This window comes from Sparus aurata, chromosome 9 (genome assembly GCF_900880675.1).
Source record: "Sparus aurata chromosome 9, fSpaAur1.1, whole genome shotgun sequence".
NCBI lineage: Eukaryota > Metazoa > Chordata > Actinopteri > Spariformes > Sparidae > Sparus > Sparus aurata.
Genome location: NC_044195.1, coordinates 33,255,846 through 33,327,934, shown reverse-complemented (window position 1 = coordinate 33,327,934; position 72,089 = coordinate 33,255,846). Strand labels below are relative to the sequence as shown.

General features: G+C 42.6%; 1 long non-coding RNA gene across 1 annotated transcript; it reads right to left on the bottom strand.

Moving 5' to 3' along the window:
* Positions 1–38,640: 38,640 nt before the first annotated feature.
* Positions 38,641–53,333, bottom strand: LOC115587691 (uncharacterized). The gene is made up of 3 exons (XR_003985132.1): positions 52,952–53,333; positions 38,905–39,059; positions 38,641–38,787 (listed from the first exon to the last, which is right to left on the bottom strand). It is a non-coding gene; the product is annotated as an uncharacterized LOC115587691 (long non-coding RNA).
* Between the last annotated feature and the right edge of the window lie 18,756 nt (positions 53,334–72,089).

The following is a 72,089-nucleotide window of genomic DNA, read 5'->3' as shown; positions in this document are numbered from 1 at the left end:
GGCCGCTGCTGTGATGCAAAATGTTGGGCTTTTTAAAATATTCGTCTACAAACCAATGAGGGACGTCTTCATGGGTTCACACTGGGTTGAGGTTAAGGAGTGCCATTTCTAAGGGTTTAGCGTTTGTGTATCGTTCTCTTTGTGAGAAGAAGTGCACTCCTCTTGTCAAACTATCCTGTCTCTCATTTGTTCAAGGCGCCATCCCAATACCTGTCAGTCATCTTGATGAGCTCTCTACCTTGACACCGTGTCTACACAGAGGCCGAGTTAACCGGAGTCTGTGAAGGATTTTAATGAGAAAAAGTTGCAAAGCGTGGCGTCGTCAGCTCATGTGAAGAGAAAACAAACTTCATTTTTATTTATTTATTTTTTTTACGATCGTTACGGAGAAGAAGGTGGACGACGCTGGCTGCGGCTCTGGACTCTCTCACCTGATGAACGCAGATGGATGCCGCTCTGCCGCCGTCGAGAGGCCGAGATTAAACAAGCCAGCAGACAGTCAGGCACAGACTGGTAGGCCCGGCAGAACCGCTCTGATCTTTTTACCCATCAGTTGTGGATATGAGCAGATGCAGCAGACACACATCTCTGTGTTTTAAAAAGCCTGGCTCGACATAACCGAACAACAGGAGACACACGCACAGCAAGCTCTGGGTGTCGTCCTTTACGGGACTATTCTCCTCCAGTGATTCGGATTAAAGGCTTTATTGGCGCTGCTCGTTGGAGGTTTCATTGTGATCGGAGTAACTGGCAGAAAGCGCGTCTCCTCTGGGATGCTTTATTATTTTAAACAGTGTAACGAGGTTTATGCAGCACCGAGGGACGAGAAGCCAAGACAGGTTTTTGCGTCTTGCATCAGTGCGACGGGTTCTGTGGAAAGTGATTAATGGAAGTGTTTGACATCAGCCGTGACACAGAGAAGAGAAAGTCAGGATTTAGATATTAATAACATGATGACTCAGTTTGTTTTGGACAGATTAGAAGATTCGTCGTTTCATGTTGATTCGTGCTTGTTAGCTTGAGTCTGAACATGTTTAGCCTAGCTTAGCACATGGAGACAAAGTGAGTCAGCTGATCGGAGTCTGTTCTGATTGAGCGTAGCGCTGCAGGGCCCGTGAACGCGGCGCCTTGTGTATTTTGCTCCAGCCTCCGTGACCGTGTCCACCTGCTGAAGCGTGACCAGCTTGCTGCAGTGAGCTGCACACTAATGTCCAGACACAGCGTGCATTTACTCTACGTGACGGACAAAGAGAAAAAAGCACACTGTCTCAAGATCACACACAGTTTGTTCGTCCTCCTCGTGGATCAGGGTTTCACTCGCTAAGGTGAACTACAGAGGAGGGTGAGACCAGGTGATCTGTCGACCGTCTGCGATAGTAAGTTAGAGGCTTCTTTAGCTCGGTCAGCTGTTTGTTTGCTTCCTGCTAATGAATGCCGTACCTGTCTCAGTCAGCAGAGCAGGTACTGACAGGAGTCCGGGGTGTATTATGACATGGACAGAGTCAAACTGTATCCCTGCTCGAACGAAGCCAGGCTGAGCACGTCCTGCTGGCTCCATGTCTGCACTTGAGGTCCAGACAAAACAGAGATTCGACCTCTATCCTGGAAAACTCATCACATTACCAGCAGCAGAAAAAACGGTTTGTTTTTAAAAGACGGAAGAAGAATGCTGTAGTTGTTCCAGAGGCTAAAGGCTGCAGCTACTGAACTACTCACTGGCAGAACAGACCGACAGTGTCACAGGCAGAATGTGAAACGCCACATAAAGTTAGACATCGACGCACAAGCGATATGAAGAATGCTGAGACAACACCCGGAATTTATCCTCCTCTATTTCCTTTGTTTGGACAGAGAAAATAGCACAACATCCTCTCCCACGTTACACATAACAGCGGTCTGCTTTAGTCAAACCTGTTGAGGAAGTGGAGAGGATTGGCTCAAGCCCGTCCTGCAGATGGGTAATGGTGGATCTAAAAACAAAGTGCCCCTGAGTCGCTAGCATGTGTCAGGCAGGGCAGTGGGTAAAATAAGAAAGGCGATTGGATTGTGTGGTGGCACAGCTTGTACCAATTTCCTGAGTTAATGGGAAATTTCTCCTTCCTGCCTCGTTGTGTTTTCCGGGGCCCTGGCAGACGCCGGCCGTCGTCGCGGACGACACAGGGATGGAGGTAAACAACAACCCCGGCCCGACATCGCACTGCTTCACCAGTGTCTCTAAATATCTCAGCAAGCGCGTTGTGTTTCAGGGGTGTGGCGTCGGCGGAGGACGGCGCAAATTTGGCGTGGACTCTTGTTGGAGGGCGACGAGGCCGGGGCCGCTGGCCGGGACAGTACGTTTTGTAAGTGTGACCGGACAAACATGGCTGTGGTCCTCCTCCTGAGGAAGAGCCAACACCGCCAGCCATCACCACATCCACTGCGATACCCAAAATCAACAGAGCATAGAGAAATAAACAGTGGCATGAGTTATGCTGCAGTCCCAGAGTGCTTTTTCAGACTTTCATCTGCTGTCTGCGTCTCTCTTTCTTTGGACATCTGCTGGGATGTCTCGCTCTTTCTCTCTGAGGAATGTTGTGATGCAGCATGTGCTGAAGCACAATGGCATGATCAAACAAACTCTATGCGGTTCTTAATGAATGCAGATAAAGCCACAGATGAGACAGATGGGGTTTGGCTATACAGTGCAGTAATGTCTCTCATGAACAGACTGATTATCCCGGTAATGATGTTTCATCACACATTTTTCTGTTGATAACCGACAAACAAAGCATTTCTGTCGGTATTCAACGGTTAGGAAACAAACTCCCCTTTTTATTTTTGCTCTTCGTGCAGGTTATATGTATCTTCTGCAGCTTCTCCTCTCCCACCGTCTCCCACTGTGACCTTTTAAGGTCTTTTTAAAGTGGAGGCAGGCGAAGACACGCCTGCAGCTCCATATTATCGGACGAGGCAGCTGACAAATGTGGCAGTGTTCACGCGTGAGCTTCTATTAATCTCCCAAACGATGCAGGACCTAATGGGAAGAGGACTTAAGAGAGGACACAGCCGCTTTCTGCTCTTCCTCCAGGACACGGGCAGAGAGTAATGTCCTATTGCAATCAGATTACTCCTTTCTCCCTCTGACTATTTCCTGACACCATCCACGACACTCCCCCTCCGATTTATTTCACTGGCCACTGTTAATTCCCACTTGTGGTTATCCATCTTTTTTTTTTTTTCCTCCCTTAGTTTAGCAGAATTTAATCTCTTCCATTTTTACAAATCATTTTTCTTTCCCTACTTAGATTACAGCGAGAAATTGTCCATGAAAGATTAGACGTATAGTAGTTCACGCACTGCATACCCATTGTATTACAAGGTCATCTAACACGGGTGGTCCGACACAATGTAATAAACCGCAAACTGCAGGAGAGAAAGTCTCGTATCTGAAGATAAAGTGCGATGACATGACTCGGGTGCATGCGTGTTGGTGAACAAATCACTGTGTTTACATCCTGTAGTGTTATGAAAGGTGGGAATGAGATCGGTTGTTAAGCTAGCAGTGTAATATTGGAGACACGGGCTGTTTGTCACATGGGTAAGGTAGTCATTTTATTGTGTGTATTTAAAGCTCCCAGTGTTTTTAACATTTCTGATTTTAGTTTGTAGTTTTAATTGTGTGTTTTTAGTGCATGTATCGTACACTGGGAGTGTGTAGTGCTTTTATTTTGAAAAAAAACCTTATCCTGGTTGTGGCACCCCTTGACACAATCACCACACCTGAGAGAGCGAGATGGGCCGTAGACACCGAAGGGCGTGAGAGAGGACAGCGGACGTAGAACACCGTGACGGCGGGCATTGTGACACCGAGGGCACCAGGACGCCAAGAGGTGTGCGCCGGGAACGTCGGGGATGGTGGACGCCGTGACACCGAGGGCACCAGAACTCCAGGAAAGCAGGCGCCTGGAACAGTGGGCACTGGGAACGTCGGGAACGGTGGGCACCATGACACCGAGTGCACCAGAACGCCAAGAGGCGGGCGCCGGGAACTGTAGGCGCCATGACACCGAGTGCACCAGAACGCCAAGAGGCGGGCGCCGGGAACTGTAGGCGCCATGACACCGAGTGCACCAGAACACCAGGAAGGTGGGTGTCTTGAACGGTGGGCGCCAGCCAGGAGACTACGGACCGAACAGAGGACGTGTTGGCGCTCCTTCCCGGCGACAGAGCTAACCCCGCCGGCGGGCTGTACGTGTGCTGCCGCCTTCCTCCCGCAGATAAAATTCTGAACTGTTTTGTTGGACTTTTATCGTCCCGTGGTTTCCTCATTTACCTTTTTAGCGCCCTTTTTTCTTTTGGACTTAGTGGTTTTAACCTGATTTTATTCTGTGATTAAGTATCAGTGTTTATCCTCCTCAAGCATTTGTCTCTTGGTTTTAGCAATTGCTCTTCCACCTGATTTTAAACTCCACAATCAGTTTTAACTAAACATCTTTTTAATCATTTAAACACATTACACTACACCATGACCTGCGTTACACGCTCTCACTCCCAACATGTCAAATATGCCCACTTGGTCAGTAACGCATCGTCTGAAACTAGGAGGCTGTAGATCGGGAGTAACCACTGCAGCAGACTTTTATAAAGGGCAAGAAAAGGTTCACGTCAGAGGTGGCCGGAGTGGTCAGGTGGGTCAAACAGAACTTTCACAGTTGTCAGTTGTGAACCTAAAAGTCTGGACTGACTGTTGATGATATTTTCCTAAACCCAACCAAACAAGGAAGGTAAAAAACATCCCTACTCCTATTGTGTGCAGATGAAGATCTAATTGAGCAGAGTTGCTTCACCTGTTTAGTCTTTTAACGTTGTGGCTGATCATGTTTATATTTGCAAAAAAAAAGACAAGCGGACGTAACAGAACCCTCATTTGGTTCCGTCTCGTGACTCGATTGCAGCAGCGTGCTGTGCAAGACCGATCTTAAATGTGCAATATTCATGTTTCCTCCTCTCGCCCTCTTTTTCCTACCGACTGTCATTTCTTCTTTTAGAGGAAATATTATTAGTTTGTCAGGCTGATGCAAATATAAGCAGGAAAAATGAATAAACTGAGATTCACCATAGCTGCTATAGTTTCCAGTGAAATAATCAAATGTCCCTGTCGCTCATAATGATTTCTGACCCTCAGTGCTCGGCCCGTGTTGCTACATCAGCTAGAGCTGAGGTGCCTGTGATCTCATCAGCCTGCAGAGAAAGAGGGAGGAAGCTCAACTGACACCTTGAGAATCGGGGAGAGAGAGAGGGAGGTTGGTGGTGATGGAGGAGCGAGACGCTGCCCATCCATATGGCTTACAGAGGGAAATGCAATAACGGTGCCTCAGCAATACAGACCAACCAAAAGCCTCCAAGTCAGCGACTCCTGATTCCCAGGTCTGATGAGGACTTCAATATCAGTTCACCGGGCTGCCTGCACCTGCACACCTCTCGCTGTCTCATTAAAGTCGAGCTGATGCAACCACACAGAAACAAAATCTTCCCATTCGATCGTCTCGGGGGGCCACAACAGGAAGCTTAAGACGAACAAATCTGCACTTGATTGATGCACCGTTCCAGAGCCATTCCGGGCACGTTGTGATCTTTTCTCGGTACATGAGTGTGACGCGCCAGAGTGCATTCCACTTTTGAAACTTTTGTTGCCGGAGTTTAACCTCACAGAGGCCAATTTTGGTAAATGTCAGGACAGACACACTGCAGCAGAGGGAGGATGGCTGAAGGGCTGAGGGAGCGCAGGGAGAATATGACTGTGACATTTGCTGACACGCTGCTACAGAGTGGAACCTCTGAAAAACCCACTGCGAGAAAGAATTTCGTAACCTCCCACCTCGCTCTCGATGTCCTGAAGGCCCGGTGATGTTGGAGAGATGAGAGCATGTCTCTTTAATTGAAAGGTTGAGTTAACTTTGACCTCCTGGCTCACAGCTCATGTTGCTTCTTCCCCGTGTACCTGTTTTCTTGTTTTTTTTTCCTTCCTGACCAAAATGTCAATCTAGTTGTTTTCATCGTGTTTGGACATGTTATTGAAAGTTTATATTTTCTTTTTTTTTTTTTTTTTTTTACAAACTTAAAGCCAAGGGCAACTCGGTCAACTTTCCTCGGCTTTAACGTGTCCCTGCGGTATTACTTTTGGTGCAGCGTTAGCAACATAGCTGCAGCCAGGGGAACCTCAATCTGACCTATAAAACCTGATGTCAGTGCCACGAAATGGCAGAGTGAAGTGTTTTTCAACCGTCTCAAGTCCCAGTGGTAATGAAAAACATGTATTCATGGGGGAGCGGACGGCGACACAACAGCTGCACTCCCCATCGACTGAATGTCGGTCCATTCACGCTTCTTTTACCTCAGTTTCTATGACCCGCTTCGACTTCTTTGCCTCCTCCGTCAACAACCTGATCCCCAGAATAAATGTTGGCAAAGTAAGATTCCTGCCAACAACAACAATGTTAAACTTGACATTTTCTTTTAGGTTACATTTTCAGTATTTATCTCGTGACAACACTGGTTAGGGTTAGGAAAAGATTACACGTCCCGCGGCCTCTGTAAACACATCCAGCGGTTACAAACTGTGGTCACGAGCCTGGCAGCCATCTCGTCTATAACTCCACTTCCATCCCTTCCAACTCCAGATATGAAGGTCGGGTCATAAACGTGTAATGTGAACGCGATATGACACATTCTGCAGAAACGGCAAATGGCACATCACATATGACGTGTACAAATCTGAACGTTATGTTCTGCAACAACTATGTTGGCTGCCATCAGCTGCAGCATCCACAGTTGTTCTGACGTTACCTGACGATGGCGACCGGGGAAATGTGGCCTCATCTTGTTTCAGTCGTGCAACAGCAGACGCGCTTCCTTTCTGCCATAGTCTGACCTTCATTCTTCAGGGACAAATCAGCCTCGGGGCAGAACGAATAGCATAAAGCAAGAATTATAGGGAACTAATCTGTACGCGTGTCTGTTTCTTTCTTCACCCATTACACGAAGCAAACAGTATTTACTTCTCTGTCTATTGGCAGTTTAAGGACATAAGTTCTAACACTGTTACAGATCAAACCAGTGGTTCAAGAACGTTTTGGCTTGTGAGCCGACAAAAGGAGGTGACGAGCATCGACTGTGCTGCAAATTAAAATAAATCCCGGTGATCTGATCCAGCAAAGATGAGTTTAAAGCACGCCGTTGCAAACTGCATGCTATCTTTTTTAAGTTTTGTTTCATCAGTGATGCTTTGATCTTAATAGTTTAGTTGCTGTGTGATTTTTATTGCCTCGAGCTATTTTTACCCTTTTTGATCGTTACCCGGCAAATATTACCACAAATATAACTTCATATCTCTGGAACTTTTTCAAGCTGAATACATTTTTTGATGGAGAGCATCAGTCCAGTCTCTAGTGCAGAATGACTTGCTGCTGTGGGTTTAGATGGAGGCAAATTAATAATCATTGATGACCGTGTTAAGCTAATTAAATGTGTTATTGACAGCCTGTTCATTCCATTTAAAAATATATTTCAGCTGGTTTTTGGGAGAAGTCTAGAAAACGGCGGCTCTCTCATCACAATGACTCCAAAATGAATCCAGTCATGCGTGAACATGAAATTGAACTGACTTGTGAAATAGAATAAGTCCAGCTTAAGTTCACCTGCGCGCTTTCTCTCTGCACCAAAAACTTCAAATGGACTTTGAATTCTTTCCGGACACTCGGGCCACCAGTGACCCATTTCACGGCCACCCTGGACGGTTACAGTACCGGCCACGCAATGCAGCGTGTAACCTGGTTTCTCTGTGACTGCTCCTCTATTACTCTGCCAGCTCTCTCCATTCGGCAGGTGTCAGCTGCCCTGTCCTCGCACGACACGGTGCTGTCTCCTAAAACTGCTCGCTACATGCTGAGACACTCATGCGGAAACACACGAGCGGATGTCATTGTGCTCCTGCAAGAGCTGGAAATCGAATCCTGTGTAATCAGATGTTTGGGTTTATTTTACTACTTGGTCATCACAGATTTTTGGCACAGAGGCAGCGATATCAGAACACTTCATTTCACTTGGAGAGGTTGTGAACAGTCCAGATGTTGTCCTGATTGTCTTGTTTATGAGGGCAGATAAACCGCACGGTCGTTCTTCCGGCGAGATTGATGCAGAAAGTTGCTCTCTGACAGGAGATGCGGGTTGTTGTTTTCTGGTCAAATTGCATTTGCCACAAAGATGTCATCAGCGTGAGATGAGGTACGGCGACCTCCGGGGATGATTAGAAAACATCATTACACCCCAGCTGTGGGACACTAACTATTTATGACTGCTGGTGATTCATTCCGTCAGCACGGTGCGTAACCTTTTCCTGTATTATTGTCTCTGTAGCCACAGAACAAGGTGTCATCCTCGTGGAAAAATCTGTTTTGCCGATTCGCCGTCCTCCGGTCCTCAACTTCAGCTTTGATCAGGCCGCCGGGCTGCTGATGGGAGCAAAGTGCCCCAACCGGAGCCTTCGCCCATCCAGACGCCGGAATATCTGTCAGACAGCGAAATGATTTGTTATGCAAACCATTATTCATATCTGACAACATGCGGAGCGGCTACTTCGGTATTAATGGCTCCTCACACTGGAAGACCCTTATTGATGTTGACAGCCACACCTTCTGAATAGCGCGCTCATCTCACCGGCCGGTGACGTGCCTAATCAGCAGGAGAGTGATGGGAATTTAATGTGTGTGTGTGTTTTTGTGCATGCTCACATGTGTGGAAAAGTTGATGTACTTTATTTCCACAGATTTTTTTTTTTGTTTACGCTGTAACTCCCGACCATATTCGTAGTTTAGCTTTCTGTCTGTCAATTTATAGAATTAATTCCGGCTGCTTCCGCTCACCTGAGAGCACAACATTGTTAATGTGAAGGTGGCAGCTTTTGTCAGGTTTAATTGTTTGGACTCGGCTCCGTGTCTGAGGTGATTTCTTTTGGTATACCTCTGAACGGAAGAAAATGAAGCGTGACATCCTCCTGCCTGAACATAGAACTAGGCTCACACGAACAGTACAGTAAGTTTTGTAGTCCACAAAACATCAGCGGAGCTTCACAGTGTTTCTTAAGTCTGTGCTGCTGCTGCTCACCTGCTCCAGTCCAAACTAGACCTTTGAGTGGCGCTGTCACAGTCTAACAACCAGGTGGATCCAAGTGGACTTTGAGTTAATTCATGTGAAGTTTGGGTAGAGTTGTCAAATGTAATCCCTCTCTGTCTGTTAAAAGCTGCTTGCAGACCTGGTTCCTCTGAATGGACCTGCTCACCTCACGCTCTCTATTGCTTTCAAAGAACTCTTATAACTTGCAGCATGCACCTGCAACCTTCTTGGAAAAAGAGCCGTGACATTTATTCTTCTTTACTTGTGTCTTATTTTCTGTTTCAAATATTACGTCTGCAGAAGTGAAGTGTAAAAATGGCTGATTTCTTCAGTGTGCGCCCAGAATACGCTAGGCGCACACTGAAGAAATACACTAGCTAGCGTTAGCAACGTCATTTAGAGCGACAAACTGACAACCAGTTGAGGGGGCAGACGATTCGAACAACAGCGGCGTTGATCCAGAACACCAAATGTGTACAAACACACAGCTTTAAATTAGTGCCGTCCAACATGCTCAGTTTCCTCCTGCTTGAGTAACATTTGCTGAAAAACTAGTGTGAAATCACTGAGCAATCTGTTTGTGAAGTAAACCACATATTAGTGAGATGTTAAAGACTTCTGGTCAGCACAGACCGCGCAGTGAAGTCCGACAGTACTGAGAGTCGGCCGGTTCTGGTCAGTTAATTGGATTCACTGACATAAAAAAGATGAACACGGAGTAACGTCAGCCTGGAAACAGCCCGTGACGATGGAGTTTGCATTTCTGGGTTGAATTTTGTTGCTTGTCTATTTTTCTGATTTCCTTCCTCCTGTAACTGATTACATCCAGCAGACATGATGTCATGTTGAAGGGTGGTGACAGTTCTCTCACAGCAAAAATTCCCCATAAGTGAACACACACACACACACACACACACACACACATTAGCGGTCCCTCACATGTCTGTGTGCACACATGTGTCGGTTCCAGTGGAGACGGACACATTGGGAACGTTTCCCCCCCGTTTGTGATTCCTTTGTCTTTACGGAACGCGTTAAACAGCGAGATATAAAGAGTCAGACTCGGGCCGGGGTTTGTTCATGGTGAAATCATGAGCTTAGCATGTTAGCTATGCAAACAAGACGTATTGTTTAACACAGCCCAGTGGCTGCGTTACTTTGTGATTTTAGTGTCTGAGCGGCGAGATACAGCCTCTCTGCCTTAATCTTTTTCCTCTCCCTCCAGGCGATCGTGCAGGGCAGGAACGAGAAAGAAAAATCATTCTTTCTTTTTTCTCTCTCTCGCTCTCTCGGCCCAACCAAGGTCAGTCAAAGCAGTCTGCAGAGCTTTAAACAAATTAATCCCTTACCTCTGGGGTTCGGGTACCATCTATCCAGGCTGTAATGTGATAAGGGGACAGGGTGGAGAACAGGGCCCCAGCAGGTGCTCAGCGTTGCTAACACACACTCATTTCATCACCTGACACTGTTCCTTTTTTCCCATTACACCCACACCTCGACAGCCTCCAAGGTGACTACGCTGCAGTTACAGGAAATGGGAAAATAGCTTATTCTTCCCCGGTTATCAGAGTCGCTCCAAAATAAGCAGATCTGCTGTAAATCCCTGCAGCTGATGTGCGCTAGCGCTGCATTAGGACTGATACACCTACGGCAGCCTCGATCTCCCTCAAGGCATGTGGATCTGAGCGGAAAGCGAAGCTGCGTCAGAGTGGAAATCCTTCACTTACATGCACACCCGGAGCAGCTGTGCTATTGTGGCGAGTATAGATTATGGCAGTTTCATATCTGAAGATGTAGGCATTAATGAGGCCGGATGGAGGTGGTTTTGTTATGTGCGGCTGGGTAATGTGGTGATTCTCAGCAGACAGTGATCTGGCTCTGCATTGTGACAGAGCGGGGGGAGAGAGGGAGAGAGAGAGAGGGGGAGAGGAAAATGAAAGCTCAGCAGTAGGAGGGAGTGAATAGGGTGATGTATGGCCGTCTCAATGCCCTTATGACATTTCCATCAACCTATAAAGACTTAATGGAGGATGCATTGTCACACATGAAATGGGAGGAGAGAGGAGAGGCAAAAAAAAAGAAAAGAAAAACGCCACTCGAAAATTGCAAGACGTCGGCTAAATGAAAGAAAAAGGAGGTCAGGGAGGGAAGGCGTTTAACAGGCGGCGGCGGCGGCGGCGTATTGTCAGGCGGAGTGGAATAGCATGTCATGTGTAAAAGCCAACTCTGAGAGGATGATATCACATCTCACCTCTGCTCGCCGCCCTCCCTTCCATATGTTATCCCACCATCTCGGAATTAACTGGCGCGTCTGTGCCGAGACAGATCGCCGTCCGCCGAGCGATGAACAAGTCTAGTGCATTTCACGCTTCCTGCCATCGCCGCTCATCAGCTGCAGGGAAAAAAACATCAAGCGGAGCGGGCTGCGAGGATGTCACCGAGCCACTGATGGATGGCGAGACAGCTTGAGGGAGCGTCACTCTTGCTCACTCATGTCTGCTGAGTCTGCCGCAATCCCTCAGAGGTTTATCATTTCACTGTTCTTTTCTTTTTTTTTTTGTTGAATGTTTTTTTTTTTGCAAAGATCTCCGTGCAGCATACGAGAGCGAGGGACTGAGCTCGGATTGACAATTCACGGATCGGGGGGGCTGAGAAATTTGTGTTGTTTTGCGTGTGAAAATGAAAGCGTGGCGAGATTTGCGAAATGAAATTCGCTTCTCCGCGCGGCAGATGGAACGATTCATCTTCCCGATGTTTGAAGTGACAAAATCGAACCTAATGAGGAAAAAGTAGATCTGCATGTACAAACTGACAAAAAATAAAACGTCACAGCTTTTCATTGTAATCTTACTTTCGCTCGCTCTGTTCCTTTGTCTGCTTCACATGTATGGATTTTAGGGGTTGTGCATCCTCGTCATGGAGGCTCGCGCTGATGCATCCGTGCACGCCGCACCGTCCTGGTCTCCGGGAGTGACAATGAGCGCGGTGAGACTCTGAGGAATGGAGATGTTGTCAGCGAGGAGTGACATATTGAACAGAGAGAGGTATGGGGATGTTCAGGGTCTCCGAGTCATAAAACAACACCGCGGAAGCCGTCGCAGTCCTCTCCACAGTCACCGCAGGCATAAATCTCTCGCCTCCGGGGTTTGGAAGAGATGTCACCTGGAAAAATGCAATGTCAAAACAATGTCATTTCAGCACTTCCTGCAAAACTTTCCATCTCCATCCACCGGGGAGCAGATGTAAAGGAGTAAACAATGCTGAATGACAAGCTGAACGCCAGGTTTTCTCTTTTGGTGTGCGGGGGTTAGGATTGGTTGTTGTTTGCACTTTTAGCCCCGGTAATTAATATTCTGCCAGGCAAACAGTTTCTGCTCTCGCTGAAATATTAAGTTTAAACCTAGTTGGGCAACTTCCTTGCCTCCTAAAACTTTGTACACTACTAATTAGCAAAAAACAAAAAGTGTTTTGAGAGAAAAACATCATTAGTTTAATTGTGTTATTGTAACCAGCATAAACGGGAGAAAAAAAAAGTTTTTAAGGGAAATATTAACCAAGTCAAAACAAAGTTCTACCCCTACAATAATTTCCATTTTTATGGTTATTCTAACAGTGAATCATCACACAGCCTCGTTGTTCTCCACAGTAATAAACAGTAATATTCAGCTTATTGTTTTAAGTTGTCAAGCTGTAATTTCACTGTCTGTTTTATGTCACAAGGCTTTTTTACAGATTTATTCATCTTAAAAGCTAATCAGGTGAACATAGTGCAGCATTTTGCCGCTAAAGAGCCAGTATGTTTTATTTAGAAGGCTGGTAGAGACCAAGACGGAGCTAAAACAAGAGAGAACTGGACTCATATTCATCAGGTGGACAGTGACAGGACTCCAAATGGCAACAGTTATATTACTCATTGTTAACTGGATGTTGGACAGACAGCTGTTTGCTAACACGTCAGGCAACAACTTGTATGTGCTTTAAAGCAAAACTCTCGCCAAAATGCAACCTAGGCCTTTTTTGTGAATGTATCCGAGTCAAACCTTCGTGTAAAAGCATAATTGCGACGAAAGAGGCAGTTTTAAGATTTGCCGTAAACTTAACCTCCATGTTAAAGGGATATTCCGGTGTAACTTTAATCCATGGTCTAACACACAGTGAAACTGTGTTAGACTCCCACTCGAGAGATAAAGTTTGCAGACTGCTAGCTTACGTAGTCTTATCATCCTCGGAAACGACCGCACAACAACAATACACTGCAGTAAATGGGCCCAAATATAAAACGCCACCAAAAAGCCACAAATAATGCTCAGAACAGCACCAAACTTCAGCAACAGTACAAATAAGGTCTCAGCACATTATTTCGAGGCATCACACATTTGATATCATTGCCGGATTTGTCGGAAAATATAAACAAATCTCACCACTCGAGAAGCCTTCCTAGTTGTGGGGAAGTTTCTGAGGATGCTAAAACTATGTTAGCTAGCGGTCTGCAAACTTAATCTCTCGAGAGGGAGTCTAACACAGTTTCACTGTGTGTTAGAACATGGATTAAATTTACACCAGAATATTCCTTTAAGTCACATTCGGAGATCGACACACACTAGTCGAACAAGCATCTGCTAATGTGAGTTGTTAAAAAAACGTTCGTGTAGAGACCCTGGTGATACTACGAGTAAAGTTTCATGTTGTGTCGAGCCTTTATTACTGTTTTGATGCCCATTGAAAATTAGTTTGACCCGAAAACGAAAATACGGTAAATCTTAAAAGTGCCTCTTTCATCGTAATTATGCATTTACACGAAGGTTTGACTCGGGTACATTCACAAAAAGACCCTAGGCTATATTTTGGCGAGAGTTTCGCTTTAAGGCTAACCCCGAACGCTTTGAGGCTTCGACTGCAATTGATGTCCGAATCAGTATTCAGATACGCCGAGAAAGAAGGAAAAGAGATATCATAACTTAAAATGAAATCTCTCTTGACTCTTGGCCACAAACGAGAGAGCAAACTCCGCTCTGTGGAGATAAAATCTAATTTATGACCCCAACGACCACCACTTGGAGTGAGAACAGGCTGTAAAACTACTCGCTACTCTAAATTGGAAAAAAGTTTAAACCACAGCAACATGCCGCAGCTACTCAGTTTAAATTACCTCAGTTGTGAACAGCAATCACCTTTAAATGTATCAGACAAAAACATTTAGTAGTTTATTATAAGAGACGAGGTTGCTTTATTACCCTGTTAAATTAGACAGCGTTGTGGAGAAGAATCGAGCAGTGCTCCACACTATAAAAGGTAAAACTCAATTAATTATGCTGATTAACATGCCTCATTTCTAATTATCACTGCATCACCAATGAAGGTTCTCACTGAAGTATACAGGCCAGGCGTCGTCTTAAGGTGCGACCTCAGTCAGCGTTCTCTTTGGATAATTGCCTCCAGCGTACGAATCGTGTACTCCAACACATCATCACCACTCTTCTTCGCTGGTTTCGGCAGGAAGCTGTCTGGAAACCTGCAGGAAAAGTGTGGAGGGGGGGGGCGAAGCTGGGCAGACGCCTGTTTCAACACAAAGAGCACACGGACATGCTGAATACACACAAAGAAGGCATAATTACTGGCGTGAACTTCCTGCACATCTGTTGACGCACTGAGCAGAGGTAGAGCGGTGAAGAACCCGACGCCGCCTTCTGATTAGATCCCTGCAGGAAACGAGCGTCTCTCAGATTCTCACTGGCATGTGGTCTCCAGCTTCATTATGTAGCGCCGAGAAGAGAAAGACTTTTTTGTTGAATCAGCAGACCTTCACTTCTGAAAACAGCAGATATTGGAAATGGTATCATTCAATCTCGAGTGTGGAACCTGCTGTATTGATGAAGTAATCAGATAAAAAAAACAAAAAAAAAACACTGTGGATTGTTAAATCGACGGCAGTCAAAGAGGTCAGGCTGCAAAAATAGAAACTACAAAAGCTGCGTCAGTGTGTTTGTGACGGGAAGAACGAGGCGAGTGTGAGAGAAGTCTGCTTCTCCTGAAAGTCGAGCGCTGTTTTGATGGATCCTGTAATTTCAAAATCTCTTTTGAAAGTCTTAATCTCCACCTCTGAATGCTTCTTCAAAGTTCTTGATTTAGATGCAGTCGGTTTTTCTACAGTACGTCTCCAAAGGCGAGTCAGACACAAGGCGACTCAAAGTGCTCTACAGGGGCATGAAAATTACATGAAGAGAAATGTAATATTTGCTTTTAAAATGCATAAAAAACAAGTAGGAAGACATCCAGAACCGAAACATTAAAACAAGTTAGGAAATAGGAAAGGAAGCTGAAATAGAATAAAAAACGCAAGAACAGAAAATAAGTCACAGTGGAGTTCATGTTCAGGCTTGTGTTCACAGCAATCGGATTGAAAGTCGACACTTTTAACTGTAATTATAATATTCAGAACGTCAGTCTCCACACCAATAAGAAACAGATCTTGAGGGTGATTCATGAGGCTAAGAGGAACATAGTGACCGGAGTCAAAGGAGACATTCTCACGGTGGAGAAGGTCCCTCGAGGCTCATGCAGTGGCATAAATCACGTTGGTAATCTCAAGAGAGCACTGCGTCTGCATTAGATGTGAAATCTGCACAGTGTATCCACAAGAAGCAAATGGAAATACTATCAGCGTCTTTTATAACTTAGAAAGAGGCGCAGGGAGCTGAAACTACCTTAAAAGGACAACTTGTATCTTGACCATGGAAGTTCGTTCTCTATCGCCACAGCAGCTGAGTAACAGAGCATCAAAAATAACTAATGTGGATGAAAAAAAAAATCCATTCATCCAGTTAAAGTAGTGAAAAGTACGATCAAACTGTCTGTAAAGAAAATATCAAAGCGACATTCTGTTTCGCGGCGTGCCGATCGAGCGGTGTCGAGTGTTTCTGCGCGACCTTCTGGCTTCATGGCTGATGACACGTGAGAGGCGCAGACTGGGGCGAAGGTTACACCAACTTATTTGGAAAAAGAAAATGAAAGCAACACGTAACATTGTTGGTTGTAAACATCTTTCCTGTCTCAACTTATCAAAGCGTTCCCGTCAGATGAATCACAGCTTACTACATCGTAGAAAATGTAACCTTCAGATGAATTTTGTTTTGTTCATCTGACTCTGAACGTGTCTGATATAAACTGGAATTGTTCTCTTAAATGAAACGCTAATTAACTCATTCTATATGTGACGACGCGCTAATCCACTATAGTGCCGTGGAGAATCTGCACATTTGTCATCACCAGATTACCAGAATCCAATGAACTGTAATCCCTCAATCCTCCTCCTACATACCGAGCACGCAATGTTCCTGCTTTACATTTACAGGCTACAGATGATGTCACAGCGGCGCTGGATACGTGTCACACAGCGTGAGCGCCGCGTCTCCATCCAGGTCCTCGAGTCTGACTCATCCACACACTTCAGGGTCCATTTAGTGACACAGGCTGCTCAAAGGCCCGACAGAACATTTGTTCTGAACTGATGAGCTATCTGTTTTTTTTTTTTTTTCTGTGTGTTTTTTTTCTCTCTTTTCTTTTTAAAGCAGCTGTTAGAAGCGGTTGCCATTGGAAACCGTGTACAGTGAGGTTATGTTTGCTGAGGGATGATGGATGAATAGAGAGTGTGTGTGTGTGTGTGTGTGTGTGTGTGTGTGTTTGATAGCTCGGGGCTTCATGAAAGTCTGGATCTCCTGTTTGATTTCAAGTCTTTTAGCAGGATGAAGACAATCAAATACAATCAACCAAATATAATCTACCGTAGATGGATTGATGGATTAGTAGAGAATGGAAAAAATGTTAATGTGTGTGTGTGTGTGTGTGTGTGTGTGTAGCATTGCCCTGCAAAAAAGAAAAAAAAAAGAAAAAAGCCAAAGTTGCTGATACAAAGAAAATGTGACATTTACAAAGCAGATTTTTTTTGCCCTCTCCTTCATTACGGAGTCATATTTTGCATGCATGGCCGGCTGTATGTGATATGAATCCATGATGAAGTGTACGGATGTCAGCCTTTTCTTGCATTCAGATAAACCGGCACGGCTTGAATCAGAATCAGCAGCAGCCGAGCCTTCCGACTGTCTCCTCTGGAGGGGATGGGGGGGAACCAAAAGGAGAGAGAGAGAGACAAAGAGAAGAAAACTGAATTCTAATCAGATTAGATTGGAGAACAGAAGTGGTAATTAGCAACAAAGGCGGTGGACTGAAAGGAGGCGCCGTGTTGAGTTCGCTTATTAACACTACATACAATTTGCACATCTTACAACTGGTCTGCCAAAGGATAAGAATAGCAGTTTAATCTATAAGGAATGTTTCTCATCAGCACTTTTACACCGTTTCCAGCACCTTTTCGGAAATGTTGTTGCTGCCTCGGCTCAGAGGTGCAGACCGACTCTCTCGTCTAGTGTGCGTGAAAACGTGCCAGCGGTTGCCTGAAGTGTGTTGCTTCATGAACAAGAACGGGATCTTCACAAGCGCCGCGATGAACTCTTCAGGTACACAGTTTGAGCAGAGATGGATCTGTCTTCTGTGTTGCTGCAGGGGATTTAAAATGTTGGCATGTTTTCTGCTTTTGGCCAGATATCTGAGCTGAGTCTGCGGACTGGAATGTGCTCATTTGCCTTCTTGCTAAGAGTGAGAGATTGATGTCGATGCCGTGCATGTTAAATAAAGCGCTGAGTGCATGAAGACTAGTGGCAGGGGGGTAAAACATAGCTTTGTTACAAAGAATATTCAAATTAATGTATTCAAGATTAAAACAAACAACTCTTCCCTCCTCAGAATAACACCGCAGAGTAGGCAGCCACGCCTCTTCTTCTGTAGTACTCAATAATGGAGCCCAGACATCAAGAGGACCATGTTGTGATGTACGCAGACGACACCATCATCATCTTTGTTGTAATACAGTATGTTTATTAGTGAGATTGGGAGGTTTTGGTGGATGTTTTTCTTCTGGCTCTCATCTTTAAGATAAGCTAGGTGACTCCAGCTGGGTACTGTAGATTAATACAGGAAGTGAGCGCATCAAGTCAAAATGTCCAACATGTATAAATCAGGTCAGTCAGGCTGAGACAGATGCTGTGTCTGGACCCGGCCTTTGCGGTCTTCGAAGGCGAGTCCTTCAGGGAGACATTTGCTGTGTTTCAATTCAGGGTCTGCATCCTTCAGAGGAGCATTTGAGGGCAAATTACATCACAACGAAGGCTGTCCCAATCTGAAGGCTCCTCTAAATGCTCCTTCTCCCTGTTTTTGGAGGATGCACCGCCTTTATCCTTCGTGGCCTCACATATCCCAAGATTTTTTGCACACCTGAAAAAGAAGAAAGAAAGAGAAAATGGCGACATCGCGTGACGTAGATCGTCACTTTCGCGGGCCTGGGCGGCAGAAATTGTGACGTGAGGGTAAAACATCTGGTGATGCAACCAGGAAATGCTCCAAAGGCTAGACCGTCACATTTTACAACGGCTGACGAGGTTAACACTGGCTGTGTGTCAGTTCAGGGTCTGCATCCTCTGAAGGACTCGGCCTTTGTGGTCTTCGAAGGCGAGTCCTCCAGAGAGACCTTGTTAACCTCGTCTAGCCTTTGGAGCATTTCCTGGTTGTGTCACCAGATGTTTTACCCTTACGTCACGATTTCTGCCGTCCAGGCCCGCGAAAGTGACGATCTACGCCACGCGATGTCGCCATTTTCTCTCTGTCTTTCTTCTTTTTCGGGTGTGCAAAGAATCTTGGGATATGTGAGGCCACGAAGGATCGTAGCGGTGCATCCTCCAAAAACAGGGAGAAGAAGGAGCATCTGGAGGAGCCTTTGGATTGGGACAGACTTCACTTGGCGTTGTGACGTAATCGGCCTTCAAATGCTCCTCTGAAGGATGCAGACCCTGAACTGAGACACAGAAAGAGAATGAATCTTGAATATTTCAACATCTGGATGATATGACTTCATAAAATTGCAAATACAAGCTGATCAAACTCACACCGCAAACATAAAGTAACTAACACCTCTATGAAGATCTGGGGATATTGCATTTCACTTCATGGCAGTCGAGATGTTATTGCAGGTTTAATGTTGTTGATGTGAGTATCAGACATGCGGTTGTGGTCTCACTTCATGTGATGTCCCTCCACCGTTAATTACATTCGATGTCTGGGTGTGTTTGTGCCACTGGGGTGTAAAAGTCTGGAGGATTAGAACCAAATCCAAACCGTATCCAGTCAGCCAAGAACAGAGGGAAGAACTCAGGTGTTAGTGGCAGCGGGACGTCGGAGCATCTGTAGATCAAAGGACACCGACTGAGTCCCGGGCAGGGGGGACGGAGAGACGGCAGCATCCTGTCGTCTGCTCTCACCAGGTGGGAAGAACGGGAAGCATCTGGCCCGAGAGGAGAGAGGAGAACTCTCACTGGTCCGGTGCTGGTCAGTGTCACGACAAGTCTTTGTATTCAGGACGAACAGCGCTCGGACCGTGTCACTGTTCACCCACCTTCATCAGGTATGAATTATCAGATCTGTGTTGTTGATCTGACAATAGTTTTAGAAGTTATTCATTAAGGGAGCACAGCTTTGACAGCCGTCAGCATCGCTGATGAGCACTGAATAATATCACACTGTTAATATTTGAAGAGATCCATTTCCTCATCACAAATTGAAATGATGGTATTAATAATGGTGCCTGATTAATTTATAAAGTTTGGTTTATAGCTGGGTAAAATTAAATTATAGTTTAATGTGGATTAATATGTAGATATTATATATTTAGATATCAAAGAAAATGTTGTCACTCATCACTCGTCTTTACTGGTTCTGATTCTGTTAGAGCGGCTTCCTACAGTGCAAGTTTTGTTTTTTGTGTTATACATGTGGAAAAAAACAGCAATATTAAAATAACTAATAATAATAATTAGAGTGAAGCTGGTTTTCTAGGTGTAAAAACCTTCACAATACTCAAAGAATACAATAATACCATTCATTAAGTCATCATTTGATCATTTAAAGCTGCATAACTTTATATGTTTCATAGAGCGTTATCACCAATATGCATGTTGAGCTCATTGTTTCAGTTTACTCGTCTCTAAAGTCCGGCAGCAGAAAGCTGTTTTCACTGAAGAAACCTCTGACAAACACAAGAAGCACTACTGACACCAAAGTTAGAGGTTAGCTGGTGAACATCGTGGAACATTTAGAGGAGAAATCCATCCGTCCATTTTCTTTTTGCTTATCTGGGGTCGGGTCGCAGTGGCGGCGGGCTGAGCCGGGCTGAGCCGGGCAGTCCAGACGTCCCTGACCCCAGCAGCACTTTACCACTCCTCCGGGGGGATCTCAGGGAGTTCCCAGGCCAGATGAGATATATAATCTCTCCAGTTTTGAGTCTGCCTCAGGGTCTCCTCGTGGTTGATCGTGTCTGGAAAGCTTCCAAAGGGATTCGCCGATCGCAATCAGACGCCCGAGCCCACCTCTGCAGCGGCTCTGCTCCGAGCTTCCTCTGGATGTCAAGCTCCTCACCCTGAGTTTCCTCCTTCACCCTCGGAGGAAACTCATGTTGGCCTCTCGTGTCGACGACCTCACTCTTTTTTCGGTCACTACCAACAGCTCATGACCATAGGTGAAGGTCTGAGCATGGATTGACCGGCAAATCGAAAACTTTGCCTCCTGGTTAGGTTCTCTCCTCACAGAAAGGGTTAGGCTCAACAACATATTTCAACTCCTTAGTTGTGGGCCAGAGTTCCTCCTCCACATGGAGCCAGAATATAAACGTTCAGCAGTGAAAGAGGAAGAGATTGTTCTCCCAAGTCGACGGAGTCCGAAACAGAGTTGTCAAAAAGATCAATAACTCCAAATGAGAGTTTTAGGCTTCTTTTAGTTCTTGTTTAAACTCTCCTGATTATGAAAGCATTACTCATCCACTTCACCCACCAGGAAACCAACAAACAAAAGTATCACCTACATGCTACTTTGTGATTAGTCATAACTTTCATGTTAATTTTAAGGTAAAATAACTCGCAGAACTGTTTTAAAAATGTGTCATCTTCACTCAGAAAGTGTCGCACTCATGAGCCATCAGCTGTTTGATAACCACACCTCCGAACGCAGAGCTCGCTTCACTCTCTGCAGGTTTTTTAGCCGGATGAAGTGTACAACGACTCCGACTCCTTCCTGCAATAACAGCGAGGTGCTGCTATGAATTCATACAGCTTCTGTGGAGGAACATTTTACCTTTTGTCCTCCAAATGTGTTAACGGCTCCACAAGAATATCAATTAGATCCGCAATTCACGAGCTATTAGAAGGCGACAGCGCCGCTCATTCTGTTGTTTCAAGCATCACTCGAACCTTCACAGAAATCATCAACACACATTTCTGATCATGTTAATTAATTTCTACTCGTTGTTATCAGTTTAAACCAGCTCATTTGATCCCGTTCCAGTCACGGCTCCGACCTCAGCACTAACAAACTGCTCGCACTCCTCATGCAAATCGCCTCCGCCACGTCGCTCGCTGTTGCTCACAGGCGTCGCGACTTTGCTGTGTGGTTGCCATGGGAACCGATCATTATTGCTATCGTTTTGGCGACTTGGCAGCGTAAAAAAAAAAAAACTGCTGTCTACTCAATTTTGGAGAAGAATAACTCCTCGCTGTCCAACGTTTCTGCAGCGTGCTGGTGAACGTGGGTGTGACTGTGCCAGAGGAAGCGTATGCATGCATGCTCGCCCTCCTGTAAATACACCAGATAGAGATTGATGATGAGCTGTTGTGATAAATGTTTCTTTTTTTTTTAAGCATTAGCTTATTTGGCCTCGCATCCAATTCATGATCCATTAGCACCGCACAGAGTCGAGTGCATACAACGCGCAGCGTTGATGAGAATCGATCCATCGCCCGGGCGGACGGTATTGAACGACGCCGAATATTCACCCGATGCTGCTTTTAGTACGTTGCCAGAATTGAACCTCATGCGGCGGATCAGCACATCTTCACACCGGTATACATCTTATGAAGTGACGGCCTTCAAACAGCACTTGATGAGCGCTCGCTGTTGAGCCCACAAGAGTCAATAAAGCGGCGGGGGGGGGAATCTCGGAGGTGTTGTTTTCTCTCAGATTAAAACATTTGCTCTGTGGTGACAGGCTGACCTATTTCGAGCCCTCCTCAAACACGCCGCTGACAGGCCCGCTGTCCGCTGGGTTTGTTCACCGTCTGCACGGACCTCTGCAGCGCCTCAGCACTGCACACATCTTGAGGGGGGAGCTCTCTTTGGGCCATTCAAACAACAACAATAGGAGGGGTATAAATCTCCCTATATAGACCCTGACTTTGATAGCGAGACCTGACATGGCTTATTTAGCGAACTGTTGCTGCAGGGACTTTGCTGACACCGGCCTCCTTAGTCAAACACAGGCGGTGTTTTCACGGCACGAATTGGTGTGACCGGCGGACTTTGGGTCATCCATTCTGTCCTCCCAGAAAAGGAGCTGGAAGTGAGACTAAACAACGCTCGTCTGCCAGATGGGGGGCCTTTTCTTCATCTTCAACAGGACGCTGTTTGCCTCCTACATTAATCTGTTAGTCTCTTTGGTTCATTGGTAACGTATATCTTACATCGGGGTGTATATCAAAGTACACAGGACGAGACTTTATTGGCTGCTGCCAGAGCCGTGAAAGACGGCGGAGCAACGGTCACCAAGTGCATTGTGATGTCTGAAGAGGAGAACTGCTCCTCTTGTGCCTCTGCAGCCAGGTGCTGTTTCAGATTTCACTATACGTTACAAGAAGAAAACCCTTCAGTGTTTTAAATGGTTAAATCATTTTTTTGTTCTCACTCACAGCTCATCAAATGCAGCAGTTCGGTTTGTCACCTTGAGCTTCGAACAATGACGCTCTACACACTCTGACACAGTTTAATGAGGTTCAGGAACAAACGTGTTGCTTCATGTTCAGTCACATCACTCATTAATCACTGATTCAAATGTTTGTTTCTTATTGTTGCATATTTATATGAAGTTTAACGTGTAGATTAAGTAAATATTGTTTTATTATTTCGATGTTTGTGTTGAAATCTCATCAAAAGTGGAGAATAAAAGTAGGCTAAGTGAATAAATCCTGTGGAACCGCTGGAATTCTAAACATCACATCACCAAAATGTATTGAGCTCATCTTCCAGGTCTAGTATACATCCAGAGAAATCATCGTTTGCAACCAGTATTTGGAAGGATTTGAAACAAGATTCAAACAAACGTGACACATGAAGTCGTCACTCCGTTATGCTGCTGCTGTCAAGTGTTTTGATACGGTATCGTCACCCAAGATAATTATTCATCATCTGTTTTTATTTTTTTAATTTCAGTCCTTGACTATTGATGTTATTAATTCATTTCTTTCTAAACTCTTCTGAAGGTTTTTTTTTGTCTCGTTATGTGTTATATAATCTCCTCCCATAGAATGCTTCACTGCTTTACTGCTTCTTCACAATTTCATATTAGCCTCATTAATGAATGCATGAACTGTTGTGCTCTTTTATTGAACCCCTCGACTCACGGCGTCTTTTCACGAGCCTGATAAAGAACTGAACATAACGCGTTGCCAACGGGAAGATCATCAATCATATATATGATCAAATATTCTTTACTTTGTCGTGCACGTCCTTCAGGATCTGCGGATGTCTCCCTCGACACCTGAACAAGAGATACAATCAGAACCGCCTCTCGTTTGTGCCACTGTACTGGCCACACAGTGAACTACTTTTCTGCCAGGTTCTCTCCATGATCCCGACCTCCCTCCCGTGCGGCATTCTGGGTACATTTCTGAAGCGCGAATATTCAGAAGGTATTATTCATCTTTGAAGATGTATTCTCTATTTTTAATAATCAGCCAAGGCAAGCATTTTTTTAATGCACCAACCTTGGATGAAATGCACAGTTGCACAGTCTCTCCTTCCGCCTCCTGAGAAGCAGCAAAGCACTTCTCCTCGTTTCTCTCCGACTCTCATCCAGAAGTGACTCCTTCAGCCTATACGCCATTGTTCTTTTCCTACCCATACCCCTAATTAGATGCCTTTGATACAGTATGAACAGAGAGAGGGACCCAGTTGGTGTGGATCCTCTAATGCACCCTCCAGTGGCTCTCACATTGATCCCTTTCTCTGTGAAGCCGCCATGAAGACTGCACATTGACTCAGCGTGGGCCATCATAAAAGACAACGGAGCACAAGTGGAAAATAAACCGAAAAAGAAATGGCTTGTTTTATTTCATTCAGAGCCGTCAAGGCTGGCCCCCAACACCTGACGGCTATACGTCTGGCGCGCTAATGTAATGCTAATTGTAAGCCAAACAGATCAGTGGCATTTGTTGAGCAGTTAAACAGGAGCCGTCCTGGGGGGTGTTTATATTTTACTCCAGATTTATATGCTTACGATATACATATTTAACCCGCTGCAGTGACACCTACGATTGTCCGAGACGGGGGCCTGGGAGGCGCATGAATTACAAGTTTGAATTCCCGGAGTCATTTGCAGCCTGTGAGGTAGCGAGGCTGACAGCGTTGTATTTGTTTTTCATCAGTGGGTGTTTGGCTTGGCAGCTTGTTTCTACGGGCAGACCAGGGTGGGAGAGGCAGGCAGGCAGACCGGCAGGGGGGAGATTGTGGATTTCGGCGTATGAGCCAACAGGCTCCAGTGCCTCAGCAGACAGTGATTGGGCCGTGGCCATTGTAGCCTCTCCGGGGGAAAAGGTGCCAAGTGCTTGTCCATTATAACAGGTTCTGTACCCTCTCAAGTCACCCCCAACCCTCTCCAACCCCCCCAGCCCCTCACACAGTACTCATGCTTGAGTGCAGAGGGGATACAACGCAGGCGGAGAGTGTTGTTGACATTTTCTAAAATTGCCTTAAACCAATTTTTGCTCAGCAAGTGCTGGACATGGAGGACTCCAACGGATGGATATCCTGAGATATTTAAAGATGTGTAGGTCACAGAGACACTTGGAATTGTTTTAAGGGGGGGAGGAATATGCATGTGTTTTATTAAAAAGGAGTAGAGAGGATTAACAGCAATTTCGTGCATGTGCAGCGCAATTCAACCTGGCCTGATGAAGCAATGTAACATTTCCCTAAAAACTACATGGTGAACCATCTGAAAGCTCGACATATAGCCGAGCTTTAAACAAGATTAATCAGTCACTATAACATCTCTTGTATTAGTGTACTGCAGTGCTGCTGGTGTTTGGTTGATCGACTGCTGTGGGTCGGTACAATCAATGTTAAAGACTGTGCTGTTTCTCATTACCCAGTAATCTATTAAAAAGTGGAAACCAAGAATGTAATATGAGTACTATCGGCTCTATAGGCAACTGGAGGGGAGTTGCAGGCTTCTAACCTCTGTGTGGGAGTGTCCTTACAGAGTCGTTAAGGACGCTTGTGAGCTCTGAGGTAGAGGAAGGATATTCCCTGTGGCTCCATCCTTGATCTGCTTTTGTTTTATGTTTATATGCTTCACACTTATTATCTTGTTTCAGCCAGGGGCGGTTCTAGGGGGGGCAACAGGGGCCAGTGCCCCCGTAACTCTGAGTCTGGACCCCCCTGACAGGGAGTCTGCATTAATAATACAATGACAGATTTCTTGCAATGATTTTGTTCTGAAGGGAAAGGCAGAAATAAAGTGTCTCAGCAGTTTACTACCCAATCAAAATTGCTGAAATTGTAAACACTGCTTTGCCTGAATGAGGGATTTATCCTTTTTTCCGGGTTGTATTTGCCCCATAACAAAAAAGCCGGCCCCAACCTGGCCCCCCTATTAAAACTGGTCTAGAACCGCCACTCGTTTCAGCTAAAGGAAAACGAGGCTGGAAACGAAAGCAGGGGACATTTTGTGTCCAGCAGTTAAACTTCTGCAATGAACAGTATTTGCATAATCACACATTCTGTGTTTTTGTAATGAGGGTGAAGGAACAGATTTGATTGAGAGTATTTACTATTTATTGTCATGATTGAACTTGTGGAATACCACGCACAGATTATTTAACAGTATTTACATACATGTCTGGAGGGGGGCTCTATACGATAACTAGCGTCGAGTCCATTAGTGTTCACAGTTTTTGAGGGTGACGGTTTATTTTGACCTCGGAAACAGCATCTGACAGAAAACCCTCCTCACGCACACACTAATGGACACACACATAGGCAATCATTTCCTTTCCCTCCTCTCTCATTCCTTCCACTTCCTCCCACCTCCTCCTCCCTGTTGCATTTCAGATCCTGTGGCTCCATCACTTATGAATATATCAGAAACAGCTTTATTACCTGGGTCAAGCCGCAGGGTGCAGCTTAAGCGATAAGCATGCAAATGAATTGATGTTTATTCTGCTGCGTTCGGCATACAGTGCATACATATTGTGCTTAGTGGACCCCGGGGCAACCGCCGCCTCACATCAATTACCATCAAGGGATGCAGACAACAATGCACAGACAGGTGGCAACGGTGGTGTGCATTGTGGAGTGGATGATAACTGTACAGACAAGATTATTACAACAATAACATGTGAGTAAAAAAAGAAAGTATTGCAGAAATGTGGAGAGAAAGAGCCCGTGAGAGGCAACATACACTTTTCAACCCAATAATCAAAATAAATGTTGGCTGTTTATGTGCAAACCGTGGATCTTTTCTTTATGTTTCAGTTGGTTTATGTTGTGATGCTACGCCACAAACCGGTTGGAAAATGTTGTCATGCATCGTCAGAAATATCCCATCGGGAGCCACTAACACAGCTGGATAATGCCCCAACATCTCATTAATAATATCCTGCAATGTCGCCACAATAATGCGTAACATCTTGTAGTAAATATCCAGTTTTGTTACCACAAAACCGTCTGGAAAATGTCCAAAAAACACCCCATCGAACGCCATCTCGGACCTCCATCATCCCCCTGACATGAGAGCTAGCTCACACAATACACATGTACTGTAAATGTGAAATGAGTGACGCATACCGAGACGTTAAAATTTGAACGTTTCCGCGGTTTGTAGAGATGTAAACTGCCAACATTTTACTCTGGCGACCGGGCTGCACATTTTCGAGGCAAGAGGAATGACATGGGTCTCTGTGGACCTGGTCTGGGCACTGATGAGAGCTGGCTAAGAGTGGAGGCTCTGGCTGAACCCAGGCCAGCTATGATGCATCAGTCATCCAGCACCAAGGTCCATCTGGAAGGCCTGTGACCACTGCTCACCGCTGAGGCTCTTGCAGAGCAAAGAACTTGTTAGCCAGACGTGCCGCTCCGTCCCCGGGGCTGGTTAGAGTATTCAGCAACAACACGTACAGTCGAGTGTGTGTTCTCGTGGACCGGTAGAGATAATAAATAAAAAAATACAAAAAGAAAAAAACCCAACATGAACAGATTGAGAAACAGGTCACATATGCAGACAAATATGCACAGTCTGGAACACACACACACCAGACATCCACATGTACATCCCCACACACGCAGTTACACACACACACAATGTGTCACGGGGCTACTTTCGGCCTCGGAAGTAGGTTTATTAGACACACCACAGATGGACGATCTGTATCCTGTCCAACAGAAATCACTGTCAGTGTCACTCAAAGCTAAAAGCAGAGTGAATCAGTAGGTGGCAGATTGCAGAGAGACACACGGTACTTGCATGGGATGTCTAATTTGCTAGTGTAGCTGATAGCCTCACTTAATCCTTTTTAGCATTACAAAGTAATTATTACCATTTCACAGGCTGCTGACAGTCGAGACAGCCAAATATAGAAAGTGACATTGGCTAATTTCATGGCGCGGTGACAAAACGCAGCGACGGTTCAGGGGGAAAAAAAAAAATAGTTTTGATGGGAAACTGTGAATGTTGTGGTGTGGTTCAGTGCAGATGTGACAGTGGAGTCAGTCAGAGTGTGAGCCAGCTAATATCCAGGACACCGGGTCCACCAGGTTTGGGTTCTGGGTTCTGGTCAGCATGAAGCGAGATGACATCACTTACACTTACACAGTTGGGCGTGCGGTCTTTCTAAAAACATATTTATACGGTTTGATCCTTCAGCAGTGTTTCCTCCCATCAAAACTTTCACCATACAAGGCTTCTTTTGTATTAGTTTGAATGCTATTGTCCTTTATTGTCCTCTGTTTTGTTATGTTTGTGGAGATGTGTCTCTGTCCTCATCTGCTGGCTTCTCTGACGGTGACATCGGGCCTTGTTAAGCGTGGAGGGGGGGGCACATGGAGGGACGAGGCCACATGAACAAACAGAGGAATGTTTTCCCAAACAGACCAACTACGAGGAGGAATACCTCTTAAGTGCCTTTTCAGTCCGACTCTGCAGCTCTTTTCATCTCCCGCTCTTTCTCATCTCCTCCTCTTCTCTTCATCTCACTCTGGGGAAGATGAAAGGAGACACTGGCACCGGCTGTGAACCTCACCATCACGAAGATAGTATTTATTGTATGTGTGTGTGTGTGTGTGTGTGTGTGTGTGTGTGTGTTAGGCAGTGGGGGGGATTCTTTATTGATTTTTACACACACTGCTCAAATAACTTTTTGTTGGTGCCACTCTGGAATCAGTCGTACAGTTTTTGCTGTTTGCAGCTTCTGCCAGGTTCACTATCAGACATTCACAGATATGTGTTGTTATATATTTATTTTTTTTCTGAGGATTGATGCTGAAATTATGTTTTGGAAAGGTGTCAAACATGAGTAAAATGAAATATTGGGAAAGAGCTGTTGAAAACATGTTTACACATAAACATGATCTCTGACCAGTGGGCTGCTATGATGCAGTTTGTTGTTGTCGACTTCGACTGTAGTCTGAATTTTCCAATTGCAACTTATGAAATCGTTAATGCACGGTCGGCTTCATGTATACTGCAGCTGGATATAGTTTTCTTTAATGTTACATCACACCTTTCATTAGCCTAGCAGTGAAGAGTCAGATGTCAACCAAGAGGATGACCTGACTCAGTTTCAGGCTACGTTTACACGATGACGGTCTGAACAGAAGACGCAACAGTGGCGTCGCGTCTTCACTTTTTATTCCGCGTTTAGACGAGCGTTTTTGGGGGGAAATCTGCGTGCATATGGTGACGCAAAAGTGTGTGGAATTCGATTGGGTATGCATGCCAGGCTGCTAGGGTCTCGCCCAAAGCCGCCTGGGTCGCCTCCGACCAATTGTTGCATCCAAAATTTGATAGAGGTAAATACAGATCCTTCTCTGTTCAGTAATACTATCTGTACATATCCTGTACATTTCGTGGAAAGACTCCTGTACGTTTATTAGAGCTGCCAGAGCAGCTTGAAGGTCCGATGCATGGAAATAATCCGACATGTTTGTTTATTTCCCTGTACTGGCGCATGTATGTGACGTAAACGCGTACGCGACGTGAGCAGATCTGAGCAGAGTTTTGCGTTTTGCCAGCGTACACGGAAACGCTGCGGCGGAGCGTATTCAACTTTTCCACTCTGGTTTTTGTGTTTTCAAGCCCCAAAAACGCCGTCACCGTGTAAACGAAAGGCACTTCCGATAAAATATTTTGTCGCTTTTACCCGCAAGCGTCCTCGTGTAAACGGGGTCTTAATCCCGGTATGTTGCATCGCATCTTCTACACAGTAGACCTGAGAAGGAGGCAGAGCGAGTCATCGACTCATCACAGGGTTAGAGGTTCAATCCCCTTCTCACCCTGTCCACATGTCAGCGTCCATGAGCAAGACTCTGATCCTCACCTTGCTGATCGTCAGACCAGCACTTTGCATCTGCTGCAGTGTGTGTGTGTGTGTGTGTGTGTGTGTGTGAGTGTGTGAATAGGTGAGTGAGAAATTGTAAAGCACTTTAGGTAAAAGCGCTACATACAGTAAATGCTGCCATTCACATTCACCTTCAAATCTACATTTAGCTCACAGCAGCTTGCACTGAACTAGTAAAAAAACTTTCTAATATTTAACAGCTGAATATTTCTGAGTTCAGAAAATCATCTGCATTCCAGCTTTCCCGGCGGTTTCCTCTAACATGTTGTATTCTCTCTGTCCGGATCTGTTGTGGCAGGAGGGTTTGGACATCACTCGCCTGCGATGCTACGATGAGTGTCGGTGTGTAAATCCTCCATCCAACAGTCGAACATTGCTCAGTTTGCGCTGAGTTTAAAAAAGAGATGGAACATATAAAAAATTAACTACCTTACGAGAAAAGAAAGTCGGCTCAGTGCAGCTACTTCCATCATCTTCTTGTTAGCATGACTGTTAGCCACGGCAGGAACAAAACAAAAAAGAAATTAAAGGCAAACTCATTACCTGGAAAAAACCTGCATATATGAGCAAATTATGGTTTAATAATGGTACATAAACTGTTTTGTCTTGAAGATGATCCTGTGACTTTGCTTCTCAACGTGTCAGTAAAGCAGATTTTCAGCGCAAAACCTCAAATTCTGATTTATCATCTCAGGAGATGATGTATTTCTCAATGCAGACTTCTCTGAGACATTGGCGATTTCATTAATTTTCACCGAATGACTTGCACAGATGATAGTAGGCGCTCCACATGAAAACTATTTCCGTACGAACTGGACCGTAATGTAATAAAATACTGGACACAGAGTAGGTCTTTTCTTCACATCTCGCTCCCTCAGGGCCGGTGTTTTTCCACACCACAAAGTGCAGAACCCCTAAAATTCTTCCGATTTGCACGGGTCTCTGCCAATCCAAATCATTTAGCTGATTATTTTCCAGGGATTAGCAGTATTTTTCCGGTGGACTGTAATAACCCCTGTATATTTTAACCTCCTTTTAATCAGCGGGGGAAAAGGAACAATCAGTTACATCACTGAGATGGGGAGCGCTGGTTTTCCCCAAAGCCGAAGTGTACTGCTTATTTATCCAGCATCTGAGGCTCGCCTGGTTTATTTTGTCTGAGTGAGAGAAATTCCAGTATCAGCCTGAAGGTGTGCGAGGCGGCAGGCCTGGTTTGTCTTAACAGATGTGGAGGAGCGGATCAGAGGTGGTCTTGGTGGTGTGATTGAATAGAGAGGGGAGAAAGAACCTACCTGCTGTGGTCTTAATGGTGGAAATGTTTCAGAGTCGCAGTAATTGGATCATTTAAAGGCCCGGTGACAGACACGGCACCAAACGGCTCGCTGAGAGACGCTGCAGAGAATGAATGGGATTGAAGAGTTGAGCGTGTGTAATAAAATAAAGAACTTTACACATGAATGTCCTCGTGTGTTTCATCAAGGATCGGATAATATGTTTTCTTTGGGATGTCATATTGCAAAACGTTTCATCGGCACCCGTGTCAGTGTATACATGGACTACTGTAGAGGTCTACGGGGAGCCCTGCTGACAGAGAGTTCAGGTCCTGAGCCTCGTGTTTGAAGGGACTGTGAAAAAATGCCTGCTTACCAAAAGGAGATGTAATAAAATACTATAAATAGACATAAAACAGTGAAAGAATGACACAAAATGACCACGAAGGGACAAAAAACACATTCCATGTCGCTGTTTTTGTGTTTGTCAAGTTTATTCTGTGTGTCTTGCTTCTACAGAGGAGGAGTGGGCGGATACAAAAACTTTGATCTTTAGAAACACATGCATGTGCACACAGTCTTGCACACAAATGGGAACTGAATGCACACTGAGGCACAGATTCATACCGTACCAGAACTGGAGAAGACACAAATTAGTGAGCCGAGCGACCCAGCTTTCACTTTCTGTTTGGAGCGAACACCTGACGGTAGAAGTGTGGCAGCATGGTTGATATCTTACAGGTAAAATCACTTTGTATGAATGATGTTCTCCAGTCAGTAGCTCAGAATGAAAACTGACATCTGAAGGACTTGTTGCAGGGAAACAAGCTGTCAGTCAACTGTTGCCATGAGCGCCGAGGCTTCGACCCCGTCTACGTATACGTCCAAAAACTATTACCTCCGCGTTTTTGACGAATGTAAGAATATCCACGATAACTGCAGCGTCATTATGGTTTATATTTCCTCTTACAGAGTGAGGAGAACGTAAACATCAGTTCGACTCTCTCACCTGCCACTGAGAACTGTGGTTAAACTGCTTCCTCACTCACACGCAGACACAAATTGATTGGTTATTGCTCCTTTTACATTCGAGTCTGATTTGCCCGTTGATTGCAGACGCGGTAAAGGTTGATGAGGGGCTCAGACTGTTTGGACATCCTGATTGGTATCGAAGCCGTGGGGTCCAACCACACACACACACACACACAGCAGGGGAGGGCATTTAGCCTTGGATGAACGGCGTAGAATATATTGGCGTGATAACTAATTCAACACCTCTTTTGCACGCCGTTCAGAAATCAAAGCACCTCGCTCGATAGACAAAAATGCTCGCCATTCGTTCTGTCGAATTTCATTTTCAGTTTGTTCCTTCATGAAGATGCGTCGAACTATAATCGGCTCATTGTTCCTGTGCATGTTCACGATGGGTCCCAAATTAGTTTCCCCATCCTCCCCATGCCAGATTACGGGCTGGTAAAGTCTTTGATCTATATTAGCGAAGTGTTAAATCTGTTTGATCTCTTCGATTAGCCCCCAACTTGGCGTCTAGACACCGGGGCCAGCGGGTGAGGAGCTCCCCGTCTCTTTTCTTTCTGTCTGCTCCGCAAGTCTGGGCTCTAATAACCCCTGAGGGATGCGCCGCGTATACTTCAAAACACACTCCGCGACGGGACAGAGCGAGAGCGATCCAAGCGCGTTTAATTGCGCTGATAATTATTCTGAATGATAACATCACTTGACCCTCTATAGTCCTCACGGGCACAAAAACATGAACAAAATGAATCAGTCAGTAACTAGAGACATCCTTGAATATGTGAATACGAAAAATCCGCCTTTCAGTAAAACACTCGACGATTTCTCTTTAACAAATTTTACATTAAGATGTCAAGCAGTGCAGCCAAAGTGCCTTTGTAGGAGACGCCTCACCCAGAATTTTGTTTTTCTCATCCGCCTCTGTTTACAAGTCTTCCATAAAGTTTGCAATTCATGCCTTTTCAATGCCAAACACTAACTTTATGGTGTAAGAGAAGAAAAACATGTCGACATGGACGTGGCATTAAAGTTTCTGAGGCTGACTGTTTTCGCAGTATCCTTTCCCTGTCCTTAGTTTCCTTTCTCGTGGGTGTTGGGTGATTGACAAGAAGCAGAGTGTAACACAACGTAGCAGTGAAATAAAAAAGAAACAACTCGACCTCGGCGCGGCGAACATGCGCTGCCAAAACAAACTTAAGCATTCATGGTGAGTCTTATGGATTATGAAGCTCTGAGAGGAGGAGAACATGCCCTCTTGTTTCCAGGTACTCGCACTGCGTGCCGGCAGCAGCAGGATTAATGGAGAAAATAGGGGGCAAGAATTTCAGAAGAAGTTGTCCCACACATACTGCCCTGCAAGACGATCAAGGGCAGTTCGATCACATTGGTTAGAAATGTCTCTGCTGTCAACAACCACTTTAGCTGAAGTCATGTGACGTATTTTAGATTAAATGTGTAGTCGGACGTGTGACTCAGCCAGCAGGGACTTAAACACAAAAATATTACATGTCTGCTGTTAGAGATCCATCAATCAAAATACAATAAAGGACATTTGACACGTGTTGGATGAGCAGGATCAGAGCCAGACCTTCTGGAGCAACAAACACCCAGAATCTGTTCTGTTACAGAGCCGTTAACTGATGGGAGGAGATCTCCGAGATTACCTTTTGGATTTATCTTCAGTCCTGTTTATCACCCTGACTGCAGCAGTGATCTGAGGAGGTGACCTCCATTGTCGGGCGTTGATGTTCAGTAATGTTGACTGCTGACTGGAGCTGACTTTTCATTGAATAACAGCTTATGTACAGTGAAGTAATCAGGCTGTTTAGGGCTAATAAACACAAATGTTCATGGACGTTATGTTTTGCTCCGTTTGCCATCTTTCCTTCTTCTGAAGCAAATGAAACACACCTGTACCTCCAGTAAACTTCTGGATCTCTCTGAGTTTATTTTGGGATAATGAAAGTACACAACCCAAGAAAATATATAACAAGGATTCGGTCGTTTTTAAGCTATTTTAATGCAGATGTGTTTCATATAATATCGTTATTACAGCCAACAAGCGGGCCAGACGTCCAACCACAGTTTGAGTCACACCAGTGGATCATTTGAAGGACGCCTGAGGACACTTTTACTGTTTTTGTCCCGTCAAAAGCCGGTGTTATTTAAGTCAGACCATCTCTGTGCATGATTTTGTTGACCAATAAAGATATTTCATGCTACACCAGGACCTTTTCCTAACCCTAACCACATGCCTTTTGTACATAAACCAAAGCAGAGTTAAAGAGGTTTTGCAGAAATGTCCTCGGCTAACATTTATTCTGGCGATTTTCCGGAGCTGAGCTGCGCCTGAGTAAATACACGAACGCAGCTTTGATTTAAAAGCATTGTGCAAACTCTTTTTTACTGATTATGAAAGCATTACTCATCTACTTCACCCACCGAGAAACACTTGCAGAAACACTTTCCACTGACAAACAAAATATCACCTGCAGGCTTCCACAAAAGCTTGTTTGTGACTTTCATAGTTTTTTTCGCAGCAAAATAACTCAAGCAAGTGTTTAAAAAAACGTGTTATCGTCTCACAGAGACTTGTAGTCTTGTGTTGTTAAGAGTAGGAGTATCTTCCCCGTGAGCTATTGATAACCAACGGCACCATATGCTGAGATCTCATCCCGAGTGAGCTCCCTTCACACTCCTCAGGTTTGAGCAGGCCTGGCTCTGCGAAGTGTGTTACAACTCCTACACTGCTGCTCAGAAGCTCGCTCTGCTGCCCCAAGTGGTCACAGACGCAGCTTGAAACCGTTTTGTCTTATCTTATTTAAGTCCCATTTGTCAGTTTGCACATTTTGTTTCTGCTAGATCAGAGAAGGCTCGCATCGTTTCAGGCTGGTGTTGTTCACCGATTCATCAAACCGACGATCTCGCTCGGACCGGCTGGCGTAATGAAACTGTACCTCACATCTCGAGAGTGATGCTCCGACATTTGAAAGGGGGGGTTAGCGTGTCACAGCTGGAGGCCTTTCTGCTGCAGTCTCTGCAAAAAAAAAAAAAAAAAAGCAAGTCTTTCAGCCGGGGCTAAAAGTACACAAGGGGAGAAAAATGTGTCAAACAGTAGAAGAGCGCTGACTGAATACTTTATGACTCACAGAAAGAGCAGCAGCAGGTTCCCACCGCCGCACTAACAACTGTGAAAAATTCAATTCCTCCTGCCTTTCCCACTCAGAGTGTGGAGGATTAAGGCCCGAGAGGCACACCCGGCTACCCGCTGGTGCTGTCCGGCTCTCTCACAGAGCCCAAACATACAGGAGCCATTCAGAGGGTGGCCATTCTTAATGCCTGACTTATGCCCATGCTGCCATTTTAGTGACATCTGCACAGCATCCAGCAATCCTGTTTAAACTGCCTCTCCATCCGTCTCCTCCACTGTTGTTTTTTTTTTTTTTTTTCTCCTTCTCTGTTATTAAATCTAATCGGGATGACACGTCTCACCTTTTTCATCCGTCCTTTGTGCTACACTTTCTTCTCTGGCGTCGGCGGCGGGGGGAGCAAAGCGAGGTCGACCTGCGTGTTTACATTAGTGCGGTGCCTCCTCCCTACTGCGGTATTGATGTGGCATTATGGGGCCCTGGGACTGAAGAGAGGCACAGAAAGGTAGACGCAGGAGGGAAGAAGCTAAATAAGATGAGTTTTCACAGCGCTCAGCAGAGCCAAGGGTCCACGGGACGGCACTTTGTTCCCCCCTCTGAGCTGTTTTCTGCCCAGCACCTAATGGGACTGGACTATTTAAGAGTAAAAAGAGATTAAAGGTTGTGTGTGTGTGCGTGTGTGTGTGTGTGTGTGTGTCGGATTTCACAGACAACAGCATCCCTACTGGTCATTCCCAGCAGAGCGGACTGCTGCAGATGATCAAAGATGGATTTTTTTTTCTTCTTCTTCTTCTGATACACTTTCCACAGAGCTGTCATTCCCATGATGCAAATACTATCGGGTTAATGTGATGTGTCCCAGTTACTCCAGTTAGACTGTCCTGGTGTTTATTCACAGACTGATTGACGGGTTCCAGACTCGACAGGGCCCACGAGGCCGCTGAGTCACTTTGATAATTTTTCCATCACAGAGACATTTGTTGGAGTGAGCGAGCCACATTTAAATCCGTCTTATTGAATTTTTCTTTTTTTTTGCTATTTCGAGGTTGTTCTCTACTTTTCTACTCGTCTCGTGGCTTCCTGTTCAAATGCCCCTCTGATTTGATTTGCACTCATCGTGGGCTCAGACTAAATGGTGAATACGCGAAAAAACACAAAGAGGAAATAGAAAGCGGCTCAGCTGGAGCACGCGTAAAGTGCAGCGCAGAGAGAGGGCATCTCTTCGCACGTGTCCACAAACATCCTATTCGTGGCCAGACGGGGCTCAAAGCAAACGGAATCGGACAATTTCAGAGACTTTCCGAACCGTTTAAAAGGTTGCACGGGCGATGTTTGACGGCATTAATTCTTAATGCGGAGTCTTGTTTTGCGATGCCTCCATCTGCCGTCCCCCACTGGCTGGACTCTTAAGATCCCACATAAAAGAAAACAGATGGAAAAACACACAAACACTGGCAGGAGAAAGCATTCTGCCTGCAGTGAGAGAAGCATGTGTAGGTAGAGTACAAATGTGATCTCGAAGCATCTCCTCTAATAGCTGCAGCGGCTCGTACGCGGTAAATAACATGTTGGAATAAGAGCTGCTAAAAATACAGTCGTAGAAACGTCCTAAAAGAATCGTTCCATTTGTCCGATTGCACTGATTCATTATTGATACGAGGGACAAATGCACCCAGAGAGAGATGTAGTGGATGCAGCAGGGGACGTATACTGTATTTGGACTGTTAATCTCACATGAGGGAGCTCGTATGTTTGTGTTTTTTTTTTTCTTTTACTTCTGAAAAAAAGCTTCGCTGCAGATGTCAGAGTTGTTTAACTTGGGAACTGAGGCGAGAACAGTTGTTTTAAGAGCTCATGGAACACAAACGGCAACAGAAAAGACGTCTTATCTGTTTTTCATGTTGTTTTTTTTTTTTATAAAAAAGATAAACTGAAGTAAACATTCTTGTTTTTAAAGCTTGCAGTCGGCTCGATCCAATATTCAAAACAGCTCAGAACATCAAGCGCTTAAAAAAAACACCCAAAGGTTTTCAGAGATTTTCACAACTGAAGTGAAAAAGTTTATACAGAGAAGAGTAAAAAGTTATTTCCCTTTTTCTTGAGCGCCTGACGCTTTAAGGTGTCGCCCGTCCCGCTCAGACCGTGCGTCATGAAGCCTGCAGGCTCACGACGTCTGACGGCTGGATGTTTATGTAGATTTACTCGTGTGCGGTCATCTGTCGATCACATTTCGAGTGCCGTGCCCAGAATCTGCAGTTCCCACCAACCAGAAGTGCAGAATTCCAGTGAAATTTATGTCTGGCAGGTTACAAGAGCAGAGTCATCCGTCAAACTGACACAGTAACGTGAGACCAGTCTGACTGTTGATGTTTTTAAAGTTATTTTAATTTATAAACAGCATTTTACATCCATCGCAGCAACAGATGGACCATAAACACATATTTTATTACATATTCCTTTAGGTCAAAGTTGTAGTAACACTTTAAAATAACCATCATTAATAAATGTTAAATGTTGACTAGATGATTAATATTATTAAGTTGCAACTGATGTTTATAACACTTCATAAATTCTGTGTAGTTCATCTATGAACGTTATTTTAATGGTCAATATAAAGTTGCAGCTGATGTGAGTAAAAACTTTAGATACTAAATAAATAATTTATAGTCGTTAACTACATTTAATATTAACCACTTAATTATTGTTAAAGTTTTAATCAAGTTTAATTAGACTGTAGGGTGGTTCTATAAAAATGTGAATTATGAAATAACATTTATAAAAGTAATTAAAAACTTAAGCAGATCATGGAGATGTTGCAATGCTGTAATTATTATTTTAGATATTTAATTAAATATGTTTCAATAAACAGTTTTCTAGTGTATTAAAAATCTGTACAACACAAAATACTCAAGACATATTTTTATTTGATTTTGATTTACATCAAAATATATTTACATATTATATAGACTTTCTTTTCTGCACTTTGTCAGTATGTTATGCACTCAAAATGTTATTTATAATTATCACACACACACAAATGAAATCAGGTAAAAATTGCCACAATTAAGCCACATTAAGTTGTTTGGACACAGTGTGTTATTTTTATATTTGCCATAGAATTCAAGACTTCAGGATCCAGTTCATCATTTAATTTATTTAATAATTAACGCAAGAATTCAGTGAATGAACAGTTAAATTGTCAGATGAAAAATTATATATATATATATATATATATATATATATATATATAGTGGATTATGGTATAGTTGTGCTAAATTGTAACAAAGATTGAGCAAAAAGGAAAGAGAGAAATATATTTCCAAAACACTAAAAGTATATTTCACTGGTACAAATCTTTTCCTGGAGACAAACGGAGGAAACTCTGATGTCAGACGACAGATTCATCATCCTGTGCACACATTTCTGCAAAATATATATAAAAAGATTTTGATTCATTCATGTAAAATGTAAAATAAACATTCTCAAAAAGGCATGAAAGCAAAGAAATGGGTGAGTAATTAAAAGTGAAAGTTTCCCGACCAATCAAACACACGGATCCGTGCAGTGGAGGAACAGTTGTGGGAGCTTTAGGAAGCTTTATCTCATCCACTGCTGTAATTTCTTGCGCTCAATCCCCGCCGTCGGCCACAACGTTGCCCAGAGGCTTCGTCCAGGGGTCAGTGTGTTGGGATTATCTGAGAGGGAGGAAAAAAAAAGAGGAATGAGGGGGGAACTGCCTTTAACTCCCCTCCTCCTCCTCCTCCTCCTCTCTCCCTCCCCTCCCTCCCTTCTCACCAACGGCCTCTCCATCCATAAACTTGTGCCAGCTGTTGCCTCGTGCTAAACCCTGCTTAAGAGAAACAGACCTAAAAGGCCCAATCAAGAGCGGCGGGCTCCACTGTGAGGTTAGTGCGCCACCACCGACCCTGGCCGGGCCCGTCAGTGCAGCGCTCCAACGCGGCTCACGCAGAGACACTGAGTCGACTGGACTGAAAGGGCGAGAGTTCATTTTGGAGGTACTCACTCTGACGTACAGTGGGCTGTCTGAACACAGGTGGGGGTTCCTCCACCTTCATTCACAAGATTTAAACCAATTTCCCCCAAAAACTTTCATGGAAAATAGTAGATAAGAACATGCGATGAATAAAAATAGGATTCAGGAACATTTGGAAATAGCCGGAGCAACACTATACTGTATTTAAAATATAATCTGTGACAGAAATATCTGTGGTAATCCTCCCTTTTCATTCCTCCAGTTTCAACTTCTCGCTCCGAGGGAAACGGAGAAGCAGTGGGGAGAGAAAGGAGAAGGTGGAGGGATGAAATGAAAGGGAAGCACAGCGTCCATTTGCAAAATGCAAACATTGTGGTCGGGCGACTGGACGGCTGCAGGGGGCGAAAGCTCGGTGGGACAGACGACCAAAAAGCATGTGACAGTTTTGGGCCCGTGGGACAGACACATCACGAGTTCAGGCAGGGGTTAGTGTGGCAAGAGGAGGGAGCTGCTTCCTTCCACCCCAGCGACTCCGCCTCCACCGTGTCATCGTCACCATCGCCATCATCATCATCACCATCACCATCATCATCATCAGAACCGCCAGCGCTATCACGGAAATCTGCAACAGCATCGCTAAACTCTGCGTGAACCCTGACGAGTCTGTTAATTTGGGCACGGGGTCAGGAGGTTTTTAGGATGGGATGTTTGTGGTTTAATCCATGAAAAATCAGGGTGAAGCAGAGTTCACGCTGACCTGGAATAACTTGTGTGTGTCTGTGTGTGTGTGTGTGTGTGTGTGTGAGGAGCTGCACGCCACATCGCCCGCAACGCTGTGATTCTGCCGCACTGTTTATAATTACAGCCACAATTTATACTTTCTATTTTATTTAAATATGTTCCTTTAATTTTTCTTTAACTCATTTTAAACATACACACAATATAAATTATCTCATAATATATAACATACAAGTCCCTCACATAACATACATACAATACATATATGCAGTGTGTGTGTGTGTGTGTGTGTTACTTTATTGATTGATTTGACTGATACTGGACTGTTTTAATACACTTAATAAGTCGATCAGTTCAACATCTAAAAGAATTTAAATCAACATTTTTGAAATAAATGTACAACAATTATTTCAAGATGAAACCTATAAGAAAAAGCATACAAGTAATATTTTTAACCGATTAGTTAGACCAATAAAAACATTGCATACAAATAGTGTATATTAAAGTTATAGAAAATAATATAAGTCTATATATATATATATATATATATAAATTGTGTGTGTATATATAATTGTGTGTGTATAAACAATTTGAATAACAATTTAAAGTACATTTAAAGTACATTTTCAGAATCGTGGTGTCACATTTGACAAATACAAAATGTATTAAATCAATCAAAAATATAAAAGTCATAAGAAAACATCAAATAAATTATTCACAATGTATAACATTCATATATACATGCTAAACAATAAGAGCAGATGAGACATATTTATTTTTATATTTGTCTATTATAATTTTGTTAAAACAGGTTGAATCAAACTGTTTCTGCTAAATAATATAAAACAATTTATTTAATGTTACAATTATATTTTCAATTAATAAACAGTTGTAATAGATATGAATATACAGAATATACATTATGTCTTATTAATTATTATTGTGTCAGTCATTGCTTATTATTGTTAAGGTTTTAAATATATATTCAGGACATGTTGTACTTGTGTTGTTGTTTTTCAGTCTTCAGTTTGTCTGTTCCATCTTACGTAGATTTATTTTTAAATGTAATTCAAACACCGGAGTATTATTATTATTATTAAAAAAATGTTTGGGGAAGGGGGACAATTTTAACCCTAACCCAACTAAATGAAAATAACCATTATTTTTAAAAGGTTAATTATACTTTAGAAAATAGTTAATTCACTGTTAACACACAATAAAATGCTTTATAAACAATTTATTGAGAAATAGTTTATTGTGAAGTTGCAGCAGAGGTTTATAATATTTAATAAATGATTGAACTCTGTGTGGTTCATGTGTGAACAATACTTTGAAATAACTATTAACTAAAGTTTGCTGAACCACAACACAATTACATATTACAGTGTATTAATGATGGTTGTTATACAGTGTTACCAAAAGAAGAATGTTTAAATAATTAAACCCTGCATTAGGTCTCCACAGCGCTGCGTGACACGGGGGGAAGTTCTCACTAGTTTGTTTTCTGATGCAGAAAACCGTCAGTGACCCGAGACGGTTATCGAGTCACAACATGTTGTTGACCTCTGAATCTTTGGGGAACTTGTTTTGTCTCCGGGCCTCTGCAGTCCGTCCACCGCTCCCACCGAACAGGTTTAAACTGGGATCCATCAGCTCCGTGTTGTGTTCAGGATGCAGGAGAACAACTCGTGAAACACTTCTGTCTTTTTTGCCGTCCGTGTCTCATTAATTTATCAATTCTAGAATCTCTGACAGCCTCGCGTCCCTCAAACAGCATAATTATAGAGTTTACGTCGCAGGAACAAACACGCGTAGGTCTCATCCAGAAGCCGGCTGTTTCCTCGGCCTTTCATCTCCCGGCTCGTGACAGCGACACACATCAGATATTATGAGATAATTAAAAAGCCTGTGGAGCGATTAGGTTATTCTCACACATGGGGGGGGGGGGGGGACGGCGATGGCAGCCTAAACCTGGCTTTAGTAATCTCCCAAATATGGAGCGCTGGCCTCGCCCAATCACATGGCCTGATCTGCTCAGCTCCCACAGATACAGGCGAGTTCATCCGGAGTTCAACATGGCGGCCGCGGCGGAGGGAGGACTGCATGCGATGGCACAATGTAGGCCACCGGGAAGTTTGCTTCTGGACTCTGGCTGCGGAGTACCTGTTGGGATGGAGGTTGTCACGAGGCTCTCAGCTCTCTTCTCATCGACTTTGCTGATTTGTTTTGCTGCTTTAAACTCGTTTCGCAGCAGTTTATTCCATTCCGTGACGCTCGTGTCCCCGCAGACACACTCATAACACACACACACACACACACACACACGCGCGCTGTACGTTGCTCCAATCCTGATCTCATAAAAATACTTTTCCACGCAATGAGCCAGCGCAAACACAGACCCAGTTATTGAAGTCCCTAAAAGGGTAATCTGTGTTTGCCCTGCTTTTGCATGTGGTGTTTGAGGAGAGTAGGCGAGTGCTGCCATCAGCAGGGCAGTGAGTGTGCCTTTAAGTCAGGCCCATCAATCAGAACGCACAGTCCTGCGTTAGACGCTACACATTCCCCACAAGGGACTATTTCCCTTCCACATCTACTCCGTGATGCAGGAACATGTGAAAACGAGTGAAAACTGCCTCTATTCCCCCGCGGCCTCCATCTCTCCTGAGAGCATTAGAGGCGTAATACCTCGGAGGCCACGGTCTGAAACAGACCGCCAACCTTTAACCCGTTAATATCGTCTAAGCTACGCTGCAGATACAAGTAAACCAGGCCACAACGTGTCCTCGTGACATCATCATGTGACATCATCAAGCTCTTCTCGCGCTTAGATTTCTCTGATTGAATGTAGATTATGTTTCGACAGTTACTGATATTAACTGACACGATCGTTGGATATGTTCTTAACAAGTTCATCGTCTGTGTGTGTGTCTGTGTCTGTGTGTGTGTGTGTGTGTGTCTGCATCAGTTACTTTCAAAATGCAATATATCACATATTACTTGTTACCCTAATTTTTAAGTAGCATATTACATTATATTTTACTGTCTGCGTTGAGTAATATATTATTTATGACACTACTTTTTTGTCACCTTAAACAAGATACCCAAATAACCTCTACAGAATAATTAAATTATTCTTTTTTTTAATAATAAATGAATGTCCTTGGACTCAGTGATGAGCCGGCAGACAGAGGATCACAGTCTGATATATTATGAGATCGGAATACATATTTTTAATTGCAGGCTCAGTCATATGAAAGACAACAGACCTGTACCTTCTATAATGTCGCTTATAATGACACGAATACAAGACGAACATCTTATTTTTTTCTTTATTTTTTGGTCCACAGAACAGGGAACACATGATGTGATTCAAGAATGTAAATTAAAGTGTTCAGAGGATCAGACTTCATCATCAGGTTCATTTCAGTCACACAGAGACTATTTTTATTAGTTTTGTCTCGTATTAAAACAGTGGAGTTATAGTGGTGGCAGTAGAAATATATATTTTCAAGTAAAGACAGCATTCTCATGATAAACCTCCTTTCTCTCCCCGCTGCTTCAACATTTAGAGTTCAGAGATAAAACTATAATTTAGCAAAAGTTCAGAATAATTTAATAATTCAGTATTTACTCAGAGCATCAAAAGTGATGAAGAACGCCATCGTCCCAGGTTAACGATCGTACGAATTAATGTGTTTGCATTGTTCGCTGACATGCTGCTACATTAAGTCCTGCAACATGTATTATAAGCTGATCATATAAAATCCTTCTGTCGAATACATGTTGCAGTACAACGTCTACATTTTGACACCCAAGTCTGACACGAGAACAATATGTGTGTAAAACAAGACAGGAGACATACGAGCACACAGAAGTGATCAGAGGAAGTCTAGAAATAACGACGGATAGACGGGCCGTAAATCCGAGCTTATAAAATAAGTTGAAACAAGAGATTTAAAAGATAATAAGATCCTGCTTAAAGCGGACGAGAGGACGCCGCATGGTATTAATCTGACGGCCAGCGACAACATCCAGCCACAAGCCAGCGTTCAGCTCGTATCAGGTCAAAATATATTTGTATTTCTGCACAAATTATATTTTATTAAGCTGCTAAAATATCAACATTCAAAGCATTAACATTAAAATGCAGTTTGAATTTGAAATGCATTTAATTTTAACAGTTGAATTCAACAAGAGAATATAAAAAATAACAACGCTGACGATCAAATATTGGAAAAAATAAACAGTGAGAAAGTTTGGAGAGAGTTTTTGGAGAGAACCCTTTGTGTATTTTCACAGTTTTACATATAAATATACACGCGTGGATTGAATGGATTTTAGGAATCTTTGGACCCGGGGGTGCCCGAACCAGAACTGAGCCGCCACAGGCCAAAAGCAAACAGCTATTGTACTTCTAATTGTTATGATGCAAATATGGAACCAGAATCCAAAGTGCCCGTAATTGACTGACTTCCTGCACAGAGTGTCAGTCCGCCTGCTGTGCTCAGATTATGAAAAAAATAATTAAAAATATTTTGAGATCCTCATTTAAAGACAGTTTTACCTCACAAACAAAAAAAAATGTAACGACACAAACAGCAATTTATATTATTTTTCAAAACGGACGTTGAATCTCAGTCTGTGGGAGTCAAATGTGGCCGACGGGGCGCAACTTTGTGCGTCGCTACTTTATTATTCTAAATGGCACCGTGAGTATTAATAAACTCTAAATTCTGTAATAAAAACTGTGTAATCCTACTAATAAACTAATATTTTTTTTCAGGAGTTAACCCATTTACAAGACACAACGCGCTCAGCTCACATCGGGGGTTAAATGTTGGGCGTTGAGAGTTTAACGTGGAGAATAATTTGATTTTTTAAGTATATATATGTTCACATATATACTCTGAATGTCTGAGTGTCAAAGCCAGTCAAGAGCAGTCGGTGTAATTAAAAGTAATGAAGCCTTTGTGTTGTGGCTGTATGAAAAGAGATATTCTTATCTGCAGAGTTATTAAAGGGTTCCACTGTGATCACAATCCAAACAGCAAGAAGACGACCTGCCCTCGTAATATAAACACGCCCGCAGACAGATGACTCCAATTGTCTCTGGCAGTCCCAGTTTATGATATGGAAATAATTTAGTTTTGATTAGGCCACCAAGTTATTCAATATAGCATAATGTGCTCCAGTGGCTAAACTCAATACAGCTCAATCAAGAGGGCTGTGTGATATTCCAGTAATGATCTGGGCCAACAGGACTGATTGAACTCCCATTGTCTTCGTCTTCCGAGCGCCCTCATCATATCTGTATCAAGGAGCCTGGTCGTCGAGCTCGCCGCAGCACCAAGCTGTTATTTAGGTTAGCTCGACAAAGGCGCTTTAATCCAAGAGCGGAAATAAATAAATAAAGTGTTTGCGGGGAGGTGAGTGCTCGGTCAGCTCGTCTGCACAGCCCACACACTGCCACAGTTGTGTCACATCCGAGAGCAGCCATTAGGCCTCCGCTGATCTAATGTGGAGCGAGTGTGCCGTCTACCGTACAAACCGGGCGCCGATGGAAAACGCTAGCTGAGCCCGGCGTGCTTCAGCGTTTACCTCCAGCGAGGCTACACATCCAATCATGCCACCAGTCTGACTAATTGACCCTGACATCATTAATCCATACATGGGGTGTGTGCACCGCAGGGGATACGTGAAATGTTTGACGTGTTGACATATTCTCTTTGATAAAAGTGACATTTCAGGCTGAAGGATGCACAGGTGGAATCTGGGCCGTTTGTTTATGTACAGTAACAGTTTATTAACAGTCAGAACAGCTGATTTTCTCTTTGAAAACATTCATTCATTTAATTTTATATTTAATATTCAAACTAAAATACACCTCTGGTTGAATTACATTAGATTTGAAATTTAAAAATATATTTTTTTTCTATATTATCAGTTGAAAAAGTATTTAAAAAAAATCTAATTTTGAATTAGAAAGACAAAAATACCTGAAGTTTCTTTCAAAATAAAATTCAATCATCATTAAAATGTACGCAGTTCTTCATTATAAGGAGAATATATTTTGTTTGATACTTTGAATTTTGAATTTTAAGGTGCTAAATTAAATGGATTCATGTTTGGTAAAGTTTTCAGAATAAAACATAATTTAGAGTTTCACAATAAAATTTGAATTCCAAGTTTGAGTTTCTCCCCATAAAAATAAATAAATAAATAATAAAAAATCTGTTGTATTTATACATTTAACTGTATGTGGGTGCTTATTTTAATCATTTTTAATTGGGTATTCTAATTTTGAATTTAATGTAGGTACTGTTGAATTACAGAGGAAAAAGTTTTTTTTTTTTTTCCACAATAAAATATCATTTAGATTTTCACAATAAAGCTTGAGATTTGACGACAGTTTTTGTCAAAACAAAACATAACTTTAAAAAATATTTATTCTCTTCGAATTACAAATACTGCTGAGTTTAGTAAAATTCTAGGTGAATACAGTTGTATAAAAGCATATTTTTGACACTTTTTTAAATATAATTAGACTTTTGAGAGTTCATATACATTATGATTTTCATAAAGTTATTATTGTTATTATTATTATTATTTCTTTTATTTGAACAGGGACAGTGCACAATAAAACATTAACCCTGTATATAACAAGGAGAGATGCATTGCACCAGGTTTTAGCAAGTTGCTAGTTCAACTATTTCTATGAACTAACCATTTATAACAGAAAACCAATGACACGTGAACACAGCGGTGCTGCACGGTACGTTGACTTGAGTTATTATGATGCGATTTGATTCATGATTAATGGTATTGATCATTTTTGCATTACATTTTGTATTTTCACGGAAACAAAAACCTACTAAAATCATAACGATGACGACGTGACATTTGTTGGTCTGTACAAACAAACATGCTTTTGTTCGTCTTGTAGTACTCAGCACTACTGTACTTCATTATAAGGATGTTTGCCACTTTATCTTATAAAAAATGCAGCTTTTTGATATTTGGATATTTTATTTCACCATATTGCAATTTCTACAATATTCCGTTAAAGGTGCGGCCCTACAGGTACGTTTCTTGCATCACATTATTTTATTTTGCTAAGTTTTGTATGACCTACTTCAAAAGTACAATCATACTAAACCAGATTGCATTGAATTTAAATCACGGCATGCATGAGGACTTTACTGAACCTCTACAAGGAATGTAAGTTTGAAAGTTGACTTTGTGAAGGCATGAGGACGTATAACAAAACCAGCGCATAGTTGAGGATTTATGGGATGAAAAGCTGCTCGGTTTCCTTCCACACCACATTCCACACAATTTAAGATCAGTCCTGCTGCAACACTGTGCTCCCTCACAACCGGCTCACTGGGGGGAAGAAGGAGTACCGAAAGCAAATTAAAGGAGTCCAAGGTGTTCACCTGTTGAATCCTCCTTCTCCCCTGAACAAGGTTAAGAGCCCGAGGCTGTCATTGGTATAAAGTGTGAGCTTTCCTTCATAAGAGGCCAAGACATGGAAAAGCACCGGGGGGCACCGTGTCAGAGAAAATACTACTCCAGCCCTGCGATTGAAGTGTGGACTTAAAGCTGCGATGGTAAAGGGCAGAGCGGCTCTCTCTGCCAATTGCCGGCTGCAATGCTACATCGTATGACACTGTGAAAGTGCATTACCTTTTTCTCCACACAACCCTTTCAACCCTCTTCCAAAGCCCCACTGCTGCACTGTTACAGAAATACATCAAGAGGTGAGTTTGATTTGTGTGCATTCCCAATGTCCCCTCCATCTCTCAGTAGTTCTGTTGAACACAACTTCTCTCTTTCTCACCGTCTCCCCGCCACTGTATCTCTGCGGTGACCTCCCGACGACCCGCCACTCGTTGCCCACTCAAACACCCGAGGACGTGACGCGCCTGCCGAGAACATCTCCACTCAGGAGGGGGAAAAGCAGAAATATGTAGCCTTGTTTTTTTTTTTTTCACTTGAAAATATTTTACTTGAGGATAAATGTTTTATACAAGGTGACATTCAGGTGCACAGCAAGTGCAGAGATTACACACACACAGAGTGGAAAACATCCAGTGTCGGTTCAATGTTATATTCCTATATTTCATGTCAAACCAACAAAAGGTCAGAAAATCATAAATAAATGTACGTATGTTGAAGCGTTTCTTACTATTGACGAGGTTTTGCTACAAAATGCATTTAAACTGCACGTTGCCTCACAAACAAGAGGACGCATACACGACCAAGATTAAAACCATAATACTATTACTCATTATGAGAATAATAATTGTTAACAATACTTATAAATCTACGCAGTAATATGGCAGACATTTGTACATTTCTTTTAGGTTTACCGTCTTATTAGACTAAGATTTGTCAAAAAATCAAAAATGAAAAAATACTAAATGTTGTTAAATTGAATGTAATGTTAAAAAAAATAAGTATTACAAAGATAACAGAGGGGTTCTATTGTGTATACTGCTTTTAGTTAGTTATAATGGGCCGTACTTAAAATATGAGGCAGCTGGAAAAAATAGATTTCCCACAGTGAGTCTGTTTATGTCGCTTTACACCAAAGTCTCATAGAATGTGTGGGCCTGAAAGTCATAGTTAAGTAAAAGTAAAGATATTTATGTTACAATATTACTTTGGTAGAAGTGAAAGTACAAATAAGTACTTGAGTAAAAATGTTAAAGTATCTGATAGTATTAAAAGTTACTCTGTGACCATAAATGTACTAAAGTATCAAGAAGTATTTAAATTATACATTTATCTATAGGTATAAATACGTTTTACTGTAGATCAACTCCTCATCGGCCGGGCTGATTATTTTGGATCTGATGTTTGGAATTGTTTTGATTATGGGAATTAATATTCTTTAGAAGCCAATTGCTGATAAAATAAATGTATTAAAAAAGTATGTAACTAAATATAAAAAAATTATCAAATAAATGCATAAATGGAGCAAAAGTACAGCATATGGCAACAAAATGAAGTGGAGTGGAAGTTTAAAGCAGCAGAACATGAAAACAGTCAAATCCAAATATCTCAAATTCTACATTTACTCAAGTACATTATTTGAGTAAATGTACTGAGTTACAATCCATCCCTGGTTTACTAGATGTTGAATTTTTGAAGATGGCGTCACCATGTTGATGTGTTCATGTATATTAATGCATATAAATAACCGTATATATGTTCTGTGATTGTGCAGCACTGTGTTGTATGATGACGGATAAATTAACTTGTTACCTCGTTATTCAGCAGCAACTGTTTATATTCTTGTTAAAAATGTATCACGTTGTTGGTTTTGCTGCGTTTGAGTTAAGAGTTCTTCAGAAAAATATGAAACACTTTTAAAACATTTAAAATAGAAATAATGTGTACAATAAGAGAAGGACAGTCGTATGGTGACTCGGTACATTGTTTGATTTAGATGCAGGACTGGTTCTGATGGATTCTACTGACTTGTACGTGTAACAGAGGTTACAGGCCACAATAACAATCAATAAAAATCAATAAAAATCTGAAACAGCTGCGAGGAAACCCTCTTCACTGAAAAGTCTGAGTGATACGAGGCTTTAACTTCTGACATCGAACTGAAAAATGGTGAAAAAACAAATATATATATATATTAAAATAAAACAGACGCTCGTTACGTTTTGATCAATTTGGTTTTATTTGCACAAAAATAGTTTCTACTTTCTACAGTCTTTTTGCAGTGTGCTCTAAACAGAATATCATCCATGTATAGTTAATGCAACATTTAAAAATCACATACGATAAATTTGCAGTTGCGTTCCTGATTACATACACAGGAAAACAAACATTTAAACCGATGCGATGTGAGTTTATACAAGAACTTGTTTTATTTTTGGCTTTCGTCTTAATAATGATATTTAATTCATCAGATAATTTGTAAAGCTTAAAGAAATCTGAATATAAAAAAGAAAGCCGATATTATGCATGTAGATTCATTTAACCAGGTAAAATGCAGAATATTAATATCTAAGATAATTTACAAATGTACAATCCTTCCTCTGACACACCTGCACTGCAGCTGTGTCAGGTATTTTAAACACTGTTCGATCAGCCCGGTTTCTCACAGATCAGCAGTGCATTCTGTCTTTCATCCTGCTGCTGCCCTTTAAAGCACCGCTTCTTATTTCACTACGAGAGTGAGTGAACGAGGCTGAACGCCCGGAACGAGCCTCCACCTGAGACCTGAAGAGCACACACACACACACACACACACACACACACACACACACACACACACACACACAGCCTCACCTGCTTATATAAAAGTAGGAGAGACTGCAGAGAGAGGGAGAGAGAGAGGCATCCCTATAATAATAATGGCCTATAGCTGAGGGCCACTGCACTCTCTGGCACATGCTGTCCTACATACACCCTGAGTGAACTTGATAAAAAAGAAAAAAGTGCAGTCTTTCAGATCATATGTACAGCTGAGTGTGTGTACGTCGTGTTTTAAAGCAGGCTGCTGCAGACGGAGGGGCCGGCACAGTTTGTATTTTCCAGGCCGTGTGAACCTCGGCCCTGCTGAAACGCGATAGTGTGCAATCACAAAGGTATGGCTGTAATTCCTGCTCCTGCCTGATTGTAATTGCCAGCTTGGCTCTTCTTCAGGATGCTCCGGCGGCTCGCCCTGCACGCGGATCCCGCTCCGCAGCAGAAAAACAACCGCCGTGCCCACCAGACTTCTGACCTTAACTTGTATTAACCTCTCATCGTCTGAGGGAACGATTGAAACGCAGACTGTGACTGATGACGGTGACTGATGATGACTCATGATGGCCTGAGAAATAAACGATGAAGTTCAGAGTGCATGTGTGCCCTCCCACGATCAGTCTGATGTCACAGAGTCACGCTCTGTGCTGTGGGTGAAGATTTAAGTCTGTCATCTAATAGAAACCAAAAGATTTGAGTAACTAATAATAGTAATAAATTCAGGCTGAACAATTCACTGAAATATTGTGGACATCACAGTATCCAGTATCCACATTGGAGGGCTGCAATTGTTTTTGATAAAGGTCAAATGTGTCACAACATGCCATTAGAACTGAAGCCCTGTGGTGCTACAGAGACTAAACCAGTTCACTAATAATGTTTTACAGTCATAAGAAGTCGTACACACTCCAGCAAAACTCTCATCATTATTTTTTTTTAAATATTTTCAGTGAAAATCAAATGCAGCAATTACCATTCCGCTAAAATATCAAGTCTACTCTGTCAAAATATAATTTTTTTGTAGATTTTTCAGTCCTGAAATAAAGATAATAGACAAATATTTTAAGCAAATAATCTGGTTGGTGCAAAAGAACCAACGGAGTGTTTGTTGAGGTACCAGCGACGCCAGCCGCCACGAAAATAAAAATCCACATCCTTTACGCAAGAGCACGAGCAACATTTCAAGATACTCTGTTGCAAGAAAAACAAACGACATTTCAGATCTCGCAACTTAGAATAGCACAAGTAGAAATAGTTTAGATCGCAGCACTGCGGGCCTAAAATAAACATAAATATATGAAAGCACTCGTTATGTTGCAGTTGTATTTTTTAATCACAGATATCTTTATTTTTAAATATTATATACATCTACTTCACAGTGCACATTCCAGTCGTAAAGCTCACTGTAAAGGTTATGGAATTGACTAAAATCACCTTTTTTTTAAGCATGACTAAATAAAGTCTGTCGTGACGGAGAACACGACTGTTTCGCTCAGCCTGATGTGCATGTAATGATTGTGTTCTGGGACATATCTCTGTTTTTATTATTGATTTATGTTCTTTATCTATGTCATCATTGCTGTCTCTCTTCACGATGTATTGACTGTTTTATCTGTGTTTTTAACGTGTCCTACGGTGTAAGATTAAACGGATGTGATTAAGGAAGTTAATCGTCTAAAGCAGTTCAAATCAAACCATGCAACAAACAGCAGAGAGCACACAAAGCATTAACACTGGACGGATTAGTCATAGGCATTAAGTAAATTATTGTTCTATCAACTCATACAGCAAGTATCAGAATTAGGAATAATCATGAAGGTGTAATTATATCACGTTACAGTTGTTTATTGTCGGTGGTGTAACGTTCGTTAACAAGTCATAATCCTGCGATAATGAGCGTTTAATGACTCATCAGCTCCTTCACGTGAATGAAAGGCTGCAGTATTTCTCTGCTGAAAAGAAAACGGCGGTGATTAATTGGAGTGGACAGAGGCTAGAGGACAAACTGAACAAAGATGGATTCCCAAGTTTCAGCGGAGAAAATAGGTCAACCGCTCGTAATGTGCGTGAACTTCTGACCTGGCTGAAGTGGAAGCTACTGTTTCAACAAAAGACCTGCACGCTCTGCCAAAACTCGCCCTGCCGTTGTTTAATTTGAGCTTCGCCTGGCGGAGGATTCCTACGCTGCTTTTACTTCGCTTTCATGACTTTTGAATAACGTCTTCACACAAAAAAAAGAAAAAAAACAATGTGGCAGATTGCTGAGTGAGGCGATGATAAAAGATGAACGAGGGAGCGCGCGAGATGATAAAGTTTTTACTGCAGGAGGAGCGGTGAGCGGTACAACAAAGATCTAATTAGATTTCTTTTATTGCTTTAATTGTACAGAAATCTCTCCATCTGCAGCGCTGCCAGCTTTGTCACAACACAGAGGCTTATATATATTTCCCCCACGTTCTTCCAGGGACGGTTGCGTCACGTCGTTACGCCGCCTCTGACCTCATTTCTATCCGCAGCGAACCTCCATTTAATAAGCGGCTGCTTCATGTACACAAAAAAAAAAAACAAGATGGCGGCGTACAGTACCTTGCATCTTGCTCATGTCCTGCATCTCTTCTGTCTTTGAGACACGCACTGAGCCACCTCTGTCACAGCCGTGCTCCCTCCACTTTACATTTTTTTACTCCAGGAGGTCGGACATTTCTCCGTTTAACTATTCCGCCACAAGTGAGTGAACGAGAACAAACACAAAGCTCGTCCCTCTGTCGATAATATGAAATCATTTCACGAAAAAAAAAAAAAAACTCACTTCAACTGTGTCCCTTCTCCCGTGTTTGCCTCGCTGTGTCTTTTTTGAGTGCTATTTCAAGCCCTCGCTCTCTCTGTGCGGCGGGGCTCATAATATCAGATTGCACAGCCGGTCTTGGCCAAATGTGAATTTTATACTCTAGTGACCACAGGCTTTACACTTTCATTAGCTCACATTCTCCTCAGCAGTGCAAATGCCATGTCGATGGCTGAGGAAGGAGGGGTAGGCGGAGGGGGGCCCTCGCTGACAGAGCCTGATGGGGCGAGGGGGGGAGCCGGTGGGCGGGCTGAGGTAGAAGAGCTTCCGGAAAGCAAAGTTCACCGCGAGGCGTGGGCCGCATCCCGGCCGCTCCGGAGGAAAAATGTAAAATAAGATTTGCGCTTCGACGGGCACGGACTGCTGACGTCCAAACTGAGGAGGACTAGAGGAGCAGAATCTTTACATAACACGGTGATAATTATCTCTAATTCCACTGGAAAACAGTTTCACCCACAGCTCTCCTCACTTAATCTGCCTCTTGATAAATATTATGTTTCCAGCTGTATGTTCAAACTAAACAATGTAGTTTCTGCACTAATGAGCGGCCTCGTTAACAGTCACCTCCTCAACACCGTTCTTCATTAAGTCTGGGGACGAGATGAGATATTAAATCTCCTCTTAACAGTGTCGCCTTTAAAGGCTTCTTCTTCTTTTTTCTCTCTCTCGTTCTCACTTGTTTCTTGACTGGAAGGGGGAAATCAACAAGAGAAGCGCACATGTGTGGATCGGCGAATGGAGGGGGGGGGCCAGAGAGGAACGAAAATCGTTTGTGTCAGTGCTCCCCCTGAGAGATGAAAGCAAATGCTGGCTGTGTCTTAAGCTATTAGAGTAAGAAGTGGTGTTTGGCCTGCCCCCCCCCCCCTCACCTCCTCCTCTCTGCCAGACATGGACGGCACAGAAAATAGTGCCTCTCAGAGCTGCCCCTTCTCACTTGAGAGAATTAACTTACACTCGGGCTCTGTGAAAGTGCAATGGTAGGTATTTGCATGACTTCTGCCCCTCCGTGTTTCCAATTATCTGCGCGTTGGACCGCGACGAGGAGGGGGGATGAATCTGACGAGACTGTGACATCTCCGAGGGCTTCGCCGGGCAGGTGGCTGTCAGCGCAGAGTTGTCATCCACTTGTCAGTACTCGCCTCCCGTGCGCTCTTATTTTGAAACAAATAGTTGAGTTTGGCGGAGCAGATCTGCGGAGGAGGGAGATCCTGACGCGCAGGAGGCGGTTTGAAGCCCACCGGGGGGGGGGGGGGGGGTGAGGTAGATACAAGCCACTTCCTTTTTTAAGGTTTGTATCTTTTAGTTTTTTCCTCTCTCTCTCTCTGTGTGGCAAAGAGGAGCGGGTTCATGCGGAGGGCAGTGATTACAGATTTGAATGGAGTTAAAATGGAAACATCTTCAGGGCACACTCTGACCTGTCAGCCTCATTTTCCTCGAGTGGATCCGATGAGTGCGGCTGTGCCATCCCTCACAACCGCCCATCCCTCTTTCTTTTTTTCCCTCCTACTCCTTCTCTATTTCCACGTCTCCATCCCATTACTCTGCTCCCTCTCCTCTATCCGAGCTCTGCCAGGTCAGGTTTGGCATACAGAGACACCCCCCACTCTCCTGCTGCAACACACACACACACACACACACACACACACACACTGTCCATTGTCAGCAGTGCCGAAAGCAGATTTGCTCTTTAAACTAATGGTCCGTTATGTGAAACAGACCTGATTACTGCCTGACAGAAAGAATTAAGGCCGCTGGGGCCAAACGAGTGTGCCAGCATCCATGACCTGGCACAACCACTTAGGCTGAATTTTATTTATATTGCATGCAGTAAACATGCATTTGATATAATCACAGGCAGGGACAAAAAAAAAAAAAAGGGGGGAAGAGGAAGATGTACTGCTCACAGTGTGCTTGACTTTGGTGGTGTGTCATATCGATTTGACTTTTTTTTTCTAAAGGATTGCTCGTAATTTATCGAATTAGGTCACGTGAAAGACAGGAATGGATTTTATTATAAAATTGAGGCCGTGAAATGATGAATCCTGTATTTATAGTTCTATAACGGCGGAGGAGAGTGTATTTGCTCATTCCAAAGCCGATCCTGTTTACCTATAAATACGGGCAAAAAGGACGTTTTAGCTTTTACTTAAAGAATAAATCAGGGAATGGATTTCCTGGTCGCCGTTTTCAGACTCTTCAAAGTCAACTTTTCGAGTTCGTGCGACTCACAGAGCAGCAAAGACTTTTGAATGAGAGGTTTGAGTAGTAAAGTAATCAGAATGTAATGCTCAGAAACACCTTCATGTGTCGGTTTCCATGTGTTAAAGGGGCAGTCTGTAGTTTTAGAGAGCAATTTAAACTCAAGATTTGCAATATTAATCAGGGAATAACACAAAGTGAGGACTGTGTTTGTCATAAGTGAATAAACAAGCTGTTTTCAGAGGAAAATAAGGTCCTGGCGGGGTCCGCCACATATAAACACAACAGAACAGTGTGAACTTGTGTTGTCCTTTAAGGTCAGTTTGTTCATTCGGACATGAAAACAAAGACAGTTTGTCAGTGAAGATCTTTCTCCTCTGATTAAAAATGTCTTCCCAAAAATCTACTGACTACTCCTTTAAAGTCAGAATAATGAGAACAACCATCAGACTGTGTGACACTGTGGTCAGCTCAAGTAAGAAACCAAATAATTGAAACAAAAATGCTTCATCGTCTCCAAATCACCCGATAACTCATTTTGCAGCGTCACATATTGATTATAATATTTGTCTCACGTGAAAACTGTCATTTTTACAAAGAAAACACTGAATTTTATGAATTTATCGGCCTAAAGACGTCTAGACCTGCTCCAGCTGGAAAACGTCTCGAGATGACTTTGTGAATTGGTGCTGTACAAATCAAACTGATTGATTTTGTCTCTGGATTGACTCTAAAACTTTCTTTTAAGACCGTATTGACTTTGAGATGAAGAAAATAAAATGCAGACTGAGAACACTACACCTATAAACTGTACCACTGTTTCACCCTACAGACCAGGGAAATCATTATTTCACAGCTGATCGTTCCAATATTGGATTATGCAGATATCGTCAATATAGATTACTTCACTTTCTTTAACTATCCAATAGGACTTTTAATTAATATCTGAAGGTCTTCATACAGTCGAACAAACCTGCTGAGCTCCTTTAATTCTTCTTAAAGCATTTCTTTTCCATTCTCTTCAATAAACCTGCTCGTGTTACTGTTTATTATTATGCTTCAGATGTGGTAATATTCAATTCTATATTCTATTCTAAACATTTCCTGTATGTATAATTGCATTTTTCAGGGGAGGAATCAGTGGGAGTGACTCAGTCCGTGTATGTGTGAATGTATTTGTGTTATTTTATTTAATTTACTGTATTTTATTTATATTGATATTCAGCACACCCGTGAAATCGAGATTGGCCACCTCGAGCGGTTTATCGCCCACATAAATATTCTAAAACACTGACAGCTGTACATTATTTAACGCATCACAAGCAGCACATTCAAACATAAATGTTAAATAATTATTTGTTGACATTTTGTCCATTATCTTTTTACCAAGGGGAACTTTAAATGTGTGATTAACAAATAAAAAAAAAGCAATGAAATCCATTGAAAAATCAATGAAAATTCATCCTTTTTTTGCACAATTTGAAAACTCGGGTGAATTTTTTTGTTCTGTATTATTTTTCTTTAATCTAATGTGACTTGTTGAATGGTCTGGATGTAAAGAGTGAATGTCAGCAATGATTATAAATGATTGTTAATGGAAGTATTAATGTCCTCCATGTGATGTGGTGGAGAACAGATGACTGTAGAATCATCGGTCGTTGGACCACAGGTTGATATTATATTAAACATTATCTGATGAAACAAACTTTGTGGTTTTGCGGTAATTATAAAAAGACCGAGTAAAGTAAAGCAGACGCCCACTAACGGTCGTTTTGTTGACGATCTGTCTTCATGAGAAGAACATTGTTCGGGTGTTTAACCCTCGCAGATGTTACTGAGCTCGACCTCCCGCTGACACGTCGCTGATAAAACATGTGAACAAGTGAAACTGGAAAAGTTCTGATTCACTTTATAAAGTCCCTCAGACCTGGCAACCCTGTATGGATCATATCGAGGTCCGGTAATAAATATCCTCTGAGAACTTCAGTGATATGTCAGTTTATTAGCATGTAAAGCAGCTAAAAGTTTATATTCATAGATTGTTGTTTTTATGTGTGTTACGTGTTAAGATTATTTTTGTAATATTTTGCATTCGGTGCATTTACTTTTTGAATTAATGGAGGGATTTTATTTAAATACGAGCCTTGTAATTAGCATTAGCAGCTAATAAGTCCCTTATATAAATAAATATATTGGTAATAATCATAGCATGATAAACAATAATATAAATAATAAAATGAAATTCAAAAGGACTTAAAATAAACGTGATGTTTTTAATTTAAAGGCGTTACTATAAACCTTGTGAATTATTTTCGATAATAGTTTACCATAGCATCACAAACACATTTCATATGTTTAACTAACTTACCACCAAATTGTTTTTATATTAATAAATTCTTTGTATTCATTACCAGTCAAATATTCACTCATTAACAGTATTTCAATAAAATGTGAGCGCGTTAGAGTAAATAGTTCCTTTATTATCAGGTTACTATAGTTACCGTTCATACAGAAACCGGATCTTTAGCGAGAATAATGCTGTTTACTTGTGTGTTTGGTGTTATATGAAACTAATAAGGCTTTTATTAATGTTCTTGACTATAAACTGTAAACAAGTTTATTATAAATTCTTACAATGAATGTGTTTATTACGTGATAGCATGAGATTTTACTAATTTCATTTTATTTAATTATAGGGAATATTTTTTAACATATTTTTTCTTCAAAAAAACTATTTGTTTTTGTCTCCATTTCATAAATCAGACTTAAATAACTGCCTGTGAAATTACTCAGTAACAATATGAACATAAAAATACCCCAGAACCATTTTTATGGCATTTCTTTTATTATTTTCATTTTTGTAAATTATTACTCATCAATAATAAAACTGTTCCACCGGCGAGGTCATGTTTCCACCGGTGTCTGTCTGTCTGTTTGTTGGCAGGATTACACAAAAACTACTCGATGGATTTCCATGAAACCTGGATGGAGGACCAGTTTCGGTCCAGATTAGACCACATTGACTTTTGCTGCAGATCTGAATAAGCGATGGATCAGGGGAGTATTGGTGAAAAAAGACTCTGCTAGGGTCTGCATGGATCTGGATACAGAATTAATATTGGATGAGGCTTGTTTGACTTTAAGGGGACTGTTGGCAGAGGTATACGCTCTACTGATATCTAAAAATGGGTTTGTTGACACAGTGATCATTTCAGAGCTGGATTAACAATATATTTGTGTGTACAGCAAAAAAAAAAACAGCGTTCCAAAAAGGAAGTAGAAATAGTCGACGTCTCCGGAATTTTTCCTTTCTCAAATGTTCCCCTCATCCACCAACATGTCGAGGCTCCATATTCAGATCGACAGCGTTCACAGAGCAGCAGAATAAAGTTGCCATGTCACATGAGCAGGCCGGTGTGATTCGGCTGGAACAGCTCCACAGCTGAGAGTTGAGCTGAGGGTCACATGCTGTCACTCCCCATCCATCAGTTCACTTCCACCCCGATAACGGTAGAAGGAGGGGAGCTTTACAAAAAAGGCCAAGGGGGGAGAAAGGTGGATCCAGGTTGGCAGGAGGGCGGTCATGTGACCCGGCGCGTCCAACCGCTGCACGCCGACCTCACAGATCTGCAGGTGTTGAAGTGGAAGTGATGTGACTGCGTGGCAACCTGCAGGCACAAACACAATATGCAAGACTGGCTCGTACACACACATGAGAGCACAGGAACTTACAGAACGTACCGTTTAGGCGTTTATAGAACATACAGTACATGCATGTGCACTCACAAAATGGGTCAGTACGTACAGAACTTCCCAAAACGATGCGTCGTATGAAATGAGTTTGGATGTTGAGCCAAAGGCAGCAGGGGGTAATAAGTGAACGGTGCTGTGTGTGTGTGTGTGTGTGTGTGTGTGTGTGCGTTTCATATACCACATCAAACAACACAACACAGAGTTGAGATGCGTTTGACCTCCCTCCCTCGGCGACGACACGGCCGACAGTATCTCCGACGTCTAGATTTATGGAGATTTATCGTCGGCAGCTGCTCACTTTACAGACCAAAAATAAATAAAAGCAGAAGGTCACGCTGAGCGGGACTTTTGATATCTGGGACGAAACATCAAATGAATCATGAATGAACCTTGATGGGCATATTCTCCGGTGCGGTGAGCCCGGTGCAGCAACCCCGCTTAAAAACAATAAAGCATGAATGAAACTTTAAATGTGAGAAGAATCCAAATGATAATTTATCACTCGCAGCGCGTTAAATCATGGAGCAATATATACTTCAGGATAATATAATGAAATTTGCCTCTTCTTTTTTTGCAACTTTTCATTTAAAAGTGCCGGTGTCTTTTACGGCTCCTGTATCTTCTGGCTGGCTGCTTTTAAAGCCCGAGGCGGCGAGCTACAGTCTGCCTCGCTGAAATGGCTCCATTATAAAAATATTCCAGCCGCGCTCTCACATTTCATTTGCTTACATAACACGTTTTTGCATACGTGATCATTCTGGTTTCGCAGCGAGATTTTGTTATGTCTATTTGCAGCCGGCACTACTACTTTTACTGCCGGCTTCTTTTTTTTTGGTATTAATGGAGGAACTCAAACTTGTTCTTCCTGACGTGCGCGCTGTAACAGTAAGTCAAGTCACACAGATTAAAGCAAACACGCCTAAAATAAAGTAAGTACAAGGTCGAGCGTGGGAAGGTTTGCTGAGACTTAGTTCTTAGTGAAACATATAGATTCTCAAATTTACAAGGAAATAAAAAACTACCAAAGAGATTTAGCAAAAAGGAAATACTTGTGATTTTAGCCCAGATTCAAAATATATCCAGGCTTTGAAGAATTCACCTCCAACCAGCGACAGGGTTCGTACACATTTTTCAAGGTCAAATTCAAGCACTTTTCAAGCACTTTTAAGGGTCATTTTTAAGATTTTCCAGCACCTTATTGCTAGGGTAAAATACGTATCTAAAGGAATATACATACTTGTGATTTTTTTCTTCACTTTTATCACAATTATGTACATTGTATTATGCTGTAAACATCTAAATTTATATTTCATAATAGCAAAAACTTCAGAAATTAATTATCCAGTCTGATCCCAATTTTGTGAAAGACAGAGTTATAATGTCAAGCACTTTCAAGCACTTAAACTAAAATCCAAGCACTTTTCAGACCTTGAAAACACAACATTGAAATTCAAGCACTTTCAATGATTTCAAGCACCCGTACGAACCCTGCAGCGATATTCCTGCATCATTCCTGCACAACAGCTATCACCTCTTCTGCATCAGTACGTTGTTTTCTTCAGATTACTGTCACAGCAACGTCTCTTCAAACTCTGGATGGATCTGGAAGAGTTTTTCTGTGTTAATGTGGTTATGGCAAGATAATCTCAGAATATGTGAGTTCTGTCTTGTAATGTGTAACATTTATTTGGAAAATGCATCACTGTAATCTCTCGGAAATGTTCTTTCTTCTACTCTTTTTCTCTCATACATATTCCAAGATGGAGAGTTTAATGAAAATAGGAAAGAACAACTGGTAATGTTGAGTCAAATCCATGTACAAGTCTTTGAGTCTTTGAGGGTCTTTTGTGTAAAAAAAAACAACTTGAATTTTCAGGTAACATCCATCGTCACACAGCGGCAGCTGCAAAACAACAACGGCAGAAATCATTTAAAGTAAATGAAACACAACCTTAAACCTTTTTTATTGCAATTGCAGTGGAATTTTACGGTCGTGTCACGTCTGCCGTTTTCTGCTTACGGGCCCGCGATAATAAATGGAGCTCGTGAATCAATAAATTAAGTTTTCAGAGCCAAGACACATATTTTGCGGCGGGCTCGCAGTCATTTGATACGGTTTGGTGAACGTGGAAGAGGGTAAGAAGGACACACACACACACACACACGTAGGATGGCTTTTGAAATGTACCTGCATTCAGACATCAGTAACAGTCCGACTCGCTAATCGCTGTTGAAGCACACAAACATGTTCCCCACATTTACTTTATCGAGCATTACCTCACACACAAATCAGATTTTAATAATGACGCATCTGATTAACAAACACATGGGACAAACAGCCCGTACATGAGCCGCCTCATTAAGCAGCATATTGATTTTATCAGCAACAGTAATACAATTTGCGGAGCAATTGTGATTGTAATTGAATAAATTCCATTTGGACCTGCAAAAAACCTCTGTGATGCTTAATGCTCGAACAAATTCGATAGAACTGAGGCAACAATCTCACCCTGGGGTCCATTTAGTGGCTGTTTAGGATCTTTATGATCGTATCACATGATCTCCAGCAGAGGATGGAGCTCCCTCGGTTGCCATGTAGATGTTTAACATGTCATGTTTTTAAGACCTCTTGTCCATTTTGGCTTGGAGTTTGAGAAAAAATATAGTATAAAGCCAAAACAATCCGATGATACAATGAGATTATTATGAGTTAATTATGTTATAAGTGGATTTCCTTGTTAACGGCTGTTTCCAGGGTCAACGTGGACTTTTAAGATCAATTATAGTGATAAAAAAAATAATAATAAAATAGAAAAAATGTTAAATCAAAGGGCCAAATACAGCAGCACTCAGCCTTTGACAATGGCTCTGAGGAAGCTGATGTAACAGTGAGTCATCGGGTTTATCTCTGCTTGCACTTAAAGGGCAAATCCACCAATTTTCCACATTAGTGTGTTTACAGGTCTTGGGGAGAACTACTGCATAATTAAAAGAACAAAGGTAGTATAAAGCCTTAAGTGGCCCCAGCTGCATTTAACTAATTGGATAAATTGCCTCCAGTGATGTCACTCAGTGGCTGTTGCTGTTGCATTGTGGGAAATGCAGACGCAATGTTTCTAAAGCGTTGATCTAGCATTGTGCTCTTATAACAATGTTGGATTCATCATGGGCAGCTTAAATCCAACAGAACCCAGAGGTATCACCTTTTTTAATTTGACACATTCTTCTTTCTGTTCAAAACCTGGTGACTGCATTACCCACAATGCAACATCACTGGAGGGAATTTGGCTGATCATAAACAGCTTCCTCTGGAGCAACAAAAGGCTTCACACATATTTTTTTCCATCTGTATCAGAACTCCCAAAGACCTGTCAACACACTTTAATATGTTACGATGTTACCCTTTAAAACCTGAAATTTAAGTTAGCCTGAATCATAACCACGTGTCACAATAACAAACATTGAAAACATTTTATTTGAAAATTATGAATACCCTGCTGGTCGCCACAAACACAGCTGGAAATGTGGAGGTCTTCTAAAGAATATCCAGAAGTTTAACGCTTACAGATGTTGAAACGCTGTCCTGAACTGTGGTCACTGGCTTGGCAGCGTTCCCGTCTGTATCGCCCAACATGAAAGTCAAGTGATAAACATGTAATGTGAATGTGATGTGACACGTTGTGGCTGGACATCCCTGGTCTAATGAAAGACACTTGCATTATGGGAATTGTAGGAGAAAGTGTTTTTGGGGGGTAGCGATACTAGGAACAAGAAAAAAAAAAAGATCAATATCTCCGTCTCTGTCAGTTTGATTTGGTTTCTTAATCTGACTACTGTGGGTCCCCAACATTAAGGAAGTGACACCGTGAAGTGCTGGTATACGGCTTTTAAATTGGATCCAGTCAGAAGACAAGGTGATATAGCGCGTGGCCTCGGATGTTGGAGCGGTTTCAGCCAGCGGTTGCCAGTTTGGATTGAAGGGGTATCAGAGTCAAGGATTGGGGTCGCCCAGAAGTCCCAATCACACACTAATCACGCCTCTAGTCCGGCTGTTGGAAGTGATACACCGCAGCCTCTGACTTTCCAGCCACAAACATCACAGTTTCCAGGCTCGGTTGGCAAACGCGGTCCAGGAAAATGCCCCGTGTTTATAGTAGCACTCTGTTTATGGTTTATGGACAGTTTAACAGTTCAGCCTGAAATTCCCCACCGCTCTGAAACAGTGATACTCGAGGCGCCTCGGTGACGCACGGTGTCATTACTCCAAACTTTTCATTATTTTTAATGTGTTTCATTTACTGGTGTTTTTCATTCACATCATACACCGAGCTATCCAAGCTACACTTAGATATATAATGAGATTAAGTGGGCAGCGCTGAACAAACACAAGTGGCTTATTAGACCTGACCTGCCACCTTTTCTCCCCCCAAACCTTCCTGCGGCTCCCTCTTTTTTATTAATTCCGGTATATTACGATGATTTGGTCAGAAATGAAAAATCAGTTTCAGTTCTTTAAACTGCTGAATAACTTTAAATTAGGCTAACACAGTTCTCTCTTTGTCAGTTTGGAGTCTGGAGCGCTCGTTCTGCAGTTTGAAGCCTGTGTGAATTGTGTTTGACAAGCTGGCCTGACGGAGTGACTCTGAGTGGGGAGGGTGACACTTACAGAACACAGATTTTTTTGGGAAAATGCTTCACAGTTAAAGGAAAATGTCACCCCGAAAACAACAACATCAGCTTCCTCCCAAACAAAAATACAAAAGCAAGATCTTCCTCATGAAACCATCGACTCGCGCCGAGCTCTACCATGTCTCAAATAATCTCCTGAATCCTGAATCCCAGAGGTCATCTGTCACTTTGAAAAAAAAAAAACGAATGCATTCTCTTTGCATGGGACACCTCAGCCGGCATTTTATGAATGTTAACAACGTCTTGTGAGGACTGAAGCAAAGAGGCAGGGAGTCTAATCTGTCATGCCACAGTGCTGCTTCGGTGACAATGAGGAACAGATTGGCTGTCGAGTAGCGTTCTGTGCAATTTAAAGCATGCGACAAATACAAGTGGTCGAACTAATATCTCAAGGGCCTCCGAGCTTTATCTAAAGGCTGTCATATAAAAAGAAACATCTGCAAATGTGCTGCTTGGAGGCTTTAATAGAGGCAGATCGTAGTCAACTTCACTTCACTTGTGCTGCAGTGCAAAAGCTCCCAGGACAAAACGGCTGTTCAGATTCTTTTATCATGAGTTTATTACAGTAATGTAGATCAATACAGTTGAATCAGATGCACAAGTGAGCTAAAGTTTATAATGTTACGTCTGTGAGGAAGAGAGACATTACTGACTCTTATCTCCAGAGGGAGCCTTGAGCGATGAGCCCACAGAGAGTTATTACCCAACTTTATGTGTCTCGTTTGAAAGAGAAGCTGCTGTTATCAAACTTCATCTGCAGCAGCACATTACCTGCTCATCAGCAAACATCACACAAAAAACAAAAGAGCCCAGCAGGTGAACATCGTGGAGCATTTAGCAGCTAAACAGCCGGATGTTTTTGGAGATCGGACACGGAGCTAAGAGTGGAGTAAATGTTGAATTTATATTTTCAAATATCCAGAATCAGACTTGTTTTGTTGCTCTGTGTGTGCTGGATGTGTGAATGATCAACATATTAGGCATACAAGGCATTGATTGTTTCCCAGGTGATCTCCAGAAGAATCTCATTGATCAGGTGATAAAATGTCAATGTTGTGGCCAAAAAATCAGTAATTATAGCTGTGAGTGTTGGTTGATGATTTAAGAGCAAATTTATAGGAGTAGGACACCCGGAAAGTAAAGTTTGTAATTGTTTTATTTCACTTTTATGTAATCTAGAAGTCTCTTGAACTGCCTTCTACATCAGCGTAAGGAAGAACAATTATATAAGGGATAATGTATAGAACGGCGGACTTATTTTCCCGACAGTGACGGACGTTTATCCCGCTTATCACACGGTTACTTGCCAACACGAAAAACAGACTTGACACAGTGTGTCTTTTTACAATTTATTTATTATTGTTCATAGTGTTTTTCAGCAGAGAAATATAGTTCGCCAAACTGACACTGTTTTGCTTCTTCCTCTTCGCTTCTTTCCTCTCTTTTTCTTTTCTTGACTGGAGACGACAACTCAGCCTTTTGCCAAGAGTTGAAATCACCGTATTTTCCAAAAATATTAAAGTTAATGTGAAACTCATCCATACTAGTGGCCTAAGAGTATGTTTCTTCCGATATGAAGTAGACTACAGATCAGCTGACGTCGCTTAGCGAGTGAAGACGCTGGGGTGAAAAGTGACCGGACTACTTGCGGAGCAAAGATTTCAGAGTGCTACGAAATACGTGAATCAGAGGCAAAAGGGCCACTTTCCTTGACGACGGTCAAATACGCTTAGCAACGGTCGATTATAGGAAGATAATTGACAACCGAACGTTGGGAATGGAGATTTCTACAGCATTAAGAAGAGCCATGTAATAAAAAGTAACATTACGGCATTCACATATGCACATTATAAGACCTGACGTGCATACGATACTTTAAAGAGCAACTAAACCCCTCAGTTTTGGATGACGTGCTCTAAGCTGGAAATTCAAAAAATGCCTTGATGATGGGCGGGGCTCCAGGAGTACTCTCCGATTCCCCCCTCCCCCCTCCCCCCTAACCGTCACCACACTACACTACCTACTCAATAATCACTATGCCTCTCTATTCGCAATTCTCTCAATCCAACCTACTCGCCACAGATTCCAGATCAGCAGGTGCTAGTTTTTATAGGAGGGGGCGGAGCTAACCGTGGTGGACCGTGACGAAAGCTGCCTCCAAAACGTCATCTGCCTCCATCTCAGCCAATAGGAAAATTTGATTGTAATAACCGAGTTTCAACCCATAGAGGGCAGTCACACTTACATTTTTACTACAAAATACGCCAAATTGAAATACTTCGACTAAAATGTCAAGAGTTGGACCAGAATCACTCAGCAACACTACTTCATACCCAAATACATTGGTTTTCAGCAGAAAAAAGTGGTTTGGGGGTTTAGTTGCTCTTTAAGTAACTATATCTGCACTCCTACTACATTTGCACATAGGCACTTTTAAAATGCTTTTCTGGGCACAAAGTTCAGACGAGGGAGAGAACGTGTTTCATGATGTATGTTGACCAACACATGTGAATCATTTGTGTAGTCGCTGGTGGTCAGGACTGGAAACATACGTATATGTTTTGTGTTGCCTTATGAAAACATTTGACTTTGATGCGTCGGTTACTTTAACTTTCCATCATGCTATTACAAAGGAACAAGATTTCCTAATATGTTATTTAATATGTTTGTTATGATCAAGTGCTGATGAACCCACAAACCCACAAGGAAATTAACAAATCAATCGAACCGCACAGTGTTATTAATGGTTTTCATAACGAGCTGATGAAGAACATTCCCTTCTTTATTGTGAGGACGGGTGGAGTCAGGAATAACATCGCTACATCAAGTCAGCAGACAAAAGCAGCAACTTTATTGACTCTGGACTTGATACTTGGCATCATCCTCTGGAGCCATTGTTGTGGACAGGACGGCCGATGCATAATGATAGGTTGTTGTTCTCCTGCAATGTCAGAAATGCCCCGGCGCTCTCTGCGCCGCTGTGGTTTTCCCTTTTTTAAGAACAACTAGCTTGAGGAAAAATGGTTTAACTGTTCCAGACAGAAACGCTATGCAAGGAAATGAACTAACTTTCCACAGGGGCTTAATGTTTGATTGAACAGTCAATGCACTAAATATTCTTTGTCTGAGACTTACAGCTTGCTCAGCCGGTTCTCTCATTGATATTAAATTATTACTGAAGAGTAATTTAATATAAAACAGCCCGAACACACTGTCTACAAGTACATTATGGTTTTATTAGCAGAGAGTGCCAACAGACCGGTTTGGGTCTGGTAGTTTTGCTTATTCGGGGCCTCTGCCCGCTAATATCAGCCTGACCCTGCACGGCCACAACAGTTCTTTAAAGCATGACCACCAAAACAAGATCGTACTGACGGTCAAATTCTTCCTAGTAGTTTTTTTTAAATAACAACAAAGAGCTGCAGCATGTGGAGGGCAGCGATACCAAGATGCTAACACGTCCATAATAACAATGCTAACACGCTGATCCTTGTGTTCACCGCATTATTGTGTTAGCATGCTACATTATATTGCTATATTATAGGATGATGGGGGTGTCATGAGTTTTGCAGATATTCTGTCATTAACTAAAGTATTAGATGGATAAAAATTCAACCTCAGGGTCAGTGGCGTGCACTGATGTTTTGAAGGGCAGGGGCGAAAATACAGTGCGTTCTCACCACTGAAAAGGGCACTTTAGCGTGCGTTTTGGCTCCCAAGAGAGCACTTAAGCATGCATTTTGGCTCCCAAGAGAGCAGTTTATCATGTTTTAACTAGCCAAGGGGGCAGTTTAGTGTGTTTTGCCAACCAAGAGGGCACTTTAGCGCGCTTTTTGGCTCCCAAGAGGGCACTTTAGCGCGCGTTTTTCAATAATTGGGCCACGAGGGGGGGCGACTGCCCCCTCTGCCCCCCCCCCCCCGTGCACATCACTGCTCAGGGTGGCGCTACAGGCAGGGGATGACCAGAACCACAAGAACACATCTGCGGGGTCAGTGAACGTCCTTCCAAGGCAAAACGTCCAACCATCAAATAATTGTTGAAATACTAAGCCAGTAAATGTTGTAGGTTGGAAGTTTGGACTATCGTCTTGGAACTAATCAACTTCCTTCTCGATTGCAACTAAAGATATTTTCCGACGCGATGGCCAAACCACGGCTGCCACTGCCCTCGACCCAGCTGTGCTCTGAGTCGTTTACTGTATGATGGAGCAAATACTTGGATAAAAATATAAAGCAGGAACATTACGGAACCAAATCGTGTTGCGTTCAATTTTCAGAAGTTTTGTACCATCTGTGTCTTATATTGCATATTTGTGTTCCATCCAAACATCTTTTATATTTCCTTTCTGCCTCCTGCTCTTATCTTTATCTTTTTATGTCTATGACAGGCACATTATTTACTCTTTTTTTTGGAAAAAGTAAAACATGTTTAAACCTCGAGGGAGGTCTAAATAAAAACAGCATTATTCTGTGGAGAAACAAGCGGCAGAGCAGCAGATAGCGAGTTGCTCAAGGCTCCTGTGAGGACCGTCTCGTCTCTCTGCTTCTGGGCTTCGTCCCTCTATTTCTAGAAAGTGGTGAGGCCGAGCAAACAAACAAACCAACAATAAGACAGAAAATAATCCTCTCATCCTCGCGTTGTGTTCTTCAGCTTCCAGTGAAATTAGATACATTTTTACTCTCGGTCCGCAGATGTCAACATCTACAGTATGTTTTATGTTTGTTGCTCTGTCATTGTGGCCTGTCAACACGCTGCAAGAAGGAGAAAATATCATTATTTTTAAAGGCAGTAGCGAGTCTGATGTCTGTCTCGAGCCTGGCCCAACGTTTTCTTTAACTCAACTGAAACGAGAAGAAGAGGCAACAACAACAGTTGTATGTAAATATTAGCAGCAGACGTTTCAACTGATCCCACTATTGAACCTTTAACCACAGTATTGCCAGACTCCCTAAACAAATCATGCAACTTCTGTGAAATGTTGCACGAGGAGAAACTTAAAGAACTTTTTCAAAACAGCTACGAAAAAATCCTAAATCATTCGTGCCGTCTTGTAAATTTGGCATTAAATGGAATAAATTAAGTTATTTCTTTCTTTGAAAAAGAGTCAGTTTGTACCAGCCTGTCTGCGGCCGTCTCCAAAGTGTGTTTTATTTATATATCTGCCGACATTAAGCAGCTGTTTGAACGCAGTGTTTCAACTGATTTCACCATGTGCGCCACATTTATGACAGAAGAATTTGATATTCTTCAAAAAAAAAAAAAACTACTTTAAAGAAGAAAAGAGTCAGGAGAAACTTCATAACCTTGTGAAACTCTTTATTATTTGAGTCTTCTTGTAAATTTGGCTGATATCATGTTAATGCATAAATAGATATTAACAGAGAAACTTATCGCTGTCGACTCGTGATCTGATCACTCAGGATCAATCAGATGTTTAAACCAGATCTGAGCAGCCTCTTTGTGACATTACATCTAATTTGAAAGCAGATCTTACGTTTAAACAGGCAAATGTATTGTTGAGTCTCTCTGTAATTAGGACTTTTAGCATCCTAATGAATGTTAATTAGAAATGTTAATAGAACTGCGGGTGTGGACTTAAATAAAAGTTAAGTTCCTGGTTTAATCTGGTCTTTAATTGCTTTAGTCCCAGTCTAAAGTTGGTCTCTTGGTTGCTAGGAGCTGGAGTGGACTTCATTTCTATCACTATATATATATATATATATATGTAATGTGGTGTGTTACAGTCCACAGATAATCTATACTTTATTCTGTTTCACATCTCCCCACAGATATGAACAGTAGAAGTGCGGCCTGTGATAACTGGAGGAGGGGGATGTGTGTGGGGCTGGTCGATGGCTCTGATGGGATTCTTCTCCACCGCACAGTTATTTGTTAACATAATTAATAGATCTAATTTTGGCCTCGTTTAGTGGGTAAAAGGGTTGGTAGAGCGCGCTCTGAGGCAGCGGAAGGCTACAGAAACAGAGGAGAGACTTCAAGTGTGTGTGTGTGTGTGTGTGTGTGTGCTTTTTTATTTCCCAGTTTGCATGTTTTCCCACATTGTCTCTCTTTTTATGCTCTTTACATCAGAGTCATTATGGATGGCATCACAATATTTTACCACCCAGTCTAAGTTGTGCATAATGTGTGCTGTCGTTACCTTGGAGACGCGACGACAGCAGTCACTCTGCCAGAACAACATGTTTGAACCTGCTGGAGTCCCTCCGCTGTTTGTTAGCATGCAGCTACAGTTCTCTGCAAAACACCAAAGAAGAGCAAAGAGGTGTTTTATGATTCCTGCAGTTCCTGAATGACAACGAGGTTCTACGTGAAGATGGTTGTAATGTAGATGTATGAATATACATACTGAATATCTCTGTCAGTGTGGCTTTCTGCAGTGTCATTTGTATTCAAATGGAAGGAGGCGATATTACAGCCATTAGGTCGTCCCTGAGAAACTGTAAAAATTCAAGACATGTCACACTTTCATTAACTTGCAGCAGCCACGGTGAGTCCATGTTGTAAAGACTTCTTCAAGACATCAGGTCACGTATCTATTCTTCATCAGCGGTTGTCTGTCGCCATGTTTTTGCAGTGTGTTTCTTCCCGTTTCCCTTTTGAATGACGACCACAGACCGCCGTTACCTGGTGGTAAGGAGAGTAACTTCCTCTCAGGCAGGCGCGGAAAACAAACACGGAAGTTTATCTGTCGGCTGAAGACTTTGCGGTGTGTTCGAGTGCAGCTCTTAGGCCGAGAAACAGGAGACACGAGTCTGTCACCACTGCAACATCGGGTGCTCGATGTTAGCTGACGCCTGTTAGCTTCAACACACACCAAAAGCTGAATGTCTCTTTCACTGTAGACTTCTCCCGGGTCACTTTTAATCGACTGAGAAAACAGAACGTATCCTTTTAACGAAGCTGGACTCGACTCCTGAAAACTGGCCAGATTTCCTCCCTGCCAGTACAGACAGGAGAAATAATTGCAGCGGAAGATATCTGCCTAAATGAACACAGCACACATGTCATTTAAATATTGTATTAGAAAAAGCTGGAAAAAACAAACAAGCGTCGTCCCTGACCGTCCCGTCACTGTCCCTCTGTGAGCCCGTCCGCTACCTTCGCCAGGCTTTAAATCAGGAGGGGAGAGAGTCGGGGCAGTTTACGGTCACGGAGCTCGGTGCAGTGTACACACTTGGATGTGCATTCATACGCACACAAACACATGCATATATCCACCTGGGTAACGGAAGGAACTTTTCCATATTAGCATGTGCGCACGCAAGCTGGTAATTAAGTGGCGGCGCTCTGGTTTAGCGATAAGGAGGAACAGGTGCACTGTAATGTTTGTAGATGAGCCTCCTGAGTTCAGCGGGGTGCCACCTCCCATGAATCCACTCCTTCTCTCTCGCTCTCAGCTCAGTTCATTTGAATACGTTTAACGGGCATTAATCTTATTGAAAGAGGCGCTGCGTTAATGTTTCCACGTCAGTTTTCTCATCAAAAGGAAAACTACTCATAAGAAGAAATGACCGTGCTTTGAAGTTTCTCTGATTTCCGTCAAGGTTTCCTCCACTGGTCCTTTTAGCTCCAAGAAACCAAGATTGCAACAGCTGTCATGCTAAGCTCAATACTTTAAACAACAGCGCACAGACCACGTTATTTATCATGTGTAGCTTTTTATTCTAGATAGCTTTACTGAGCAGACCAGCTCTGGAGGAGAGTCGGGTCAAGATCCAGACTTTCTGGAGGAATAAACACCCTGAGTTGTCTTTGCTGTTTACCAATGGGAGGAGAGATCAGAGATGACTCCCTGGATTTATCTTCACTCCTGTTTATCAGTCTGACTGTAGCATCACTCTGCTGAGGAGACCTTCGTTTTCAGGTGCTCACGTTCTGTAATGTTGACTACCGACTGGAGCTGGAGGGGAAATGTACGTCACTTCATGAACGTAACGTTACAGAGAGAAGAAGGGAGAACAAGAGAGCACATCAGAGTGATGAGTTCAGTGACTGACCTGACTGTGTGCTGTTGCTCGCTAGTTTACGGCTAATCTACAGTAAATAAATGCAAGTTGTTTTTATCACAGTGACAAAAAAAACTTGCATTGTTGGTGGTGAACACACCATTTAAAAACCTACTGTAATCTGTAAATCCGATGTAACTCAGGCGCAGATGTTCACAGATGAAGTTATGTTTTAATTCATCCATCTCACGTCTCAGTCTTTTTCCGTTG